We start from the raw sequence: 72,089 nt of genomic DNA on the forward strand, positions 1-72,089 counted from the left end.
ATCTCTCCACTTCTCCCATATGTTTGCAGTAATCTTAATGTAATTAACACCAAAATTAATCTCTTTAACCATAGTATTCATTGTTTGAAGCACCAGATAAGGTTCTTTCCATTTCTTGGCCACAGGTTCATCTTTCAAGTGAAACACTTGGTCTCCTGGTTTAAAGAAATATACAGGCATGTCCAGGAGCACTAGAGTTCTTAATTGCAATGGAGGGAAAAAATAACTCTTGCCAAAGACAAGACAAGATACATTCAGTAAGTATTTGATCTCAAGCTATATTCATCTGGTTGCTTTTTACCATCAAATTTGTAGTATATGTTTTTCCATACAAGATTTCAAAAGGACTAACTCCTTCCATATCTTCAGGATTATCTGAATTCTCAACAATGCCAAAGGGAGAATTGCTACCCATTTTTGTAGCCAAATGTGTTCCTTGACATAATTTTTCAATCTGGTTTTTTTTTTTTTTTTTTTTTTTTTTTTAATGTTTGATTCATTCTCTCTTGGCTGCAGTCTCCATGGAGACTCTAAGCCCCTTTTCATTTGAATCTCCATATTCCATAGGTTATTTCTGCTACAAAATGAGGTCCTCTATCTGATGAGAGTCTTCCTGGAATACCAAATCTTAAAATTATTTATTTGAGTAAAAATTTTATTACTTCTCTTGCTTTCTTTGTTTGAAACAAGAATGCCTCATGTCACCCTGAAAAGATATCAGCCAATACTAATGATTATTTAGACCTGTTACATTTCAGTAATTCAGAAAAATTAATTTGCCAATATTGCAGGTACAGAACCTCTTCTTACCTCTCCTGGGACAGGGTCTCCTCGGAACTTTAGAATTATTTTAAAGACAAATTCTGCAACTCAGGACAGTACTTTTGGCAATCAGTAACAATATACCTGCTTCCTGCTTCAACTAGAGCTTCTGTGTTACTTCTAGGGTAACAATTACATATCCATCATTCCATTTCCCCTTAGCCACAAGGCTGCTCCCATCAGTGTACAGCTCCCAGACAGGGTTTTCCAGAGGGCATCTTTTAGGTCTGGCTGGCTGGAATGTACTTGTTCACTTAGTTGCAAACAATCCCAATAGCTCTTCTCCCTCATTTAAAGGCAAGAACAATGCTGGGTTTTGAATACTTGACATTTTCAATGTCATAAATAAAGTAATTGCTGAGTTCCTACCTTGCCATAGTTCCAGTTATTTAGCCATTACGTTACCAAACAGGGTAGCATTGTACTTAAACCTCTGAGGAAGCGCCGTTGAGTATAGCTGAATCTTTCATCCCACCAGGCTTTCCCGTTAAAAAACAATTTCTGGTTCTACTATTCCAAGAGAATGAAAAAGAAAGCATAGTTAAAATTTCAAACTGTAAACATTAGAATCAACTACAGTCGTCAACAAAGTGTAAGGGTATGGTACTACAAGACTATCATTAATAGTTACATCGGTAACTATTTGATTAATAGCTCTCAAATCTCACTTTAGAAAATTCTCTATGGCAATGAATTCTAGGCCAGTATTGGCCGCCAGCTTCATAAGATACTGATTTTTTTCTCACCCATTTTGCTGCTGGTTTCAATTCTTATTTTTGCCTGCTCAGCAGACTTAGCTCTCCCAGGCTTTTCTGTCACTCATACAAAATGAACTACTGCATCCATTATTTCAGATAGAATTTCAGTGACTCACTTTGCAGAGGAATTACCAGGTCACAGCCTGAACCATTGGTTGATCAGTAAGTGAGAAGGCATAGTTAACCCAGGGAGATCATAAGTTCATAAGTTCATAAGGTTGGAAAGGACCTATAAGATCATCTAGTCCAACCATCCTCCTATCACTATCCCTACCCAACTACTAAATTAAATCCTTTAGCACCTCATCTAAACGCTTCTTGAACAGCGCTAGGGATGGTGCCTCGACCACCTCCCTAGGCAGGCCATTCCAGTGCCTGACCACTCTTTCAGAAAAGAAATGCTTCCTCAGGTCTAATCTAAATCTTCCCCGGCGCAACTTGTAGCCATTCCCTCTCGTCCTGTCGTTATTTATCAGGGAGAAGAGGCCCACCCCCTCCTCACCACAACCCCCCTTCAGGAAGTGGTAGAGTGCAATAAGGTCTCCTCTGAGCCTCCTCTTCTCCAGACTAAACAATCCCAGCTCCCTCAGCCACTCCTCATAAGACTTGTGCTCCAGACCCCTCCCCAGTTTTGTTGCCCTTCTCTGAACACTCTCCAGGGCCTCAATGTCCTTCTTGTAGTGAGGGGCCCAAAACTGAACACAGTACTCGAGGTGCAGCCGTACCAGAGCTGAGTACAGGGGGATGATCACCTCCCTGCTCCTGCTGGCTACACCATTTCTAATACAGGCCAGGATGCCGTTGGCCTTCCTGGCCACCCGGGCACACTGCCGGCTCATGTTAAGCCGAGCATCAACCAACACCCCCAGGTCCTTTTCCTCTCTACATTCTTCAAGCCATTCTGCCCCAAGCCTATAGCATTGCATGGGGTTATTGTGGCCAAAGTGCAGGACCCGGCACTTGGTCTTATTGAACCTCATCCCATTGAGCTCAGCCCAGCTGTTCAGCCTATCCAAATCCCTCTGAAGGGCCTCCCTACCCTCAGGCAGTTTGACACATCCTCCCAACTTGGTGTCATCTGCAAACTTACTGAGGGTACACTCAATTCCCTCGTCTAGGTCATCAATAAAGATATTAAACAAGATGGGCCCCAAAACTGACCCTTGGGGGACACCACTCGTAACAGGACGCCAGCTGGACTTAACTCCATTAACCACTACCCTCTGGGCACGGCCCTCCAGCCAGTTCTCCACCCAGAGAAGAGTGAACCTGTCCACACCACGGGCTGCCAGTTTTCTTAGGAGAATACTGTGGGAGACCGTGTCAAAGGCCTTGCTGAAGTCGAGGTAGACTACATCAACAGCCTTTCCCTCATCTACCTGTCTGGTCACCCAGTCATAGAAGGAGATGAAGTTGGACAAGCATGACCTGCCCCTGGTGAACCCGTGCTGGCTGGGTCTGATCCCTTTATTGCCATGCACGTGTCGTGTGATTTCCCTCAAGAAATCAGATGAAATCACAAGAGATCAGATGCAAGCAATGCACCTGAGAGACCAGAAGGGGTGAATTCTGGATCCTCTTCCTGATGTTGAACCTAAATATCCCTACTTCTAGTTTAAAGCCATTCCCCTTTGTTCTGTCACTATCAGACTGTGTAAAAAGCCAGTCTCCTGCCTGCCTGTAATCTTCCTTCAAGTACTGGAATGCTGTCGTGAGGTGCCACTGGAGCCTTTTCCAGGCTAAACAAGCCTAAGTCCCTCAACCAACCATTGTTCTGAGCATTTCAAAGTCTGCTCTCCAGAAGCCCAAAGTAGCAGTTTAGCTGATCCCCCTCCTAACTTCACCAAGAATCGAGAACTCTATAGTTTTGTGGTTGCTGTGCCCAAAACAGCTTCTGACCAGCATGTCTCCTCCCACCAGTCCACTGTTTGTAAGCAGCAGGTGTAGTGAGACAGCACCCATGCATCTTACCAGCTACATCAGGGAGTTCCCTTCCACATACTCCAGGAGCCTTCTATACAACTTCTTTTCTGCTGTATTTCCAGTAAATGTCAGGTAAGTTGAAGTCCCCCACAAGATCAAGGTCTGGTGGTTGTGTGACTTCCATCTGCTTGTGGAATACTTCTGCCTCTTCATCCTGGTTGGGTGGTCTATCATAGATTTCCATCTGGGTGTCAGCCTGGTTGGTCTTCCCCTGATCCTTATCCACAAGGACTCGACCTTATCATTCCCAGCATTAAACTCTGCAACATCAACACACCCTAACATAGAGAGCCACCCCAACACCCCTCCTTGTCTATCCCTTTTGAAGAGCCTATTCCCCTCCACTGCAGCAGTGCTTACTTGACTGCAGCAGGGGGATGACAGCAGTTTTCCTGTTTCTGAACCTCTGAAAGCAAAGTACATGTGAAACTTACTACTTCAGGAATGAGCTAGACATCTTGGCACACTTGGCATTTCAGGTGTAGAAACTGCTTACATTGACATATTACTTCAGTAACTTTCTCTGGAAGTTTAGGCACAACACAAATGTAACTAGGATCATGTAATGAAGGCATATCCAAAGTTGAAAAGTATGAGATTTGAATTTGCTTTACCTGTCCATTTTGGATTCGTTTAGTGTTCTGTGGGAATAACTTCCAAATCTGTCACCCTGCAAAAGTGTTTAGTTCTTGGACCTGCTAAGCTGTGTTTTTTTTTTTTTTTTTCATGCCTGTGCTGCTGCTGTACTGACACCATTTCCCTCCTCAGAGACCTTCAGTTTCATTTATAAGAGAGAAATGGAAGACAACAATGAGATTAAAGTACATCAAATCAGGAAGTCTCAAAAGAGAGACACAAAACAGCCATGGGTTTTGTTGCAGACAAAGTACCAAAGTAGTTTCAGATTCTAGAGCTCTCATGGCAAACTGTTGGCCCATCTGAGTACATGTCGAGGGTCAACAATGTCCCATGCTGATTCTCATAGAAAGTTAGATTTTACACAACTTGAAAACAAGTTAGATATCACTTCTGAAAGTTCACAGTGAAGAGTCTCTAGAGCTGTGAAAAGTTACTTATCTCTGTTGGATATTCAGTTTTTAATATAATCTCAAAGACTCAGAAGAAGACTGAAGTCCTAAGCATCATATCCTACATGTAAATAATAAATTGTTTTTTAGTGTACTTCTCACCATTCTAGACTGTAGACAAACTATTTTTCAAATTAGTATTCTAAAAAATTATTTTAAAATTTCACAGAACAGCAGAGTTAGCCAATGTTTCTCAATTTTTTAACAGATTTTGATCCCTGCTTCTTTATGATGACCTTGAAGTATGGGGACCAGATTTCAGCCAAACAGGAATCTCTATTTCTAATCAGTTAAGTTTAATTGCCAACATACACATAAATTTTGTTGGTGACTCAGGGCATGATCAGGGCAAAATGACTTTACTGAGGATTCTACATCACCCTCTCATAACTTACAAAATCTTGGACCAGTACTTGAACCCACCTATTTATAGACAAAGTTAATAGAGTAACTAAAATGTATGGGGTATTTTGGGACTGGATTAGATCTCTTCTGAAGGTCTTTTCACCCACTTATTGGCACAGCTTTTTTAAGAACACATTCCAAAAGTTTAACAGTTCATTATTTCTCAGAGAACACATGATATAGACATTCATCAGAGAAAAAGAGTGCCATATTCATGCTTACATTCTCTATCTCTGACTGACTCATTGGTAGAGAGAGTGTCAAGTGCTTCCTGCCCTCTGCAGTTGGGATTTCTATCTTTATAGATACATTTTTATATATAGTCTACAACATTTATTACCTTAAGTACAGTGAGTCTATATGCGCTATGTAAAATTCCACGTATTAAAATAGACACAATCTGAACTGTAGACAGATGGTCATTATTTTATAATTTATGTCCTTATCTTTCTTTAAAAGAGATTATATATTATAACAACAGCTGCTGGATAATAATTTAAACAACCCATTCAGCATATACATGAATTAGGGATAAGCCACTATCATCTTTCCTGAGATCCATCAACAAAAACAGAATTTCCAAATATTTTTAGAGGAATATGAAATTCATGTGATAGGCTGAGCTCTACTACACATCCTTCAAAATGAAAGTGCTTCTACAACTCTATAGCACTCCAAGCAGAACCAAGTTAAGCTGCATTATGTTTCAGCTGTTATTTAAGTGTAGATACTCAAAAGAAATTTATTTTCTACAATTCACTATGTTCCTGTATAAATCAAAGATCACTCTTCTGCCCCCAAATCTTAAGAAAAATCAAAGCTCCCCTGTTAAAGGACTATGGGAAAAATAGATTTCTTAGTCAGTTTTATATAGTATTTCAGTGCTATTGTAGCAATTATTAAATAATACCTCACACATTTTTCATGCGTTTTGGGGAGTATCCAAATAGCAGTTATTCCATATTTGATCTCTCAGGTCATTGCATATGTATGAGGCAAATTTTTGTAAGGTTTATTTTATATGAATAGAAAATCCAGGGGCATGAGGTAGTTTAAACGTTTACTCTTTGTGATAACTTAGTATTAAATGTAAAAAGTTATTGTGAAATTAATGATTCCTTCTTGTTGTTATTGTTAGAAGAAATTAGTTGACTGACCATAGAAAATAATATACTGATATTTTGAAATGCAATTAGAGCTACTGGGATTCCGTTGGAATAATTAATTAACAATTCAAATGTTTAAATTAAGAAATTTTGTCACTCAACCAATTATAATATGCATCTGCTGAAAAATGTATGCTTTTTTGAGAAAATTTGTTGAGTCAGCTGTAGGTTCCAAAGATCAGCCTAGGGGAAGATGATGAGTAGCCTTGTCTCAATATGAAGATGAAGGAGTGGATGAAGAATACAAACACTGAAGAATAAAGATAATATATATAAATATTATTATAATATGGCATTAACAAGATGGCAAGTGTTTATGTTTGTTTTAAAAGGTGTCATGAAGGTGAAATTTGAAGATTGGCAGGCATTCTGCTTACTTTCACTTCTTTTTCTAATATCAAAGACACATTTTTAAATTTTCATTTAGTTTAAATGGCATACAAATCCAGCTATTGGTAACTGCCTGAATTCTCTGTAGAGTCTTGTAAGCTTCATTTCAACTAGCATAATTAACCATAGGTTTCTCTTGTCAAATAAGGTTAGTGAATAAATATTTATCTGTTGCTAGAAAATAAATAAATAAAACCAAGAAAACACATCACCAAATTTGTATTTTAGACAGTGAACAAATATTTCCAATCCTCAGAAAGTGAAAAGTGCAAGTAGAAAGCGGGCGTTCTTTCCAGTCCACATCAAAACCCAAACTCTACATACCATATCTTCCATCTTGTAACTCATCATCTTCACAGAATTTAATAAAACCATCAGCTGTTTGCACATTAGCTGGTCCAAGATGCCTGCTATAATGTTTGACGTGGTAAGTCTACACACCAGACCCATTAGTTCAAATCCAAGGCTGTGATAAGAGTCATTTTTCTTGTTGGATATGATCTGTGAAATTAAATGATGCCTTCATTATCTGCACAGTTGCATTCATTATCTCAATGAATGAGTATGCATTCATTATCACAATGCCTTCATTATCTGCACAATATTCAAAGCTGTAATAAAACCAGTACCTAGAAGTCAATGCATATATTTATCAGTGCAAAAAAAACAAACAAAAAATCATATGGGAGCACTGCAAGGAAATTCTGGTTACCATACTGATTTCTAAAAGTGGTACCAAATTCAGTTTCTATCAGAATTGGATAGGTCTACCATGATGAAAAAGTGTGCACTAGTGCACATCCTTCTCAAACAAAATGTTCCATAGTTGAGGCATCATTAGAGTAGTGTATTTGATAATTAAAAAAAAAAATTTGCCTTTTTCTACACAGTAGAGAAACCTTCAAAGATAGATTCTCAACTACTGACTACTGAAACTAGTTAGAACACCTTCCCTAACCGTAGTTAACATTTCGGGTGTATGATGGTCAGCTGGAAGTCAATCTAGAGGAATATTGTAAGATAAATACATGACCTGGCTGGCAACTGACAACTGGCATGGTCTCAAATGGATGCTAAGACTGTATCTCTTAATAGAAGAAGAATAACATATAGTGCTGATTTCACAAAATCTGGCATGGCCTTTTCTCAACGTTATGAAGCATATAAGCTAGAGGTGAAAAGAGGTCACCAGTCTAGACTTATTTAAAGTTGGGACAGGTAGATTAGGCTGCATTAGTAATGCATAAACTTAAGCCATGAATTTATACAAAAAAAGTCTAGGCTGTTATCACAGTATTTAAAAAGTGTTTTATGGTACAGTATTATTTCCAGAGGACAGCATTCCTCTTTTATGACAACTTTTGTTTTCCGGTACAATGATAAATGGTGCAATTACATTTTAAAAATTCAGATGCCAGTGTATTTTCTGGAAAGCTGATACTGCAAAAGTGTTAAAGCCTTCAAAAAGTAAATGTATTAGGTATGTATAAGAAAATGTCATTATACTATTTTGCCAAGATTCTGTGAGACAGATTTTGAAGAAAAATGCAAAAAGCTGTACCACTAGATGTCACCATCCTTCCACCAACGATTCTTGAATATGACAGAAGTGTGACTGCTTGAACCACCAATTTAGGTCACACTTTGGTAGCTTTGGTAGCTTGCAGTCCAGTCAAAATGTATGTGGTCTAATTGCTGTTTGGTTGCACTGTGCTCAGTTTAAAAATGCTAACCCACAGGTGAAAATGCTGTTTGATTGCTGATGCTAGCCTGAGAACAAACACTGTCAGTCAAGTTTGTCCAGTGGTGCTATAGCACAGTCCAGCCAGCAGTGGATTGGTGAAGAGTATGAAGTGAAGGTCCAATTCCCATGTCTGTTACTGACATACTGTATCACTTTGGCAATTCATTTCATCTTAGCTGTTCTTTTTTCCCTTTGTTATTGGCACTGCAGCTTCCTCAGTTAAGCTTTTGTTGCATTACCTTTATTCTACTTCAGTGCTAGTTGTTCCACAGAGTGAGTAAAAGTTACATAGACCAGCTGGGAGAAATACTGGAGAGGGATATTCACCCCCTATTCTAGCCTTATTTATTACCTCGTTACTGATTAAATTCCCTTAGAGACAGGTCCAGGTTTAGGGTTCTTAGTGGAGCCATGTAAAACTAAACATGTAAAGTCATTGGTTTCTGCTCACAGTCTTTTTATTCATGAGAGTGGCATTATTCTGAATAAAGATTTAAGTTTGTAATATCTTATCTGACACAGATAGGAGCCAGCTTCATCTCATGTTCTCTACAGGCCATCGTTCATGACATGACCTGATCAAGCTGTGGTTTCCTACTTATTTTTTTCATCACTATCTTTCACAGAAGTGTGTTTAAGCAGAACATTAGGAAAAAAAAATCTTATTGATAGGATCATTCTTTTGTCACAGCTAGATCTGAACATTTGAAACTTAGGGGGAGCATCTAATTTTCTTATTAATAAGATAATGGTGATAAAATACAGCCTTCCCATTAAACTTATTCCCATCTTATTCCATTAGGTGCTTTTGTTTTCCAACAAGAAAAAGAAATAAAAAATTGCACAAAACCTGCAGTAAAAAAGATTGTGGATAAGGTAAAATTAACTGTGCATACTCTGAACACAGACTCAACCATCATGCTCAGCATGAATCTAATGAGCTCTCATTTTCCCACTGACAGCTCCTGAAGGTATGATCCAGAACCTGAAAGGCTGGTGAGAATATTATTTTGAGTCTTAAAGGAAAAAAGGATTTTTTGAGCCAGTTGGCCTGTCTCATTACTGCTGCAGCATGAATAGCTGGAAGATCAAAAGTGACTTATGAGAAAAAGTACAAAGGTTAATAAGTGCTTCTTATAGAAAGAACACATATTCATAAACTGTCAGCCATAATATGGGTATCGATTTTATTTAAGTACACATTTGATTGTCAAACAGTTTGACTGAGACACACTCACGTCTACTAGTGTATGTTACAAATGGAAAGCTGTGGCAAACATTTCAAACATTTCTCTTAATCCTGTCAGCACAATAGGTGACAATGCAACACAGTAGTCTACACTGTCCCTTGGAGGCTGCTCAGTTTAGAATGAGGCACAGAATGGAAAACGGCAGACAGACTGCCTAACACAGAAGTAAACCCACGTTAAAATCTCATAGACAGTAGTGTTAGATAATCATCATGTAAAATCTCATCCTGTCATTCACTTTTTTCTGATTAAAAAAAAAAAGCAATGCTAGTATTATGCATTATAAAATGGCCTAAGAATAAATTTCTTAACTTACAATATTAGATTTGAAATATATCTGTAAAAACACAGCATATACTTTCAAAATGCACAAACCCTCTAATCTTTTGCACAAAGTGTGTGTCAAACACTGATCAAACATTGAATTACTTCCTGCATGAATCTGAATAGTTGTGTGCTGTGAAAGGTGTCTGATATTCAGCACAACCATCTGAAAAGAAAGCCATGATATCAAAACAATAATCTTTTATTCTTTATGCAACATTGCTGTGGGCAGTGCACAGTACAGATTTAAAAGGCTTTCAACTCCTATTTCTGAGCCAGTTGATGTGGAGATTCCCTCAGAGAAAGCTGATGTGTTAAAGCTGGGTTGGAAAGAAGATGATTTCTGTACAGATGGTTTTACATGCACTTGGTTTCTGATAATTCATTTCAACACTGTTATATCACATTACTCTAGCAGCCATGGCAGGATTAGTAGCAACACTGCAAATGGCAGCGTCATCAGACAGAACTGTATAGCTCTGTGGTTTCCAAAAAACGAAGGCATTCAAAGTCATTAGCATATAAAAGATTGAATAATGGCCTTTGCAGTAGTTTGCTAAAGAACACCAGATGTTGCTCACAGGAGATTTAAATCTGGGCGGCAAAATGTTGCTACTTGTTCTTTAAATGAGACAATCAAAAATTACAATTGCAATTCCATCATAAGATCCATAGATATAGAAGCTTCAGCTGTCTTAGCATTATTTTATCATGACAATTATAAGAGAATATGTTACTATATGGACCAGTAAAGAACAAAAACTGAGTTGCCCTGTATCTCCAAAATGCATAGAATTATTAAAAAAAAAATCATAGTATATTTATGTGTGGATTAGAATATGTTTAACAAGGAACATCTTTAGACAAGCTACATGGTGAAGTGACGGGTAAATGGAGATTCAGAATGATGTAAAGAAAAGCAAGCAGATGCTGACTAGGGCACGGTTCAAGGAAAAATATAGAATCAGCAAACTGTGATTATATTCTACACAGATTCTTAATGTCTCCAGTTGACATCAGTTCATGAACACATGTATGACGTTTTGAGGATGAAGTATAGAAATTCGTATTTATTAGGTTTTTTTTTGTTTGTTTCTTTGTTTATTTTTTCTAAAGCAATCATGAGCTTTTAAATGAGATTTTAATAACATGCTTTAAAATGATTGATTGGCAGCCCTAGGACTAACTAAGGAAACTTTTACTAACTTTACATTATTAACTTGTATAAGTCACACAGAATCACTGAATCGCAGGGGTTGGAAGGACCTCAAGAGACCATTGAGTCCAACTCCCCGAAAAAGCAGGTTCCCTGCAATAGAACGAAGCACAGGTAGGTGCCCAGAGAAGTCCTGAATACCCCCATAGGAGACTCCACAACTGCTCCATAACCCTTACAATAAGGAAGTTTTTCCACATGTAAGTACAGAACTTCTTATGGTCAAGTTTTATGCCATTGCTCCTTGTCCTATCACTGCACACCACCAAGAAAAGCCTGGCCTCATCCGCTTACCTTTCATCTCCATTTATGAACATTACATAAGATGCAATTGATGAAGTTATCTGAAGGACATTCTGAATGAAAACTTGTCAAATTATAGGCATATACTGAACAAGTGTATAGGTTAGGTAAGTTATTCACACTTTCCTCAGTTTGATGGATATTGAGTCAACTCATTCAACGGCAATCAGAGGGCAATTTCTCTCCCTCCTATGTTGTCTCATCTGAGTAAATTCTACTGCTGTTCCCTACAGTGGGAAATTATGTGTCCAGACACAATAGCATACACATGGTAGTCACCAAAGCTGAATGCATTCCCCATACATATATGGAGAGTACCTTATTTTCACCTGAGACATTAGTGGTAGTCAAAGCCAAATAAAGGTGTTTCAGCAGTGCAGGTGAACTTGAACTTCTCTGCAATGTGAATTAGAAAGCTTTTGCTTTCCAGAGGGAATGACGTAGCCCCCCACAGTCACCCGGTAGGGCTAGCTTGCCTTGAGGCTGCAATGTATCCAATCAAGAGGAGAGGAGATTGTGCAGTTCTTGCATGTGTGATACACTGGGCCATTTTCTGTACAGCGCTGAGGTACAGACAAAACCTACTGAAAGCAGTGTGAAGTCTGCATTTTCATTCTGGAATCAGATTTTGCATCATCTATGTAGTTGAAAAGTTTAGTTTTATAATTAGGTCATTAACCAAAAGCAAGTATTCAAATGAAGAAGGTTTCAGCTACCAAAACTTTAGACAAATTAAAAATCAACCTTGTTTTCTGACAGAATTTGAGACACTGGAGTCACTGGCCACAAACTGCTTGATTCAAAGTTCTCCCTAAATATATGAGATAGAAAAAATTTCTTTTGAAATAAACTTCTCTTATTTTCCACCAAAAAATTGTATTTAATCTTTTCATAGCAGTCCAAAATGGGAGTAAGTTTCAAATATCAGAATTTCCTACTGGACAGTCTTGCTTTCTTTTCCTCTAATTTTAGAGCCTTTCCTAGAACAACATCTGAAATCTGATCTCTCTGATTTACATCCTTTCTGCCTACACTGTACCTCTCTTTCAACACCACAATTTAGATTTAATTTCCTTAAATATTCTCATGTTCTTCTTTTCAAATGTTAAATCTTTTGGAAGATTTAACTGAGCTTGAGTTGCTTTTTCTACTTCCACTTGTCTTTCAGAAAGGGAAGGAATTCTAAAGGAAGGAATTTGGAAGGAATTTGGAAGGAAGGAAGGAATTCGGAAGGGAAGGAAGGGAAGGAAGGGAGGAAGGAAGGGAGGGAGGGAAGGAGGGAGAGAAAGAAAGATAGACATCAAGAAAGAAAGAAAGAAAGAAAGAAAAAAGAAAAGAAAAGAAAAGAAAAGAAAAAAAAGAAAAGAAAAGAAAAGAAAAGAAAAGAAAAGAAAAGAAAAGAAAAGAAAAGAAAAGAAAAGAAAAGAAAAGAAAAGAAAAGAAAAGAAAAGAAAAGAAAAGAAAAGAAAAGAAAAGAAAAGAAAAGAAAAGAAAAGAAAAGAAAAGAAAAAAAGAAAAAAGAAAAGAAAAAAAGAAAAAAGAAAAGAAAAGAAAAGAAAAGAAAAGAAAAAAGAAAAAAAGAAGTTGCTTTAAAAATCCTGCTGCTATCACACATGGCCTGTTATGTATCAACAAATTATATTTCTGTTTGATTCCAAAAGAAGTGGAGTCAGCAGTTGGAACCAGAAAATGTTCTTCATTTTTCTGTTTTTATTTGACAGTGTGGTGTTCAGGGTAAAATATTTCTAGCATTTATTACTCTTACATTTTTTCTTCCACGCTGAAATGCCTCCATTTCAAATTAACAGCTTACTTTAGGGATTTAACCTACAAATACTTTGTGTGTGTATGTGTGTTATTTCTTCTTTTCTGTTCCTTAGAATAATTTACATTCTGTCCTCCAAGGTGTAACTTTTTCTGAGATTTCAGATAAACTTTAAAAAATACCAATAGCATGAATAGATTTGAAAAGCTAAGCTGTCCTTTCCAAGCTCATCATTTTCCCATTCAAGTATACAGATGACAGATGTACTAAGGGTGGGCAGTAAGCCAACCTTAACAGTTCACTGTCCCCATGCATCCTCTACCCAACTGAAGGGAATCTGTCCATCTAGCTCTTCTCTTCTAAAACAAGCAGGTCTATTATTTTCTATTAATACAGGGATCTCAACAGTATGAAACAGTTCTCATTGTGAAGTCAGTAGACAATGTTTAAATCCCCAGTAATCTTCAGCACCTGTACTCACTTTGTACTGCAGACAAGTTAGAGGAATGGAAGGACATGTAAACTAAAGTTTGTGACATCAAAGTCTTTGTGTTTTCTTCCCCCTCCAAAGAAAATGAGCTGTCTGCTACTCAGATTTTAATCCAGCTCTAATCCATTCCTTGCCTACCACAGCATCTTCACAGAACTCATCCAGCCCTCCCCTCTCGTCTCTCCTCTCTTTCCATTGCCCCTTATCCACCTTGATGAAGAAAGCCATATGAGTGTTCTGCAGTCAGCTATCTACTCCCAGCTCTTTTCCAGTCACACGTGGACTATATAGTTGGAGCCTTTCTGGCCTTCAGTCTGCTGATGAAACGATGTTCTGGAGAATTTAATGAAGGAAGAATTTAACATTTGTGTCAGTGTGCACATACTTAAAGTTAAATAGAAGCTTAAATAATAGAAGTGGTTTGTAAAATCAGGGCCTAATCCTGGCAGAGGATTAGGTATTGATAGTTTAAGTTCTTCCTCCCAAAGAGCTATATAAAATCCCTTAGCAGGCCCAGGTTCTGAAGCAGTGGGGCCAAAATCATCCCTGGAATTACACTGGTTAGGCTTCCAAAAACAACTCTGGAAAGAAAACAGTATGTGAGCCAGCAGATGATTTTGATTAAAAAGACTATGTTCCTAAAAGTAAATTTACAGAGACTCTTCAAAAGCGCTACAGTGTTAGTAACTACTAAAACAAAATGTGAAAGAAAGACACCTTCTACATTAACATACACTTATGGTTACAAATTACCTGACACCTTTCTCAAAAGAAAATAGGCCCTAAACAAAAAAACAAAATACTGAGCCACAGTACTTGCGTGTTTCGCCTTTACCATCTATGTTCTGGAAACATTTTTTGAGGTTGCATTGCTCGAAGCAGCCAAATCACCCCTAATTTAAAAGTAAGCATGAGATTAAATAGGCTTTCTCTAAAAGCCTGTTAAAAGAAACTCCTCCACTTTTTTTTTTCCTCTCAACCCCTTTTGTCAACCCTGCTTCAGATTCTCACAACCTCCCAGATGCCTGTGCATGTCTGAGTTTCCATTATCACAAGAGCTGCTATTTGCAAGGCATGAGTTTTTATGAATAAAAGAGTCAGAGCTCATGTGCCAGTCTACCATTTCCCTCACTGTAACAAAATTAGTTTAAAAAACATGACATTTCAAAAAACTTTAAACCTGGATCACTTTCATATGTTCTTGTACGTTCTGAGTTGTTTTGCGGGGAATGAGAACAGAGTTCAATTTATTTAAAACTACTTAAAACTTACATACAGTTCACTGAAGACTTGAAGAAGGCTTGAAGGACTGAAGGACAATAACAAAGACACACACATAAATAAGAATAATGGAAGAATTGACAATTTTAATAATTCTTTTTCATTAATCTCTTCCCCTGCCCCAGGATATTTCCCTGTTTTGATTATCTTGTTTTTTCTTTGTATTTCCCTCAGATATATGTGCAACAGTATGTCATAAGTTTCTTTGCTGCTTCCAGCCCACCTACCCTTCATTCCTAAACATAAACTTTCATAGTTTGCCTTTTCTCATTTCTGCTGTTTATTCTGGTTCTTCTCAAACTTTATGGGAAAAACCTTATTAGAATTTCATTTTAATTCTCCTTTTCCATTCTAATACTATTGGATTTATTTGTATTCCCTAAGGATACTGTCAGACTTCCTAGTTTTCAGATTCCTATGTAGCAACAGGCTAGACATACAAACCTTGCTGCTTGGTCAGGAAAATTGTATTCAATAGAATTATGGACATGACCAGGGGTTGACTAGAGAACAGCAAACACTGAGGCACCAACAAAGTCAAATTACTATCTAAATGGATGCGTTAAGCACCACAGTTTTGGATTTACGTGACCTAGTTCGGCCCCATTCACACACTGGATACTTCTATGCTGACAGACATGAATAGACATTCTCTTACTGGCCCCAAAACTGGAGACATCCATACAGGCAGGCTGACATATGCTAGACTGTGTCCAAAGGCAGTTTGGCAGTGTTAGTCCAATGCTGCACCTGAACTGATGAGCCTGGCCAAAGGATTACTACCTTGGATGCCTCACCAGACTAACACAGCTGGGCTCCATCTGGACCCAAGTGCATATTTTCATAGAAATTTAGGCTTGCCGCAGCTGTGTGGCCACAGAGTTCAAAACTCAGTTGGATAAAACCTAGCTTCCCAAGACCAAGCTCTAAAAATACTTTTTTTCCAGAGCAGAAATAAACATAAAGCATTGAGATAGAGAAAGGTGAACAAGAACCTTTTCAGCCTAGAATGGGAAGGTCATGGACAAATAGAGACAAACAGGGTATGAGAATCTGAAAAGAAAGGCTACAATGGGAATTGTCTGTGAAATCCTGATGCCACTCATTGTCATTCAGAAAAATACAAACAAAATGCCTGAAATTACATGCAAACCCTTGTTGAAGAGAAAATCATCTTTGATTTCTGTGCACACACAAAAATGCTGCAGCTTATGTTTAATTTATTGTATTTTTTCAGTTTCCAAGGGAACAGAACATATAGTGATTGAAAGCACATGTTGCTAAATTGATGCCCTGGAAAAATCCCAAGTGGCTTAATGTCACGCAGTGTAATTTAATTTGCATTAATAGTACAGTGTGCCAAAAACATTGCTGGTAGTGTGAGGTTTGGTGAGTGCACTACTGCAAAAAGCAAAGGGAAAACATATTAACATTTTAGTAAACTGGGTCCACTCATTTGCAAAATACATCCAGAGTTTGAATCACAAAATTATTTAGATGCTTAAATCCTACTGTCATTGTCACTTTGAGAGACAAGGCGTGTCTTACTATATGGGGGTGTGTATTTTGAATCATGTTTCAGATGTATAGCAAAGGGATTTTAAAAGTTTGTTATAATGAACCTACCCTGGACATGCTGTAGATTCCAGTGGTATTCAAAATGATTCCAATGGTCTAAAATATAAAACTGGTAATATCTATTAAAGCAGTGTTTCCATTCTACTGCATAATAATAACCCAAAGTTTCGAGATTGACAAAAAATAAAAAAGGCATATATTAAGATCTGCAGAAGGGCTATTAAGATCAAAAGCAATAGGCTATGTTGCTAACAGATGAAGTTCTAGCCCCAGAAACAGTCAACAAAATCCACGGGCTCAGACACTATAGGGTCCAGAATTGTCCCCTGCAGGAATAAACACAACTAGTGGTATATGGTTACTGCCCCTAAAGATTACAAGGACAAGAATAAGTACATGATTCAAGCATCCAGGAGCATGATTTATGGAGTCAAGAAACAACTTACTATGCAATAAGCAAGATCCACCATGTAAAATATGATAAGCCCTTTGCACAAGTTTTCTCTAAGAAAAAAAATGCTATAACAATTAAAACATAAACAGAAAAAAATGTCACCTTTAAATGGAAATAGATAATTTTAAATATTTTCATATTACTCAAAACTACCAAGTTTCATTTGTCATTTTTAAACTGCTGACAAATATAACCAACTGGCAGTTGTTTCCAAATAACTTAAATTGATTGGGTGAATATCAGTAAACATGGTGCTTCGTCTTCAAACCATGAGGAAAAAGAAAGTGCAGAATTACATTTTGGTTAAACAGACAAAAATATTGGAACAAATAATCAAACTATTCACAGTCAGCTATGGGAAAACAAAGGGAAAATTAACAACCTATACAGATTTATCATGAGTAAAAAATGTAAAAAATTCGGGTGACAGAAAAAAATAAGTGCATGTCATACATCTGGACTTGACCTTAGTCCATTTAGAATCTGGTACTGTTTCCAACAGTGACTTTCATGATAATATATACTTATTAAATCTATATCTAAGAAGGAGAGGATCAGTAAGGTGTGTTAGAGAACAGGTGTGAATTCAAATAGACATGAACAAATTAAATCCATAGTATGAAAAAATATTCTATCCAATCTAGAGAAGCCTGAAACTCTGCATATAGGCTAAAACAATCCATTTCATGAATAGAAGATAGTATCTAGATAGTTCCTAGATACTATGAAACAGTTTTTCAAAAAGGGATTGGAGGAGAGAGGGATTAGCAGAGGATCAGTCAATAGCATCAGAAACATATTGTTAAATAAACAGAGGTATAGCTTGTGAAACATCTCACATAATCCTTTGGGATTTGTCAGGATTACTACAGTGTGTGCAGTTCCTAACCACAAGGCATTAACATCTTTTTGAGCAATGAAGAAATAGATTGCCTGAGGAAGTTGTGGAGTTTCTGCCAGTCCTTGAAAACAGGGCAGGCAAGCATCTGTCATGAATGCCCAAGATGTACCTATTTATCATTCTGAGCAGTGTGAATGAAAGGCAACAATCCCATGATAATAGATCTCATTCATGTAGTTTTGCTAGCATTGCATCACTATAAAAAAAAATAAAAAATAAAAAATAATAATAAATGAGACAGTATAGAAATGGAAAATCAAATATCCTAAAATTAAACAAAACTGCATAAGAGTATCTGTCATATGATACAAACTGCACCATCAGGTGTCTATAGAATGTCTGCCTGGAAACTTGAAGACCACCTTTGCTCTTCTCCTCTCCACACATCTCTCAGCAGAAGATTCCTGCTCGTGCAGTTTCTCTGTGAGCTGATCAGTTCATAGAATCATAGAATCATAGAATCACAGAATCATAGAATCATAGAATGGCCTGGGTTGAAAGGGACCTCAAAGATGATCAAGTTTCAACCCCTCTGCCGTAGGTAGGGTCACCAGGCTGCCCAGCGCCACATCTAGCCTTGCCTTGACTGCCTCCAGGGATGGAGCATACACAACATCTCTGGGCAACCTGTTCCAAGGCATCACCATCTTGTGTGAAAAACTTCCTCCTAACATCTAACCTAAATCTCCTGTCTTAGTTTAAAACCATCCCCCCCTTGTCCTATCACTATCCACCCATGTAAAAAGTCATTCCCCTTCCTGTTTATACACTCCCTTAAGTATTGGAAGACCACAACAAGGTCTCACTGGAGCCTTCTCTTCTCTATGCTAAACAAGCCCAGTTCCCTCAACCTTTCCTCAGAGGAGAGGTGCTCCAGCCCTCTGATCTTCTTAGTGTCCCTCTTCTGGACCTGTTCCAAGAGCTCTGCATCTTTCTTGTGCTGGGGAACTCAGGCCTGGATGCAGTACTCCAGACGGGGCCTCACAAGAGCTGAGTACAGAGGGACAATCACCTCCCTCTCCCTTCTGGCCACCCCTTTTTTAATGCAGCCCAGGATACAGTTGGCCCTCCGGGCTGTAAGCATGCACTGCTGACTCATGTCCAGCTTCTCGTCCACCAGGACCCCAAGGCTTTATTCTGCAGAGATGCTCTCAATATCTTTCCGCATTCTGTATATACCAGGCCTTGGCCCTACCCAAGTGCAACACCTTTCACTTGGCCTTGTTGAACCTCATTAGGTTCACATGGGCCCACTTCTCCAGCCAGTCTAGGTCCCTCTGGATGGATTCCCTTCCCTCCTCTGTATTTACTACCCAACTTAGCTTGGTGTCATCCTCAAACTTGCTGAGGGTGTGCAAAATTCCATTGTCTATGTACTGATGTTGAAGATGTTGAAGAGTACCAGTTCCAAGACTGACCCTTGGGAGACACCACTCATGAGCAGCCTCCACCCAGACACAGAACCTTTGACCACAACCCTTTGGCTGCAACCGGCCAAACAGTTCTTAATCCATCTAACAGTCCATCTTTCAAATGCATACCTCTTCAATTTAGAGAGAAGGATGTGGTGAGGGACCATATCAGAGGCTTTGCAGAACTCCAGATAGATGATATCTGTCATCATTCCCCTTTCCACTGATGCTGTCACTCCACCACAGAAGGCCTGACTAACCTAGTGGCCTTCTGTGATGGTGTATGTACTGTGTCAATGGACAGAAAATAGGCACTGGTGTCATCTTTCTCGCATTTAGTAATGCCTTTAACATAGTCCCAGACTACATCCTTCTCTCCAGATTGGAAAGTTATGGATTTGATGGGTGGACTGTTTGATGGATGTGGAAAGAGGCTGCAAGATGGTACCCTGAGAGTGCTGGTCAATGGTTCAATATCTGGATGGAGATCAGTGACTAGTGGTGTTCCTAATGGGTCACTACTGGGACCAGTGCTTTTTAATATCTTCATCAGCGACACTGACAGTAGGATTGAGAGCAAGTTCATGGATGACACCAAGCTGTGCAGTGCATCAGCATACCTGAGGGATCAGATGCCATTCAGAGGGAACTAGATAGGCTGAGCAGGGCCCAGGTATACATCCTTAGGTTCAGTAAATCCAAGTGTAAGATCTAGCACCTGGGTCATGGCAACCTCCATTACCAGCACAAGCTGGGGGACATAAGGTTTAAGCACAGCCCTGCTGGAGAGAACCTGGGGATACTTGCAGGTGGCAAGCTGGGCACTGATGAACAGTGTGCCCTTGAAGCCCAGAAAGCCAATGGTATCCTGGGCTGCATCCGAAGAAGTGTAGGCAGCAGGTCAAGGGAGGTGATTCTGCCTCTCTACTCTGTGCTGGTGAGACCTCACCTGGAGTACTGTGTTCTCAGTACAGGAGAGACACAGACCTATCAGAGCATGTCCAGAGGAGGGCCACAGAAATTATCCAAAGGCTGGAACACCTCTCCTATGAGAGCAGGCTGAGAGAGCTGGGGATTTTCAGCCTGGAGGAGGCTCTTGGGGAGACCAAATAGAGGCCTTTCAGTGTCTAAAGGAAGGCTATAAGAAAGGGCAGACTCTTTATCAGGTTCTTTTGTTATAGGACACAGGGAAATTATTTCAAACTAAAAGAATGGAGATTTAAATTGAATATAAGGAAGATTTTTACAATAAAGGTGATGAGGCACTGAAATGTGTTACTCTGAGAAGTAGTGGATGTCCCATCCCCAGATACATTCAAGGTCAGGCTTGACAGGGCTCTGAGCAACCTTATATAGTTGTAGGTGTCCCCACTCATTGCAGTGGAGTTGGACTAGATGATCTTTAAGCTCCCATGCAACTTAAACATTTCAATAATTCTGTGATTCTATGCCATTGTCCTTCTTGGCCACAAGAGCACACTGCTAGATCATGGTCAACCTACAGTCCACCAGGACACCCACGACCTTTTCTGCAGAGCTCCTTTCCAGTAGGTTAGTCCTGACTTGTACTGCTCCATGCAGTTATTTTTCTGCAGGTGTAGGACTCTACACGTGCCCTCCTAAGACACCTCTCAGCCCAACTCTCCAGCCTATCCAGGTCTCACTGAATGGCAGCACAGCCTTCTGGTGTGTCACCCATTCCTCTCGACTTCTGTATAATTAGCAAATTTGATGAGGGTGCACTAAGGGATATCCAGGCCACAGCACATGGCAGAAATAACACAGGAAAACTGTTGCTCATATTCACTGTTTGCTCCTTGGTCCATGCCAGAACAAAACTTGCAACCATTCTGTGCCACGACCAGGTGTGCTTAAACACAATGCTATGAATAGTGTTGCTCTACCTCATGATGAGCCTGCTGATCAGCAACTGCTGCAGAGGTATCCTTGAATCTCAGACACCCTGAGGCAGGGGTCTGTGGTAGGAAAGATAAGAACAGGATATTTCCTACTGGAGTTCCTGTTTAAGGTGATGCATGCTGTGGTTACTCCATGCATGGTAAGTGGCAACACTCTGTGCCCACCTTTGACCACCTGCAGCCTCAAAGTGCAAGAAACAATCTTGTCCTTAGGTTGAACAACTGTGTCCATAGTCATAATGTATTTTGTGGTGGATCAAATAATAAAAGATAAAGGCTTTTTGCTTCTTCTTTTCAGCTCAGCATTATTTTAAAAATTTATTCATTACTATGCGATGACTGACCAGATGCATGCTGCCTCCTGCGCACTTGCAAGGCACAGTGATACAAAGACGCAAACACAGAGGTTTTGATCACTTGAAAATTGAATGGAAATATATTATCTACCCTACTTTCAAAGCAGACTACAAGTAATTATGACGTGGCACATACACTGGCTATTTTTCTGGCACATGTTTCACTCCACAAAAGCTGTATTAAAAAGTAAAATGAGAATTCAGACTCCAGACATTTTAATGCATCAGTTTTGAGCTTTTGCTGGCTCTGTTTTATTATATTCTGTTAAGAATATTGCAACCACTGCACAAAGTGAAGGCCAAATCTACCCCTTGAAAACAAAGTTGCAGGTCGAGATTAATTTAGTTCACTGAGAGGTGGACTAAAGTTGGAAGTTAGAGCTTTAACTCACTTAACTCCTTCAAGGTGAAGGTAAGTGTCTAAAATAGATTCAACATCCTCCTGTGTTATAAGCCTAGTATTTTAAGACTAGAATTATAAATATAAAATTTGTTATTCTGCATGTAGCTTCCAAGACCAAGTTAGGTGGGACCCTGGGCAACGGCCTGGTCCCTGATCTGGAGGTTGGTGGCCCTGCCTGTGGCATGATCCTCAGGGTCCCTTCCAACCCAAGCAATTCTATAATTCTGTGATTCATTCAGATCACACATTTGCTGGAGTCATTTATAAAGCCTGCCTCCCTCAGGGAAAAGTTCTGGTGGCTCTGCAGTGGTATTAGTGCATCTGTAGCATACGGTTTTATCTCTCTTCAGTACATAGTTCAGTCTTCCTATACATATTTCTTAGCATGATTAATAGTTTCTATGGATAGATAGCCTTAGAGCTGTAAAGCCTTCTCTTTTTGTTAGCTCCCAAGGTACCTTTTTGTGGTGTTGTTATGCATAAAAGATTCCCTTTCTGGTGCCAAGGCTGTGTAGTAGGTAAGTTTGCTAAAATACTTAGTTCAAGAGTTTGACTCTTCAGAGCCCTGGTTTAGAAAATCTGCAATTTAACCTTCAGAAATGCTTGGAGGTATGGCTGGTCACATAAAGCCTGTTGTGCCTCAATTCAGAAAAGGAATATTGTCCATGCCAGCAGAGCCAAGTTTGCCACTCCCAAAGACCTGTGGTATGGGGCACACCTAACTTGAACCTTGCCTTCGCAGAAAAGTACCCATTTCCTGTGCCTAGCAAGGGATCTAGGAAGATCTTCCTAATGTAGCTGACTAAATTATGTGCCTCAAGTGGGGTTGTGTGAATGCATCCAGCTTTCTAGATGGACTGTAGATGGAGGAAGTGACCCACTGATTTCTTCCCATCCTTTGCTGTCTCTATCCTTTTGGCACTGTAAACAAAGCTACAGCTGGTTGTGTTTCTTTTTTTTTTCCTTTTTTTTTTTTTCTTCTGTAAGTCACTGGCAGAATTTGAAGGATCAGACACTTAAATGAGCTGCTTTTTGATTCATCTCATGCTGATTTAGGCCTGTGCTATTCCTTTCATCTTCCTTTCGTCTTCTCTTCTGTTGCTGTTGTTTCTGAATCCAATTTTTTTCTACTCTGCCAGAACATACTCATGTGATGAGCACAAGGCAGTGCTCTTATTAGGACTATTAACCTCCATTTTAGGAACACAATGACAACATTCCTTCCACACCCTCAGAGTCCTCTCAATGCAGTGGCATGTTTTTTCCAAGTTCCATAGGTTCCATTTGTATTATATGCTTTGTTACAGGCTATTTTTGTTTGTTTGTTTGGGAGCAGCTTCCGAGTGCCATCTCACTCCTCATGGCGGCAGTGCTCTGATGCTGAAAGCAGGGTCCGGAGCAGTGGGGCCGCACCCCTCAGATCCCAGGGAGCGCAGTGACCCTGGCAAAGGGCATGACTCAAATTTAAGTTTGGTGCGGCAGTTTGCGCAGGGCACACTGCTCTTCTCATCTGGGGTCAGGACGGGAAAGCTCCCTATCAATACCGACATGGTGGCCACCGGCCACGGCAGACGGGCAGGGGCAGAAACGCAGGTGGGGGGGTCCAAAAGCTCCACCTGGGAATCAGAGAGGGAGGTGGAGAGAAGGAGGTCTGAACCGACACATGCAGACTTGCAGTCCTCTTCTAGCTCCCTGCTTGGGGTAGAGGCTAAACCAGTTTCCCACCTGGAGGATAAAGGGCATGATAGCATCCAGAGTGAAGGGGCATGGATACTTATCTGCTCAGAGCAGAAGGAGATGCCTTCCACCTACCGCTTCAGTACTCCTGAGCAACTGATAGAAGGCTCTGGGGTTGAAAACAGAAGGTCTATTAACCAGTCAGAGCCCAGGAAGCAGCAAGAATCATATTAAAGCTAGCACCAACAAAAAAAGGCAAAGTCTTAGTGATTGGGAATCCCTGCTGGGAGACTGTGGGCCCCTGTTTTCTGCTCAGATAACCTCTCCTAAGAGGTTTGCTGTCTTCAGGGGTGTGTGTCAGAGATGTTAAGAAGACTCTATTGTGTCTGATAAAAACAAGTGGATTACTACCTGCTGCTTGTCATTCAGGTAAGCACGCAGGAGGATGCAACAAGGAAATAACACAACATTAAAAGGGATTTTTCATCTCTTGGAAAGACTCTGAAGGGATCAGGAACCCAAATAGTTTTCTCTGTCATCCCAACTAGAATCTGGGACCCAGAAAGTAGGAGAATGGATCAGATAAATTGCTGACTGAGGGGATGATGTCGGGATCAAGGTTTTCTGTGCTATTATCTTGGGCAGGCCTCAGAGAGACCAGGTATGTGACCTTCAGATGGAATATGACTGCAGAAGTGTTCTGCAGAACAAGCTGGCTGGATGGGGGGATGGAGAAGGAGTTCCTTTTAACAGAGAAGGCACAGAAAAGGCTGTTATTTTAGGAAGAACCTCTCAATTGTCCGTAGGATCTTGTGAGAACTCTTCAGAGAAGATGCCACTTCCAATAGCTTGGCTGAAATCTTCTTGTATTCCTCTTGGGATACCTCACATTCTGCTTCTTTAAAGTGCCTGTATACCAATGCATGAAGCATGGGAAATGAACAGGAAGAACTGCAGATCTATGTGCAGTAGTAGGGCTGTGATCTCACTGCAGTCATGGAGATGTAGTGGGACAGTTGATATGACTGAAATGCTGCCACAGATGGCTATGCCCTCTTTAGAAAAGACTTGCTTTTTGGCTGAGGTGGTGGTGTTGTTTTTTATTTGAGAGAGCAAGTAGAATGTATACCAATGGAGAGCTTATGGGTAAGAATTAAGTGGCAGGCTAATATAGTAGCACTGTTGTGGATATGTACTACAGATGACCTGATAAGAAGGAGGAAGTTGAGGCCTTTTACAAACAGCTGGAAATAGCCTTGTCATCCTTTTCACTAGTTCTTATCGAGGACTTGAATCATCATGATAAACAACACAGCTAGACATGCATGGTTCAGGAGGTTCCTGCAATACACTGAAGATAATCTGGCACCTGGGTGCCAGGTGGAGGAACCAATAAGGAGAGGTGTCCTACTTGACCTTGTTTTTACTAACAGTGAAGGGCTGGTCATGGGTGTGAAGACTAGGGGCAGCTTGGGATGCAGTGATCATGAAATGTTGGAGTTCAGGATCGTTTGTGGAAGAAGCAAAGTAATCAGTAGTTGCTACCCTGGGTTTCAGGACAGACAAATATGACCTCTTCAAAGACCTACTTGGAGGTACCCTGTGTACTAGAATGTTAGAAAGTAAAGAGGCTCATGAGAGCTGGTTAACACTTAAACACTACTTCTGAGTTTCAGATCAATGTGTCCCTAAGTATAAGAAATCAGGGAGAGGTGGCAGGAGGCCTGCATGGAGAAAATAAAAGAGGAAGGTCCACAAAATGTGGAAAGAGGGCCTGTCCTCTTGGGAAGAATAAGGAACATTGTCAGGTGCTGTAGGAATGTAACAAGGAAGGCTAATGCCCTCTTGGAATTAAATCTTGCAAAGGAGGTAAAGGATAATATGAAAGGTTGGTGTTTTTTTTGTTTGGTTTTTTTTATATGTGAATACCTTCTTTGCATCAGTCTTTGCATTAAAGACTGCCCCTTGGGGATCCCAGACCCTGGAGGTAAGAGAGAGAGTCTGGGAAATGGAAGGCTTCCCTGGGGTTGAGGAGATGATCAGAGAGCATTCAGCAAAAATTAGCATACATAAATCCATGAACCCCGATGGGATATACCTGCATGTGCTAAGGGAGCTGGCATAGGTGATGGATGAACTGCTCTTTTATCATCTTTGAAAGGTACTGGCAAAAGGGAGAGGTGCCTGAAGACTGGAGAATAGCCAGTGTCCACTTGGATTAAAGGAGAGTCCGCCATCAGTAAGTTTGCTAATGATACAAAGCTGGGAGGTTTGGCTGACACACCACAAGGCTGTGCTACCATTCAACAAGATCTGCACAGGCTGGAGAGTTGGGCAGTGAGGAACCTGATGAGATTTACAAAGAGCAAGTTTAGAGTCTTGCATCTTGCACATCCATCAGCACAGACTTGAGATTTACCTGCTGGAGAATAGCTCTGCAGAGAGGGGCTTGGGTGATGTCATGGACAACAAGTTGGGCATGAGCTAGTAGTATGTCCTGGTGGCCAAGGAAGCCAATGCTATCCCAGGGTGCATTAAAAAGAGCATGGTTACAGGTTCAAGGAAGGATATCCTTCCCCTCTACTCTGCCCTGGTAAGGCCATGTTTAGAATACTGTTTCTAGATCTAGGGTCTCCAGTTCAAAAACATACAGAAATCTCCTAGAAGGAGTCCAGCAGCGGGCCACAAAGATGATAAAGGGCCTGGAGCATCTCCCGTATGAGGAAAGTTTCAATAAACTGGGTCTGTTCAGCCTGGGTAAAAGACTGAGAGGGGATCTGATTAATGTTTATAAACATCTACAGGGAGGTGGGAGGTAATTGGATGAGGCCAGGCTCTTCTTGGTGGTATGTAGTGACAGGACAAAGAGTAATTGCCTAAAATTTGAACATAGGAAGTTTGATACTAAAATGCAGAATAACTTCTTTATGGTTAGGGTGACAGAGCACTCAAACAGGTTGCCCAGATAGGTTGTGGAATCTCCTTCTATAGAGATATTCAAGACCCATCTGGATAATTACATGTTCAACCTGCTGTAGGGAACCTGCTTTAGCAGGGAGGTTGGTCTCAAGTGATTCACTGTAGAAATACAGTGACTGTGCCTGTGTGCCTGTGTGTAACATTCCTTTTCCCTACCATTTTTTCATGTTGCCTTCCTACATTACAGAATTGCTGGAAGAGAACACTTTTTATATCACAAAGCACTTTGCATCTGGTGGATGACTTAGAAAAAATAAATAATTTTTAAAACTGTTTCCGAGATGACACAAAAAAACAAAAATACTTGTAAATATTTTGCATAAGTGTGTTCTGGTAGAAAAGAACAGAAGCTGATCGCCATTAATATATAGTAACTAGTTTTAAGACATTTATTGTTATTGTACCAGAGAAAATATATAACAATAAGCTGATCTGTATTCTAGAAAAAAATTTCTGTTGGTATCACAGTAGCAGGAATTTATATTGGTTGTGATTTCTGGTATAGGTTTGGTTGACATTAATTATTTATGTTGAAACTTTTCCTCACATTTTTCTTAAGCTTTTTGACAGTTCTTTCCCACAATTTCATGCATTGCCGTATATTGTGTGCCACAGATATGTGCACTTACATTATCAATATCCCTTGAAAAATTCCAGTAGGCTTAGTAGGGCTTTGAACCAAACCATCTCTGTTTCTTAAACTGTTTAAAGTCAGGAAGTTTATAAACATGGTTGGTTAAATAGATTTTAATTCAGAAAGGTTACCTGATTTTATTTTATTTTTTTATTTTATATAAACTCAAAAAACATAACAAGGTCAACACAGTATACAGGAGCAGATGGGTCAGCCACTCTTATAGACTCACGCAGTTTTAATATACAATTTTTGCCCAATGTGTTGTCTGTATCTTATATTTTTTTTCAGCTTTCCCTGTTGTAATTGCTTTTATTGCGGACTCCAACAGTCTGTTCTATCTATTTTCTGTAATCTCCAGAGAAATTCCACTTGCATTCCTTGCAGGCTTGGCCTACTCTTTATTTTAAACCATTCCTTGAGTTCAATCTCACTTGGCACAAACTCAAGTAAGGTTTACCATCAGCCCATATTTCCTTCCAAATTTTGTATATTTCAGTAAAATCAACTCATAGTTACCTTTCCCCAAAGAAAACAGACCTTTTTTTTCCTGCAGTTTCTCTCTGTAAACAAGTTCATGAGGCCAAGGAACCAGATCTGAAAAAAAATAACTGTATGGAAATATTTATTATTGTAATGGACGACCAGGTCAGTAAGGGAAAAACTAACTGACCATGTTTATTTTCCACAGAAGTAAAGTTCATCTCTGAAAAATAACGTTGTAAGTAGATTCTCTTTACGTTTCCTTCTTTTATTAAAAAAAAAAAAAGTGTATTAATAAATACTTACAAAAAGGTGCAAACATTTTTGTATAAAGAATTATAACCAAGGTTAACTTTTAGTTTTAGTTTACATTTTGCTTCCTGGCTAGTCCTCAGTTAGAGAGCATCTCTCTTACCATGATACTAACAGTGCAAAACTTAGGGAGTTTCTGGGCTTCAGCTTTAAAACATTCTCCTGGTGCAATTCTACTTTTTTTCACAAAGTACCTTTGGTGAAATATAATGAAAAAAAATGAATATAGTGAAACATTTTATGTTCTGACATTTGGTTTTAGTTCACAGTGGGATGAGAAAAAAATAACATTTTCAAATAAGCATCACTTTGAAACGAATGTGCAACAGAAATACTTCATCAATAATAATTTCTTGTGTTTTTCAGTAACTGCTTATAAATCTAGAATAGTAAATGAAACAAGCCCTGACTGATATAAGGATAAAAACAACTAAAAAAGTATACCATAAACAAAACATATTTGTTTCTCATTATGGGACATACTTCAGTCTTCCCCCTGCTAAAAATTGGATAAAATATTATAATCATTTACCTTGAGCTGACAGCACATTGTTCAGGAAAGACTGGCAAGATCTCTGCCAGATGCTTCTCATTTATCCAGACTCTCAGATAAAAAGATTTTGAATGTTCTTAAAAAAAAAAAAAAACCCTGAATGTTCTTCTTCTAAAATCCAGACTTTTGGAGGATACCTTTCAAAATAAACCTTGGTAAAACCTAAAAATGCTAACCTATCTTATAGTTCATAGACTTCTTCTTTCCTCATCTTCATTATCATCCTGACAATAATTATTCAAACAAACAACAACAACAACAAGCAAATTGTAGATTAACTGAGTAAATTACTTAGACAGATAAGTACCACACCTATTGTTATGCGTTTAGATTTCTCGAGTAATGGATCTTATGAAAAGATTGATTTTCCTACACTATTTATAACTTCTTCTGATTTCTATTCTTTATGTTTTCCTTCTTCATGGAGATATTTGTCTCACCTAATTTCAGACAGACAAAAAAAAAGGAAGTTTAAACATTAAGAGTTTCTGTGGTCTGCAGAATGGGAGATGAATATCCAGAGATCATTTCAGCACTGCTACTGTATGTTGAATAAACATAAATATCAACCAAGAAGACAGCTTTCTTTCACAATGCTACCTTATTGAAAATTAATTCTCTCCATGCCCCCTGTTTTGGGTGCCCTGAAATTATCCGAATTTCCAAAATAAATCCCACTGAGTCACGCCTGTAGGATAGTCAACATTATATCTGAATAGACTCAAAATTTTGAGGGACTGTGCTGACTAGAGCTACTTTGGTCTGTAAAAATGGCCTTTGGAAAAGGAAAACAAACAACAACAAAACAACTGGGAAAACACAGACTTTTTAATGACAGTTAAGAATATGTAACTGAATATTAATGAAAATTGATATAGTGTCTTTTGCTTAAAATTGTAAAAACAGTGTGTGGTATTATTAAATATTATGTAATCTATGAAATATTATGACATCTAACTTTTTTTCCAACTTTAAGCTAAATAAATTTGAAAAAATATATATTAATGGGAAATGTTAAAAAGTTATGCAGATTTTTTAATTCTTATAGTTATTGTAAGCATTATACACAAGTTCATAATCACTAATAATTGACATAGGCACGATACCTGACTTTTCTTCTACTGATGTGGTAGAACTTAATGTAACACCAAAGAAATTCCACAACAGACCATCAGCTAACTTGAATTGTCAGGAATTACTTTTGTGTCTCATCATTATTCTGCATAGTATAGAGCATTTTGGCAAACAAAAAGTAAACAGTTTAGTGTTTCCACCCTGAGAAACAGAGTAGAAATTATGTGAGCTTCATGCACCCATGGAATAGGAATAACAACTAAACTGCCATGAAAAAAATGCTGTGATGAAATTTTTTCTTCTAACACAGGTGCACTACGGAGCCACAGTTTCAAAACTAAATAAACAAATAAATAAAAATCAGAAGTTCAGAATAACCAGAAAGGATGACATCCATCTTCACTTCAAAAACTCTATGACATCCCCAGGAACCCTAACTGAAGGTTGTGGTCAGACAGAAGATGTACTTTGGGTACACATACTTGTTTTATTGAAGACCCTCAACTGGTGAGTAAAGGTGTGCATTGTATGTGGAAGCCTACAGGTCCAAGTACAAGTTCTTCTAAACACATAGTAGTCTCTAGAATGGAACATGATTTTAGAAGATTTGGAGTACATCATGTGGATGGATCATATTCATCCCACCTAACATGTAATCCAAATGGTCCCCTTGCCTCCTCCTAATTTGCCAGAGAGAGTTCGCCCTCCATGTCCCTTGGCCAAAACTCCCCCTGGAAATTTGTCTTCTCGTCCTAGTGAAGGATGAATAAGGAAGCTACTGACTCATGCCCCTTACTGTGGGCCAGGAGGTGAATCCTGGCTTAATGCCAGCATGAACTGCATTTGTTCTCAAATTTGCCAACTGTTATTGTTATATTTTTCCAGTTCAGCTTCATTTTTCAACTCCTTTTATCGCATGTCTTAGTTTCCCATGTGCTGCTTCTCACCAGTAACTCACAAGACTCCAAGACGCCACTTCTATTCCCATCTCTTTCTGAGATCACTTACTGCAGGACAGAATTTATCAGCCATGTTTCCTCTCAAAATCAAGCAATAAAAAGAATTGATACAAAGGGAATACACCTTCAAATAATCTTTATTTCAGTCTAATAATTACTAGAAAATAAACGCCTTTAAAATGTATTCCTAGCAACTGTTAGACCAGCATGTTTTCCTCATGTACTGCACAGTTTCTGAACATGTTAATAAACTTTCTTCAAGGAATGTTTATAAGAGACTGTCATTTATTTATGGAACTCACCAACAGTTTGAAAAATGTTTGAATATTTTATATAGCTTCTCTTTTTGTACCGTCTGGAATGAGAAGGAACATACACCTCTAAAGCTGAAGCAGCAAAAGCAATTATAGGCTCAAAGCACTTCAGACACATTGTTACTGAAGTTCAAATGAATAAAATGCCACTAATGTAATTGCAGAAATCATCCTTATGCTACTTTTCTGTTTAAAAAAATGATATGAAATGTATTCTTATTCTAATCAGGAACTAGAAGTATGAACACAGCTTCATTTTCTGCCTGAAGATGTGAACAAAATCTGGCTAAGTAGAATATTACCAAAGATGCTTTTTACCTCATAGAATCATAGAATTGTTTGAGTTGGAAGGAACCATTAAACGTCATTGAGTCCAGCTTCCCTGCAATGAACAGTAGCACCTACAGCTGGATCATGTTGCTCAGAGCCCTGTCCAGCCTGACCATGAATATATCCAGGGATAGGGCATCCACCTCGTCTTTGGGCATCACGTTCCAGTGCCACATCATCTTTACTGTAAAAAACTTCTCCCTTATATCCAATCTAAATCTACATTATTTTAGTTTGAAATCATTTCCCTGCGTCCTTTAAAAACAGACTTCGCTAAAATGTCTGTCTTCTTAATCACCCTCCTTTAGATAATGAAAAGCCATTCTGGTTATCCTTCCTCTTCCATATGTCTTAGCAAAGTTTCCAGGATGATTTGCCTTATGGTCTTTTGCAGAACATAAGTGAGACTGACAAGTTGGTAGTTCCCTTTCTACCCTTTTAAAAAATGGATGCTGTACTGCCTTTTTTTCCAGTCAGCAGGGACTTCACCTGACTACTATGACTTTCTAAATATCATCATCTGGTGATCATGCCAGTCTATGTCATCCCTCAGAACTCCAGAATGCATCTTATAGGGACCCATACACATATGGATGTTTATTCTCCTTGTATGCTTACCTCCTTTCTAGACTGATCTATAAAACCCAGAAAAGCTTATCTGTAATAAAGTAGCAGTTGTAGATGAAAGTTCACCTATTATTGTAAGTACAGCACTCCAAGTATACACTTGAATCATTCAATGAATAACTGAAAGCTGTGTAAGACTGTGCACTCTAGCCAAGAGTTTGCATAACTGATTCCTAGTAATATTCCCTAGTAGCCAACTCAGTTGCTCTTCTTTAACTTTTATAGATTGTCATTTGGGTAGATACACGAAGTAATGATGTTGGTATCTGTGACATCTGTACTCCTTCATCCAGCTGACACTAATTTAAGAATAACATTAACGATGTTACAGAAACTCCAATAAAGATAAATCTCTGTCTGCTGAAGTTAAGTCATTTCATAAATTTTCTTGCTTTATTTATTTGGGGTTTGTCCTGGATGTGGAGATTCTCACATTTATTCCAGATCAATTAAAGATTGAATAATCTTTTTAAGTAATACAAGTTTCAAAACTCAAACGCATGAGTATGTTATTGTAGGCAGCCTTGTCTAACAATTCATGAGGATCAAATTAAGTAACTAGACTTCTTTCTTCCTTGTTTCCTACTTGAATTTCTAAACATTTATTTTGGGGAACTGAACTGTGTCTGAGATTTAATTTGTTTTGTAGCAAATATCCCTTTTTGTTGACTTTTATTCATATATATTAAACTATATGATCAGCTTCCTGTAAGAAAAAAAAAAAAAACAAAAAAACTAAAAAAATAAAAAAGTCTACGTAAGTAGTCATTTATGATATTGAAGTTTCTTTGTGAAAGACTAAGATCATTTCCTAGAATTATAGAATCATTGAATTGTAGAATGGCCTGGGTTGAAAAGAATCTCAAAAGATCATCTAGTTTCAACCCCTCATGCCATGGGCAGGTCACCAACCACTACAACAGGCTGCCCAGAGCTACATCCAGCCTTGCCTTGAATGCCTCCAGAGATGGAGCATCCAGATCCTCTCTGGGAAGCCTGTTCTCAGGGCATCACCATCCTGTGTGAAAAACTTCCTCCTAACATCTAACCTAAATCTTCTGTCTTTGTTTAAAACCATTCCCTCTTGTCCTATCACTATCCACCCATGTAAAAAGTCATTCCCCTTCCTGTTTGTACACTCCCTTCAAGTACTGGAAGACCACAATGAGGTCTCACTGGAATACTTCTGCAAAAACTTCAATGACCTTATTCCTGCATTTGTGCCTATCCGTATATGCTGAATAAAAAGTAACTTTCTAGCCATTTGTGAAAAATGAATTTGATCATTTCAGTATTCACAAAATTTGAGTGCTTTCTGTTGAACTGAAAGTTAAATCTAGATATCATAGGGATAATAAGTACATTACATTTTGAGCAACAGGTGTCCAATATACGGCATCTGAACGTAACCTGATATTTTGGTATGTTTCATATCTTTTATCCTTGAAATTTCTTCTCAATTACTATTTTTGCCTAATTTGCTACCTGTGGGTGCTGGGAAGGAGTACACAACACAACATTAACCAAAGGTGAAATATCTCTAGAGGTCTTGCTCAAGAGAATCAGTGTAAAAAGAAATAATGCCCTTGTATTTCTGCAACAGCGAAATAGGCCAGGATGTAGGAGAGAAGAAGTAAGTAGCTTTTTGAAACTTGTTATTTAATAACAGCAAAGGTTTGGAGATAATTGTAGCTTAATTTGCCTGTGGGAGGCTGAGACCCCTCTATGATAGAGCCAGTAGTAGTGGAAAGGCAAGATGGAGCAAGCAGCATCTAGTTGTAGATTGCTAGTGTAATGCATTTGCATTCTTTTACCCAAGGTGACCAGCAGTCCAAAGAACACCTCAAGATTCCCTTTTGTTCTGCAGAACACTGGATTTGTCATGAAAAAAATACGGTTTTAAAAATTCTACATTTGGCCCAATGTATGAGCGACTATCATTTGAGGCCCACACAAGTTTAGTTGGTGTGATGTTTTGCACAAAAGTACTGGGAATCTGAAAAACTATTGTTCCCTTTGACAAGTGTGGAAATAATACAGTCCATGGGAAAGGATTCAGGGATCCACTATAGTCATCACTATAGTGACAACAGAAAACATATCTCATATAAAAAGTGTTTCAAGGATGTTTTGAACACACATTTGGTTGGACATTAACCAACCTCTGCGTTGTGTGTCTTAGGTGCACATAGGTGTGATGGTGTGTACTGCTCTGAAGCTTCCAACTTGCTCAGAGAAAGCCTGCAAGAAGTATACAGACAGGAGTAGATGGGCTCAGTATCAAGGGGCCCTGAGTACTGTCTAACAGTTTCTACACAAACATCTCTGCTTGCCAGTCTTGATACCCAACAGCAAGATTGGGTGCTGGAATAGATACCCCAGGGCAGTCATCATTGCCCTCAGCTACTGGAGTTCAACAACTGTGTGGACAGTGCACTCAGACACAAGATTTGAATTTCGGGTGGCACTGTGCAGAAGCAGGAGTTGGGCTTAATGATCCTTGTGAGTCCCTTCCAAATAGGCACATATTTCTGTGATTGGTATAGTCGGTTACGACATAAATGCTTTTCACACTGAGCCTGAAAAGCTGAAGCAAGAAAACTAATACATTTTTTAATTTTCTAGTAATATAGGAAAACAAACAAACAAACAAACAAACAAAATCAATTACCTTTGAAATAGCAAAATCTGTATGCAAATATTTGGAAAAATATATATATAGGTGTGATTAGATAATATTTTTAGCATAAGTAAATTTGTTTATTAGAACTCCTATATCAGGACAAGTATAACAAGTCATTTAATATTATTCTACTCAGTACACACATGGAAATGATTAAATGCTAATATTTCAGCATGTTCATAGAAGTAAATACATGTTTGAAGACTGCAGCTATTTGGTAATAAATTGCTTATATGAGTAAATCTTTCTCTTTAAGTTAACTAAAAATTCTGAATTATGGGTGTGATAAGGAAGCATTCCTGCTATTCATCTTAGTAAAAGAACTTCGACCAGCCTGTATGCTGATTTACAATCTGAGAAATCCACATGGAAAGTGATTTCATTATACAAGCTATAAACCAACACAGAACTTGTCTTACTGTATTTAATTCAAGATACTCATGAATCACTAAGAAATGCTTTTCATTTACATGAATATGACCTCAGTTACTTTTGTATGGCAGGGCATGTAAAGATGAGATCAGAACTGAACTCTATAAACTGAAAGTATAGAAAGGACGTAAAATAGCAACCACAATACAAGAGCATTTCCCTTCCTACACTGGAAAGAACAGATTTGACCTTGATTAATGTATCTAGCTCACTTAAATCCATCTCATATTTTAAAGAATATCCTGAAGCTTTTTTTTCCTGTGAAAGCAAAATACTGTGTAATTGATATATAAAATATTTTAGAACATTAAAAAGACATTCTTAACTATTAATTTGTGCTTTCAGTCCTTTTCTGATTTCATTGTTCCAGTGTCTAATATTGTTTTATATTTAAACTTCTTGCAAGAAACACCAAATCATAGAATGACTTGGGTTGGAAGGAAACTTAAATAATATCTTAACCCAGCTCCCCTGCCATGGACTCAGTCATGGCCCACCACATCAGGCTGCCTAGGGTCCCACCTAACCTAACCTTGAATGCCTCCAGGGATGAGACATCCACATCTTCTCTGGGCAGCCTATTCCAGTGCCTCACCACCCTCTGAGTAAAAAAATTCCCCCTAGCATCTAATCTAAATCTCTCCTCATTTAGTTTCACAACTGTTCCCTTTTGTCCTGTGACTATCAAACCATGTAAAAAAATCAGTCTCCATCTTGTTTATAAACTTTCAAGTAGTGGAAGGCTGCAAAGAGATCTTCTGAAAGCCTTCTCTTCTCCTGGCTGAACAAGCCCAGCTGCTTCAGCCTTTCATCACATACTCTTCATGGCCCTCCTCTGGATTAACTCCAACACTTCCACATCTTTCTTGTGCTGGGGCCCCAGACCTGCATACAGTAGTGCAGATGGGGCCTCATGAGAGCCCAGGTAAGGGGCACATTCTCCTTGTGTCTGCTTGCCACTTCTCTTTCAATGCAGCACAGGATACAGTTGGTCTTCTGGGTGTGCAAGCACACACTGTTGGCTCATGTACAGTTTTTCATATACTGGAAACCTCACATCTTTTTCTATATGGCTGCTCTCAATGAGATTTTTTTCCAGTCTGTACATGTGCCTTGGATTGCCCCAACCCAAATGCAGCACCCTGCACTTAGCCTTGTTGAACATCATCAGGTTCAAGTGAGCATACTTCCCAAGCTTGTTCTAATTCCTTTAGATAGCATATGTTTCTTCTGTTACATCAATTGCATCACTCAGTTTGACAGCTTCTGCAAACTGAGGATGCTCTCAATTCCACTGTCTTTCATTAGTAAAGATGCTAAAATAGCACCAGTTCCAAGATGTACCCAGCAGGACACCAGTCATCACCAGCCTCCATCTGAACATGGAGTAATTGGCCACAACCCTCTTGCTAGAACCATCCAATAAATACCTTATCCAGTGAATAGTCAACCCTTCAAATCCACGACTCTTCAGTTTAGAGATAAGGATGTGGTGTGGGACCATAACAAAGGCCTTGCAGAAGTCCAGGTAGATAACCTAAAATGTTCTTTTCTGTCCATCAAGCTTAGAAACAGGAGGAAGACCAATCTTATTATGGTCAAATAGTGATAGGACAAAGGGGGGAATTTTAAACTAAAAAAAAGGAAGGTTTAAATTAGATGTTAGGAAAAAATATTTTACTCAGAGAATGGGGAGGCACCAGAACAGATTGACCAGAGAAGCTGTGGATGCCCCATCCCTGGAAGTGTTCAAGGTCAGGTTAGATGGGGTTCTGCACGGTGTTATATAGTGGATGGCAGCTGTGTCCACAGCAGCACCTTGTTACTAGATGATCTTTGAGGTCCCTTCCAACACAAACCATTCTGTGGTTTGAAGCTGGCTTAACTTCTTCCCCTTACAGGGCTCTTATTTTGTCGATGTCAGAGTACAGTACCATGCATGCATTTCTCACTCAGATTCCTGGATACTACTCTGCAGCATAATTTACTCTTGAAAGCTGATCAGTTGTTTGCAAAGTTCTTCAAGCTGTACAACTTGCATTCTCTCTGCCTGCTGACCTAATGGAGATTCCAGATTCTGCAGTTTCTTCTGAAGTTTCAGATTTTGGAGTGTTTTAAAGCAGCACTACTACTTGCTGTGCCTTTCTTTGCAATGAAAACATTAAATTAGTTATAATGAAGAAATAAACTGTGGAACACTGAGCAATGCAAAATGAGTGTGCTTTTTCAAAGATAATTTTTATTATTGCAGTTTCTGTCTTTTTTCCTCTATCTCCCTCTCTGTGTTTCTCTCTTTCTTCTATTTTTTTTTTAAATATTGGGATTTAGATAACTTGATTTTATTTTTTGCTTTTATCCATAATTTCAAATAGAAACAAAAGAAAAACTTTTAGTTATTCCTCAATCTATTTACTCTGTACTTCAAAGTGGGGAAGTGGGGAAGTAAACTTTTTCAAGTAGATTTTATCTTAATGGAAAAATCATTAGAATTCTGACTAAATATATTCTGTTGACTTAAGATTGGAAATAAGTTTGAAAATTAAAAGTGAATCATCAATATGTTGAACTTTGATCTAGAGATACAAAAATGTACCTGGCAGGGTTTTCAAAATGTGATAGTCTGTCACTCTTAAACCGACGCAAACTAGACTGATTTTTGTTTGTTGTCGTTTTTTTTTAATAAATATTTCTTTGCCAGTCTTTGCCAGTCTTTCAGTAATTTATACTAGCAAGTCAGTGTGTTCTTGCTTACTTACACAAACTGAAAGAAATGCAAGCCAGAGAAAAATAGAGTTTACATTTTGGAGGAAAAATAACAAAACTGTTCAAGTCAGTATTACAAATATAAATTAAGGGCTCTAAAATAAAAGAGAAGCTGCTTATATTTATGATAAGTTACCTATAAAAGCAGAATACTAAAAACACTTCTTCCTTCCTTGAGTGACCATGTTATTGTATTCAAGCATCCTTTTCTTTAATCTTCTGGTTACTCTCACACCAATATTTCCAATATCCTCTGCTACACAAGAAGATATTATCACATCTTGTAGAGGAAACACAGAACCTCTGCATGCATATTTTGGCAGATTAAAATATTTCTCAGTTCATTTTTTTGGTTTTGATTAAGGCCCTTAAAATTTGCCTCAAGCTTTCTGGATACCATTTTTGTTTCAATAATCAATTACAGATTCAAAAGATAGGAAAACCTGGTTTTACAATTTTAGCACTTTGGCTCTGCTGCAAACATCTATCTACAGGTGTACCCACCACAGTGAAGTCACGAAGCCAAAGTAGTGTTATAATTTTTCCACTCTTATTCTATTCCATTTTTATTCTTTAAATAGTCTTTCCCCTCTCTCTCCTCCTCCCTCCCCCCCCCCAGGAGAGATGGCCTTCACTAAGGAAAATGGTGACAGACACACAGCTGAGCCTATCCTAGCAGGAGCAGAATAGTAGCTCACTCACACTAAAGTCCATTCTATGAATGGAGTTGTTCTGAACTGTTTCAGAAACTGGAGAGCACCTAAGAAAATGCCATCTGGGATGTGAGGTAGTACCACCTCCACCACCACCCTCTCTTGTACACTATTTCACTGCAAATTATTCTTTTTGAAGCAGGAGCAAAAGTTTCTACATATGTCCCTCTGCCACAAGCTCACACAGTTGTAGAAACACACCCAAGTTGTAATGTATGTAATGTAATGTATGTAATGTAATGTAAATATGAACTAGAAAGCATTTCCAACTAGCTACCAATTGGAGGTGAGTTCAAGTATAAAAGTATGGCTGACGGAAGTAGAGCTGAACTCCATTGCTCACAATAGAGCCTGTTAGTCTGAGTTTGCTTCACAGACCCAAGGAAAGGCAGAAAGATGAGCTACAGAAGGCATGGATTTCAACTACAGTTAGTAGCCAAAAATTAGAATTAATTTCTGAATAGTTCCAGGCCCCAAGTTCAAGCAAGCAACTAACTTTGGAAATCCAGTCCTTGGTATGTCATGCACTTCTGAGAGTCTGTTTCAGACTCCTAAAGTGTTTACACATATTTTTAACCTTAGTAAACCTTCAGTCAAGCACCACTTCAGATATTTATAGTCTCTAAACTTTTATTTTGCACCAACCAGGAAAAGAGTTTGTATTTGTGAATGCAGTGACTAAACAAAACTAAGAATTCAAAACATATTGCTTGTATGATTTGACTGAAGAAGATTTTTGAGAGGTTATTTTAGGAATTTTATCTTACTGGTCAATCTGTTAGTGGAAATATCCTACTACTAGAGATAATACAGATCAAACAATATTTGAGAAGAAAGTGCACACACACGCACTGAAATCAACATTTTATATGTGTTAATCTCTAATCACTGGATACTCCAGGGAATCTTAAGAGCAGTGTCTTCTTATCACAAGGTAACTAGAAGAACAAGAAGTACATTGTCCAGGGATAAAAGTAGTTTAACACTTTAGGATTCAGGTCTCCCATTACTTTTGTCCTCTGCAAAACCAATTAAAAAGTTTAAGTGGAATGAGGAGAAAAAGTTCACAGGGAAAGAGAGAAAGGAATTGAATATCCTTACACTTTCCTCTACTGAATACACTCAAACATAAAGATGTAGTTATTCCATTATTCACATTTCAGTCAGAAATGTGGGAAGGAGAGTCTGGCTCCAGACTGAGAAGAAAAGTGTGCTCTCAAACCACTTTGCTCCAATGCAATGCAATACTGCAGACACTGCAGATTCTGAAGTGTTCTCCATTATATGCTTGGACAATATGATAACCTTTTATGATGAAATATCTGGTTTGGCAGATGTGGGGAGAACAGAAGATATTGTCTACCTAGAATTCAGTAAGATTTTTGATACTGTCTACCTTCACAGAGAAGCTCATAAAGTGCAGGATAGATGAACAATCAGATATCCTGAAAACTGGCTGAATGAGGATGGCAGTCTGTGAAACAATTCTTGTAGGAGGCCAACAGCAGGTGGTGCACATCGGGAGTCAATTATGGGTCCAATTCTGCTCAACATCTTAATTACCCATGCTAATGATCTGAATGATGGGTAGCATGCACCGTCAGAAGTTCACTGATGGTATAAAACAGAGCTGCTGACAGGCCAGAAGGTCATGCAGCCACTCAGGTTGATCTTGACAAGTCACAAAAATGATATGTCAAGGCTATCATGAAGTTCAGCAAGAGAGTGCAAAGACCTTCATTACCTGGGAAGGAACGAACCCAGGCACTAGTACATTCTGTGGTGTCCAGTGACAGGGCAAGAGGTAAAAGAAACAAAATGAAACAGAGGATGTTCTTCCTGAGTATCAGGATTTTTTTTTCTATTTTTTTTAAGGAAAAGTGGTGGAATTTCCCTCCTTGAAGAAGACCAAAAGCTGTCCAATAATGGTCCTGAGCCACTTATTCCAGGTGAGACTATTTGAATAGAGTGACTAGACCAAATGGTCTCCAGAGGTCCCTTTCAACCTCCACCATTCTGGGACTGCTGGGGCTGGTTACAGGTACCAGTCCTCCTCCTCAGACAGGCTTTTGAGCAGCTGAGCCACAGCACTCTGCTGGCACTGAGGGAGGAGGCCACGAGGCTTCCCCTGCCATGTCTGGGCCCATGTATTTGGAGACACGGGACTGGTGACAAGCAGAAACCAGGCCCTGCAAGGACACATGATGTACCCTCTGCCCCCTGGGGCACTTGTCTTCCCCCTGTGCTGACCCTCCCGGTACCCTGTGATGTCACAGTGGAGTGGCAGTGACTGCCCACTTCACCACTCTGTGGCTGTAAAAGACAGAAACTGTTTTCCTTTGTCTCAAAGTTTGTGTTGTAAGGCCTTTTCTGGTGACAAGACTCTGACTGATAACGGCTATGGTGCCATTGTCTCTGCTTATGGTTGTAAAGATAAGCAGAAATAGGTGCAAATAGTCTTTTCCGTGGGGGTGGGGGTACGGCTTGGAGAAGCTGACCACCACAAAGACAATGCTCCTGCATGGCAACGAAGGTGGCATCCACTGCTGGCTTATCTGTTGGGCCAGACATGTCACACAAATAAACTCCTGAGAAATGAGGGGTAAAAGGCCTTCACTGAACTAAGGATTTTGGGGGGAGAAGAACTTTCAGAAAAGAACTTTGGAGAAGAACTCACAAAGAAAAAATCTTTGAGGAGAACTCCCGAAGAGACTTAGGACGGACCCTGAGGCCTGCTTGCTGCCATCTCCCATCCCCTGCGGTGACCAGACAAGTTCCTGAGATCAACGGACCTACAACGAACCTCACTGGATCCACGGTGGTGATTATATCTCTCTTGCTTTCTGCCAAGTCTCCTTGCTTTTCATCTCTTTTCTATCGCCCACCTTCCCTTCCCCATATCCCTAAGCAACTAGTAATTGTAATAAACTGGTTGGAGTTAACATTTGACCTGTTGTGTCTTAATCTCGCTATCAGGTATACATATACATATAAAGAACCTCGTCTCCCTCCTTTATATTGGAGCGTGACAGTGGCCCCCAGGCCAATCCCAGCTCAGTTGGGCCACTGCTCCTACAGGTGCACAGGCACAGTGTACAGGCCAGAGCAGGACCCTGGTCAGGTGCTGAAGCTTGGCTTTGTGCAGAGCAGCAGTTCTCTGAGCAAATGCAGCCTCTGCTGGTGTGGCTCAGCACACTCTGACATGGGCAGGAGGTGGTGCTGGAGCTCTTGGCATCTCTGAAAACTTGCCCAGACTTTGTCTGTCTTCCTTGAGCACCTCCTTCAGGTAGTTTGCTGGCTAAACTGAGACTTGCTGCTTCTCTGAGAGAGAGTGTAAGGGTCTGCTTAGTCCTGGCCTGGGGGGAGCCAAGGGCACAGGCATAGAGGGAGCTGCCTGGCCCAAGGCTGCTGCTATGTGTCAGCCCTCAAGGAGACCCTTTGCGAGGCTCTCCCCTCCCCTCTCCCACTGCTTTCTTCTGTTTGCTTTCCATTTTTGAGCATCAGGCAAGCTTAGGCCCTTGGCACCACATTTTCCTATTCTTTTTCTTCCTTTGAAGGAGTCTGGTTCTGAGGAATGTCTGGAGGAGAGGGCCACTGCTGCGATGGCCAACAGAAGCCGTGTGAAGCAGGAAGGCTTGTCAGAGGCAGCAGAACACCATCACTGTACCATCTGTATGGACAACATCACTGATGTGGCGTGTGTGGTCTGGTGCTGCCACTGCTTCTGTTCTGGCTGCATCCTGCGGTGGGCAACCAGGAGGGCTGTGTGCCCACTCTGCAGGCAGCCAATTGAGAGCGTCCTGCACATGGTGAGAGCTGATGACGACTACCAGGAGTATGTAGTCTGCTCATCCTCCCGTCATCAGAGAAGGGCGGCCAGGGAGAGGTGCAGGAGCAGATCCCCGCTGCGGCGCAGACTGTCCAGGACCATCGTGCTCCAAGAGACGAGGAGTTCCACGGGCAGTGACCAAGCGTCAGCGGGCGATGCAGCTCCAAGGCCCTCAAGCACCAGCTCCCTGCAGGATCCTGCAACGAGCACTTCTAGGGAGAGCAGCCCGCCAAGCACAGGGGAGCGCATGGTCAGCCACAGTGACGGAGAATACGTCCGCATCGGCACGCTGCAGCTGCCACCTCTACGCATCCAGCTCCCCAGTCAGAGAGCCCAGTAAACATCGAGATGCTTTCTGGGGGCATGGCTTTTGCCAAACCAAAGAACCATTCCTGGCCGGGAATACTTTCCAACATTGTCTCAAGGACACAGGACATTAGGACGGGACAACTGCCTGGAGCACGTGGTGATTTTGCTTCATGGCAGTGCCGCGACTGGGAATACTTTACTCCTTCAGCCCCGGCAGCCTGAGCCTTCCCGTGATGCTCCTCTATAGCAGCAGCCCCACTTCCTCCAGCCCAGAAGCATGTGGCTGTGGCTGGAAGGTAGAAGGAGGCCAATCATGTCCTTACTGACCAGAAAAGGTGGGGATGATAATAATAAATAAGGAATAAGAATATAGAAATAATGAATAATGAATATAGAAAACAAGTAGCACACTGCCTAATTGTTCCCCACCCACCGAGCAATGCCCAGCCACTTCCCAGGCAGCAGTCGCTGCCACCAGCAGGGTCTGTTCCCTCCCACCTTCTTGTGAACCCTCAGCCCTGCTTGGGTGGGGCAGTTCCCTGAGTGTAAGCCCCTGTTAGTAAGAACTAACACACTGGGACATGACCAACAGTATTCTCATCCTAAGTCCAAAACACAGCACCATGCCAGCTGCAGGGTGAAAGCTAACTCAATCCCAACCAAAAGCAGGACTATATCCACTCCTCATTCTATACCATCTCGTGCATGCTCAGGTCCCACAGTTCCCAAGAAATCCAAATCACAGTATGATTTCCCATCTTTTGATACATTCACAGAGATGGCATTCCCATAGTCTACGGGCCATCCCTCAAAAATGTTCATGAAGTTCATTTAGCCCATGGCTTTGGGCTCCATCTGTCATGACAGTCCTTCAGGACAGGAGAATGGTAGCCAGCTTGGATTATTGCACGCTGAGGCCAGTTCCTGTCCCATTGCAAGTCATTCTTCATTTATAAGGGTGATAACAATGGTTATCTGGCTGTAACAATGCTGACAAAGCCTACCACAACTATAGAAAGTGATGATGTGTGGTACTACATAGGAACCAACAACACACACTTGAGGTCACTGCTGTGAAAGACAGAAACTGTTTTCTTTTTTTTGTCTAAAAGCTTGCTTCATGAGGCCTTTCTGGTGACTCTGAGAACTGCAGATTATCTAGGTGGTTGTCATTGTGCCACAGTGCCTCTGCTTATTGTTGTAAAGATAAGCAGAAGCAAGCAGAAGCCTGTCTTTTTCTGGATTCAACTTGAAGAAGCTGATCACTGCAAAAGATGATAATCCTTGTGCATGGCAACGAAGGTACCACACCCTGCTGGCTTATGTGTTGGGCCAGGTATGTCACACTTACAGAAAGAAAAGAAAAAAAAAACTGAGAAAAGGAGGATAAAAGGCCTTCACTAAACTAATGACTTTGAAGGAGAGCTGACAAAGAAAGCATCTCTGACGGAGAAAAACTTCCAAAGAAAAAAATCTTTGACAGGTTCATAGGTTCATAAGGTTGGAAAGAACCTACAAGATCATCTAGTCCAACCATCCTCCTATCACCATCCCTACCCAACTACTAAATCAAATCCCTTAGCACTTTATCTAAACGCTTCTTGAACAGCGCTAGGGATGGTGCCTCAACCACCTCCCTAGGCAGGCCATTCCAGTGCCTGACCACTCTTTCAGAAAAAAAAATGTTTCCTCAGGTCTAATCTAATCTAAATCTTCCCTGGTAAGAAGAGAGAACTTAATAAGACAGAGAACTCCCGAAGAGAAAAAATACTTGACAGAGAATTCTGTGAGGGGAAAACCTCTTTGGAAGAACCCCTTGGCCTGCTTGCTGTGAAGCTTCCCAGCTTTATCCCATCCCCCACAGTGACCAGAGAGTTCCTGAGATCTGCAGATGTACTACAAACCTCGCTGGATCCACAGTGGTGATTGTATTTCTCTTGCTTTCTACCAAGACTTTTTGCTTTTTATCCCTTTTCTATCACTCACCTTCCCTTCACCATATCCCTAAGCAACTAGTATTTGTAATAAACTGGTTGGGCTAACATTTGACCCGTTGTGTCTTAATCTCGCCATTGGGTATACACATAATCAAAGAACCATATCTCTCTCCTTCGTATTGGAGCATGAGAACTGCCTACTCTCACCCAAATTCCCTTGTAGTGCACCTTGGACTTCCCCTTTCACATCACCCACCAAGCACACCCAGGTCCTTGAGAAAAAGCAGTCCCACAAATGGGTTTGCAGGAACAACCCAAACCATCTTCCTCAATGTGTTTGTTATGTGCGCTCCTTCTACACTATGGGAGAATTTTGCTTGGGCAGGCTCAGCTGGACAGGGAGATCCTCTCGTACTGAGTAACTGTGTAGTTTTTGCTGAAAGTGTATCCCTGTGCTTGAATGTCCCAGCACCCATTGCTCTCAGTGTAGTCTTTAACAGCAGCACTGTCAGCATCCGATTTTCTCAGAGGCTGATGCACATGAGGGAATGTGATCTACACACTCAATGCCATATTTTTTGGCCCAGGCTGCTTTATCTCTGAGCTTGTTTTGGAAATGGATCCTGCTGTATGACTCAGTTCTTTCTGAGGGCCACCATAAGATTTGCTCAGCCCCAGTCCCTGTTTTCCAAGCACCAGGGCGGGTGTGTCTCTGAGCATCATCCTGAGTGTGGGTCCTAAAGAACTGCTGTCAGCAGTTCCAGAATGCCCAGTTTGGCCCTGTTCCATTACTAGTGGGGCAGGGGGACTTAGGGAATTATGCCCTGGGAGAAGGGCAAGGAGGAAAAGGTATGGAGACAGGCCTAAAAACAAAACCGCAGGGAAGTGTGCTGTCTCCCTGGGGCCTGGATCAGGGACATTGCTAGAAGACTCCCAAATTTGATATGCCCCACCGACTACTATCCATTACTCGTAGTTCAGACAGACTGCAATTAAATATCTCAGAGAAGTCTGCAAACTATGAAAAGAGATTTCAGGTGTTTAGGGTGATTAGTTCAAGGGGTGGGAGCACAAGTGGTGTTTGCTTCCATACCTTCTGGGGCGGTGAAGGACACAGAACGGGCTAGGAAAACACAGGTGATGAATCATTTTGGTGTAGAGACAGAAACTTCGGGTTTTTTGACCATGGGGCAGTCTACTCAGCTCCTGGCCTGTTATCTGTTAATGGAATGCACCTGTCTCAAAGGGGGAAATGAATCCCAGCACAGGAGCTAGCTGGACTCATTGAGAGAGCTTTAAACTAGCTGTGATGGGGGAAGGGGATAAAACAGGGCTCTCCAGTAAAGAGCCTAAGGAGGCTGTGCTGGAGAAAGGGGTGAGGCAGATATCTCAGCTGAAGTGCATCTACACCAATGCACGCAGCATGGGCAATAAACAAGAATAGCTTGAAGCCATGGTGAGGCAGGCTAACTATGACCTTGTGGCTATTACAGAAACATGGTGGGACCTCTCCCATGACTGGAATATTGGGATTGATGGCTACAAGCTCTTCAGAAGGGATAGACAGGGAAGAAAAGGTGGTGGCATAGCTCTCTATATCAAAGATTGTTTTGATGTTGAAGAGCTTGAGGTTGGAAATGATAAGTAGAGTGTCTATGGATAAGGATCAGGGGGATAGTCTTTAGGAGTGACATCGTGGTGGGGGTCTGTTATAGACCGCCTAGTCAGGATGAAGAAATAGACGAGGTGTTCTATAAACAACTCGTAGATGTTGCATGATGGCCAGCACTCGTTCTTATGGGGGACTTCAACTTCCCTGACATATGCTGGAAATATAATACTGTGCAGAGGAAGCAGTCCATGAGATTTCTAGAATGTGTGGATGATTGCTTCCTGACACAGCTGGTGCAAGAGCCTACCAGGGGAGATGCCTTGCTAGACCTGCTCTTCACTAACAGGGAAGGACTAGTAGGAGATGTGAAGGTTGGAGATTGTCTTGGCCAGAGTGACCATGAAATGGTGGAGTTTGCTATTCTGGGTGATGTGAAGAGGGTGACTAGCAAAACTGCTACCTTGGACTTCCGGAGGGCAGACTTTGATTCAGGATGCTTGTTGCAAGGGTCCCTTGGGACTCGCTCCTGAGGGGTAAAGGGGTCCAAGAAGCCTGGATGCTCCTCAAGATGGAAATCTTAAAGGCACAGGAGCAGGCTGTCCCGGAGTCCTGTAAGTCGAGCCTGAGGAGAAAAAGACCAGTGTGGATGAACCGGGAACTTTTGTTGAGACTCCGAGAGAAAAGAAGAGTCTATGTCCTCTGGAAGATGGGACAGGCTACCTGGGGAGACTACAGAGAACTGGCCAAGATCTGCAGGCAGAAAATTAGAAATGCTAAAGTCCAGCTTGAACTTAGACTGGCTACTGCTGTAAAGGAGAACAGGAAACCCTTTTACAAATATATTAACAGCAAGAGAAAAACTAAGGAAAATTTCTCTCCTTTACTTGATGAGGCAGGGAATGTAACCACAGATGATAGGGAAAAGGCTGAGGTTCTCAATGCCTTCTTCACATCTGTCTTTAATAGACAGAGCAGTTGTCCACAGGGTACTTGCCCTGACCTGGAAGTCCGGGACAGAGCGCATAATGCACCCCCTGTGATCCAAGCAGAGACGGTCAGAGATCTTCTCCTCCATCTGAACTGCCACAAGTCCATGAGACCAGATGGGATCCACCCAAGGGTGCTGAGGGAGCTGGCAGAGGTGATTGCCAAGCCACTTTCTGCCATCTATCAGAATTCCTGGTTATCCGAAAAGGTCCCACAAGATTGGAGGCTTGCCGATGGGACTCCCATCTACAAGAAAGGCCATAAGGAAGACCCGGGGAACTACAGGCCTGTCAGCCTGACCTCGGTATCAGGGAAAGTTATGGAGCAGATGATCTTGAGGGAGATCACACGACACGTGCATGGCAACCAGGGGATCAGACCCAGCCAGCACGGGTTCACCAAGAGCAGGTCGTGCTTGTCCAACTTCATCTCCTTCTATGACTGGGTGACCAGACAGGTAGATGAGGGAAAGGCTGTTGATGTAGTCTACCTGGACTTCAGCAAGGCCTTTGACACTGTCTCCCATAGTATTCTCCTGAGGAAACTGACAGCCCATGGTGTGGACAGGTTCACTCTTCTCTGGGTGGAGAACTGGCTGGAGGGCCGTGCCCAGAGGGTAGTAGTTAATGGAGTTAAGTCCAGCTGGCATCCTGTTACGAGTGGTGTCCCCCAAGGGTCAGTATTGGGGCCCATCTTGTTTAATATCTTTATTGATGACCTAGACGAGGGAATTGAGTGTACCCTCAGTAAGTTTGCAGATGACACCAAGTTGGGAGGATGTGTTGATCTGCTTGAGGGTAGGGAGGCCCTTCAGAGGGATTTGGATAGGCTGAATTGCTGGCCTGAGCTCAATGAGATGAGGTTCAATAAGATCAAGTGCCGGGTCCTGCACTTTGGCCACAATAACCCCATGCAATGCTATAGGCTTGGGGCAGAATGGCTTGAAGAATGTAGAGAGGAAAAGGACCTGGGGGTGTTGGTTGATGCTCGGCTTAACATGAGCCGGCAGTGTGCCCAGGTGGCCAAGAAGGCCAACAGCATCCTGGCCTGTATTAGAAATAGTGTAGCCAGCAGGAGCAGGGAGGTGATCATCCCCCTGTACTCAGCTCTGGTACGGCCGCACCTCGAGTACTGTGTTCAGTTTTGGGCTCCTCACTACAAGAAGGACATTGAGGCCCTGGAGCGTGTTCAGAGAAGGGCAACAAAACTGGTGAGGAGTCTGGAGCACAGGTCTTATGAGGAGCGGCTGAGAGAGCTGGGATTGTTTAGTCTGGAGAAGAGGAGGCTCAGAGGAGACCTTATTGTACTCTACTACTTCCTGAAGGGGGGTTGTGGTGAGGAGGGGGTGGGCCTCTTCTCCCTGATAAATAATGACAGGACAAGAGGGAATGCCCACAAGTTCCACCGAGGAAGATTTAGATTAGATTTGAGGAAAAAATTTTCTCTGAAAGAGTGGTCAGGCACTGGAATGGCCTGCCTAGGGAGGTGGTTGAGGCACCATCCCTAGCACTGTTCAAGAAGCATTTAGATGAGGTGCTAAGGGATTTGATTTAGTAGTTGGGTAGGGATGGTGATAGGAGGATGGTTGGACTAGATGATCTTGTAGGTCCTTTCCAACCTAATGAACCTATGAACCTATGAAAACAGTGGCAGTGAGAAAACTCCAAACCCTGACCATTCTGAGATTTCTGCAGCAATCCAAGAGCTGGATGCTATCCAAGCAAAAACATATTATTATTATTATTTTTTTTTTTTTTTTTTTTTTTTGCACAAGCTCGAGGTGTGGAGAGGGTGCATTCCTGAAGTAGAGCCTTTGAGAACAGGTTTTGCATTAAGATTGACTGATATGTTATGAATCCAAGTTGAAAAGTCACTTAGATGCTGAAAATCGTAATTTTAAAGTCACTTTGCTAGAGCTACAACTACAAAGAGAAGTAAGTAACAGATATTATTTTGCATCTACTTAGGCAGTGAGCAGCATTGGATGTTCATTGGAGAGCTTGCTAGTTTAAGAGTCTGTCTTCTTTTAACAGTTGGCAGTCAATCCAGGCCATTCTATCATACTATAATCTCCTAAAATGATCATTGATGAACCTGCTGATTTATATTGAGAATCTGAAAGACAATTATTTTGGTGTTTTTGCATTTTAATTTGCTTTGGGGACTTACAAGATGAGAAAGTTTTTCAAATTCAGATATGAAATTGATACACAGGTGGAAAGTATCCTTTCATAACTGTATTTATGTCAAATAATGCATCTACTTTTAGAGTGGTATATTCATGAGAATTTGTATCTTCAGCCCAGATGCCTTCTGCTCTTGAATTCCAGGCTGATCACAGACTTCATTTGGTCACAATACTAAATCTATTTAGGAGAATTGGCTTTTTTTTTTTTTTTTCATTTATAATAGGAAAGTATGTGTCTAAAAAAATATATAAACAACCTTTTCAGGAGTATAAAAATTTCTAATTAAGTTCTAATACATTAGCAGAAATACTCAGGCCCAATAAAAACATCAATATTTTTTAGTTGAAATTCTAAAGTTAAATGTGGAAGGAGATTATTACCATGTCAGTCTTAAAATGTCATTTGATTAGGGCATCATCATTGTTACTTCTGCTTGGATCAAAACGTAATTCCTGTGATAGTTTAATTTAATTTCACTGATAATAAACATTATAGAAAGCTTCAGTAGGTCTCTTCCCATCAATAATCATGGGACTCAGTAGTTTACAACATTCTGGAGATAAAGTTCAGCTGAGTACAGATTGCTTTCTAAGTGAAGAGATGCAATTACAACACCTAGTTGACCTTGTCTGTTTAGGAACCCTGTGATCAGCTTTTAAGTATACATTTTCAGAGGGGTGGAAAAATTAAAGGACTCAGACAAAGTAATTGTGTGGATCATGATGAATGCACTAGTGGAATGACTTTGAAAGTGTAAACTCTTGAACTGAGCCTAGAAATTCTTTTAACTGTGGTTTATATAAACATTTCACATCCTGCTCCATAGCAAACCTGTGCCCCTACTAGGCTAAGATAAGATTACCTTATAGTGTTTGGAACTATGCAGAAATTGTTTAACATATAACCTTATAGCATGTTTTTACTCCTTAGCAGAACATCTACATTTTATCTGAAGAAAAAGTAATATCCTATTGTAACAACATTAAAGGCTTCTTAGAACCTTTAATAAAGCAAATATAATACTGGCAAAGATTATTCTAAAGTGCAGCATTTTGTTGGCTTAGGCACATTATTGCAGCAGCTTTTATTACGTTCTTGACCACCACTTACTTGTTCTGTTTTATTAATCACTGTCCTTCAGCTTGCTACCCTTCCACTGAAGCAAGAAAATCATCTGGTAAAGAGGAAGAAGGGACTGTGGGCAGGAGTGGGAGGAACAGAATTGTGTGGTGTTCTGATTAAGACCCGAGACTGAGAAGCAGGTGATTAGGGCCAAGAATTTCAAAACTAAATTCCAGATTCAGACATATTAAGTCCTTCCAAGTCCTTCTCCATAGTATTTCCTGTTGACTGGCTCTAGGCCACAGGTGGTGCCCTGCCAATAGAAAACACCAGGCACAGAAAATTGGATGAAACTGAGGATGAGTTTGAGCCAATGTCTATATACAGTCATAGAAACCGTGTCTTATTGACATTTTAAAAACACTTCAAAGACCCCACACAATAATAGGAAGCTAATTTTAAGTAAGTTGGTTTCCTATTTTTTTTCCCCAGATCTTTCGGTTTTCTGCAATGAAAACTTCACCACATACAATTACTCTCAAAATTCAGAACTTTTGAAAAACAGTACAATAAACAACAAATCTAGCATACTCTTTGGTTTGCTCTGGAGTAAGCTCAAAGGGAAAGTTGTTCTTAATACAGAAATGATTGTTGTCAGTTCACATGTTTCACAGATTTTCGTGTTATATCAAGAGATCTAAATAATCCTCCTCCTGCCAAGTAACAGGTTTATCTGTAGAGACTTGAATTTCATAAATTAAGAAAAGTTGCTCTTCCTGGAAAATGCAAATGTATGTGGGAAATAAAGGGAAAAAACCAAACAAACATACTTCTATAGTATTTTACTCCTAATTTAAACAACAGTTAATATAAGCCAGAGGTGTTTTAAACAGTAAAGCTCTTTTTTTTTTTTCTTCCCAATATTTAGCTGTCAGACATATCCATATTCAAATTATATGATTTATTTGTGGAAAATTGCCTTTGTGATACCTACAAAATCTTGTTATTCTATGTTCAATCTACACAAAGCATCTGCTCTGATGCTTCATTGTTTGATCTTTCCATGGGCACATCTGCACTAAGAACCATCACAGTACATTAAAGATCTGACCCAAATTCTACTGATCACATGAGAGGCAGCCACTTGCCTACCAAAAGCCTTGTGTTAGACTTCAGATCCTACCAAAAAGCTTACTGGATCCTCCAGCCCACCTGGAAATACGAGAACAGCTCACATTTGGGAGGAGTTTATTTCTTTGTATTTTGAAACAAAACATCAAGAAAAAAAAATTGTCACATTGTTAACGTAACCCCTAAAGGAACACAGAGATTTAAACAAAGCTAGTAAGTGCATAAATGGCACTGTGAATGATGATATATTATTAGCAGAACATCTCAAGGACACAAATGTGGGTTTCAAGAAGCAAAGGGAAAATGCAGAAATAGAACCACATTCATTTAGTTCTGTCTGTCCACAATCCTGAGAAGAGGATGATTGCAGCAGGCTTAACTCAGCTTGTACATCTTGTTTTAGTTCTAATTTAAGCACAACTATTTCTGACGCCATCTGCATACAGCATTAGAAGTAGACAATGTACTAAATTGGAAGTTTGGAATTCATGAAGTAGCATGCCTTTGGTTGCATCCTATCCCGGTCTTCTGTGCCTTGCAGCCACAAAGGGGTTGATGCACTTCTTGTGTTCATTTACATTTTCATTCCGAAGACACCATGACTATGCAGTGGGCCACCCAAATGGTACTGTTGGCCACCCAGGCTCTTGCAGGTTACTGATATCCCAGAACTCCTCCATAGATTTAGAGCACAGAAAGAATTATAACCGTGCTGCATATGTCCACCACAATGATGGTTTTGGGAGTCCACTGCAATGGGATGATGCCACTGTAATTTCTATATATAATTAACCTCTCTGTCATGAGTTTTCTTTCTATAACAGTTAAAAAGCATATACTGGGCTAATTATTACCATACTTTAGTACCTGAAATCATCCTGCCTTTGGTCTCATGCCCAAAAGTCTACAGATATTGACTGCAATTTAAATTAAAAGTACTCCAAAAACTTCAGTAGTGCAGATGGGTCAAGCAGTGACTAACTGGGAGAAAGTTTGCAAGGATTCGGAGTACACAAACACCTAAGAGATAGAATTATATTTTGTAATCCAAAGAGGTATTAGCAACAGAAGAGGAAGGATATAAAATTAGATCCAGTCTAATTTCAACCAATTTCACCCGCTTTCTCATTCTTCTCATTAAAAGTATCAGCTGCTTCTACAAAGACTTGAAAATGCATTTGGAGAAGGGTAGTCACAATCATTATTTGAACAGATTTCAGAAAAAGTGGATCTAGTGCTTGCTCTTTCCCTTCCCCCATCCTCATGCAAGGACATTCTTTCATGAAAAGGTGTTAGGAAATGCAAAACACCAGAGATAAGCTGGTAAATGACATTAACAGTGTTTTGGTGGGATTCTTACTCAAAATGAAGTGAGGACTATGGAAAGTCTAGTAGAGAAATATGGGGCCCATTTAATTTGTGGTCTGGTTTCTGTCTTTCTCAGAAAATCTACAAGGTGTTACATACAATCAGGTGACCTACCTCCTTTGGCATGCTCTCAGAGGAAAGGCATAATCATTGTCCAAGTTTTCTCAAAATAATTAGAGGTTTGGAATACTTCAGTTTCTGCGCAGAAAATCTGAGCTAATCTGCTTGATAAAGCAAGATTCTCAGATTGTTCTTGCCTGTATTAGAATCAAACCTTCTATTTGTCTTTCTCACTTAAAAAGAAAAAAAAAAAAAAAAGAGAGAAAAAAAAGAAGGGAAAAAAAAAGAAAAGAAAATAACTCCAACAAGTAGCAGCCTTCTTGTAGATGTAGAGATGTATTTGATCAGTATGGATGCAAAACAACATGCTTGATTTGGAGATTATAGAGAAAAAGAATCTGTTTAAAAGAAGGCTTTGTGTTATCATCAATTGTTGATATCTTAGTATGGTAATGTAAAGAACAATTTGATTCTTGTGGGTTTTTTTGTTGTTTTGTTTTTGTTCATTTGTTTGTTTGTTTGTTTTGTTTTGTTTTTACAGAGTACTCTAAGAGACTACTGGTATAATTAAAACTACGTTATTGTCCCATTTCTAGTTATCATACTCATACTTCAAGTAAGATAAAAAAATGCTGAAGAACTGGAAAAACAAAAACAAAGCAAAACAAAACAAAAAAGAACATAAAATTGATAGAGAAACTTTGGAATAGTCATTATGACACAATGATCAGCATATCAAAATCTTCTCAGAAGGAAAGCTAAGACCAGCTCCTGCTTATAGCTTCTTGCATATCTCTTGAGGAAGGTTGGGGTGTTTATTTTGTCTGATGAAGTCCTAACTATATTGAATAATAGAATACAAAAGAAATATTTTTATTTAAAATGTACACACAAACCAGAAAGAGTAATTTAATCTGGAACAGAAAGAGATGAAGACACCAGTTCTTGAAGTTTTTATTATACATAAATTTTCCTAAATTGTCCTTTCATCAATGTTTTGTGACAAGTTTTACAGCTCTTGAGTGTAAGCAGTTCATCTGCAAAGATTTACTTGAGCTTGGATTCACTAAATCCTACACTTTAACCCTTTTTCCATACGTCGGCTGGTTCTCCTGAAACCTTAAGCTAGTGTAGTCTCAGTGTTGAACATTTCAGTTCATGAGCTGGAAAGGTTAGAAAATATATATTTTCCCAAGTATTTTTCATAACTGCTGTGAATCAACAGATTCCACTTTCTACAACATTTAGTTGGCAACTCATCTATGATAATGCAAAGAATTCTTCTCCAAGGACATCTGGACATATTCAAGCTTAAATTGCGAGATTTGAAACTGGGAAGGAATACATTGCCACATCAGGTTGGCAAGGACACCAGAGACTTTTTGCCTTTCTCTGCACCCCTAAGCATAAGTTTCTTGCTGGTTTATGTGCATCTCACCTAAATAATCCTTGGCCTTGGATGAGATCTCAAGCATTGGTGGAATTTGAACAGTGTCTGTTTTCTCTCTCTGTCATGTTACAATTAAGTCTTCTGGACACTGAAGGGCTTCAGTGTAGTCATAGTTATTCGGAACAATACAGAAACAACAGCCTGAAATGGAATGGGTAACAATATTTATTCTCAAGCTATGTGAAGTCAAGAAAATACTGGAGTTATCTGAGAATTCATCAATTAGATATCCGGTGCAGAATTGCACAAGGCTGAACAATAGCCACAGAACGGAAAATGAAGATTCCATGGATCTGAGTCTCTTTACTGGAAAGTTAGCGGCAGCAGAATTAATTCTACAGACAGATCCTTGAAGTAGCATTGTTTCAAGTATGAGAAACCAGTGTTATCCCTTTACTCAAGAAATTCTTGTACTTACAACATCTTGTATTTGAACATAGTACATTCCTATCTTATAAGCAAATGAAGAAAAAAGGGTGATCTGCTGACTCTCAGAGAGAGAAATTAAATGTTTCTATTGATCTTCCTAAGGGTGAGTTCACTGTTTAACAGCAAAGGAGGGAATATTTCTATCGAATCATGAGGAGTTGAGTTCATTCCACCAAGAGATCTGGTTTTCCTCCAGTATTATTGGGTCACTGCCATGGATATCGTGATCAATTTATATGTTCAGATTCAGGAAATTCAGTAGTTGCTACATTATCCATTCATTCATACTTCATATGCGTACTGTCATATACTCATACTTCCTTATAAATGAAAAGCACTTCCATACAAACCATATCGGTGTAAGCATGGAAGTGTCTGTGTATGTATATGCTTTGTAGGCCTACAGATGTAACAACACTCTGCAGCCTAGAGCCAGCCCATCCATTCTTCTCAACTAGGGTGCTTCTACATAAAAATGCTGTCTTACATACCAGCAGGCAACAGCAGCTTTTTTTCTCCTTACCTCTTTTATACTTTTTCATAGAAAGAACTTAGTATATAGACTTCAAAGTACCTGAGCATCCTGCACACCTGCTCCATTCTTTTTCTCACAGGACTTAAAAGGAGATCTACTCTTATCAAAGCAGTGCTGCATGTGTTGTATGCAATAGTAATTTCTTCATTATCCATTTTCAGTATTGACCTTTATTGTGTGTTACTGAAATCACCGATTTTAACATGTGCCAAACAGCAACATGGTTCTCAGTACAGTCTGCCAGGCAGACCCAGTCTGTTTGTCTAGTTTTGACTGAACAATGGCGTGATGGAAATCAGTTTGCCATCTCTAGAGTGGGACAGCGTTGTTACAAAGCAGACAAAGAGAACAGCTTATTTTACATCTATATGCAGACAAAATTCATAATACAAAACAAAATTTGTTACTTGACTAACATAGAAAGCTACATGCAAATGACTACCTGAAACAAAAAATATTTAAGTGACTGTTATTCAACATCTTTCCTTTATATGCCTCATGGTCATCTCACACTGCACAGCGAACTGCATAATTTCTGCTGTTAAGCAAAATCTCACAGAAGGGAAGGGAGGGGAAGGACAAAGAGAGAAAAGGGCAAAGGTGAAAAGAGTGCATGACATCATCACTAAACCTCATAAACTGCATAATCTGTGAAAGTCAGAAATAGCTGACTCTCACATTTAACTAAAACTCCTGTAAAATATATATTAAATTAAAGCTTGGAAGCTTGTATTTACAGAGGAATCCCAGTTCCAACAGCTGAAGAGCTTAACGTGCTTAAGATGAACATACCTAAGATGTGAACTATAAGTTCAAAGCTTCGCATTTCTTCGGCGATAGTTCTTTTTGCCAGCAACCTATGGTTCTCTCTGTACGTGAAAGTAGAGGCAGAAGGAATGTTTTCTAAATGAAGCTAAGGCCAGTTTTGTTCAAAAATCTTATCAATGACATTGATGAGGGACTGAGAGCATCCTCATTAGGTTTGCAGATGACACAAAGTTGGGTAGGAGCATTGATCTGCTTCAGAGTAGTAAGGCTTTGAAGAAGGATCTGAATGGGCTGCATCCAGTTATGTTCAGCAAGGCTAAAAGCCAGGTGCTGCACTTGTGTCATAGCAACCCCATGTAGCAATGCAAGCTTGGGGAAGATTGATCCATGAAGATGAACAAAGGGCTGGGGCACCATTCCAATTAAGATAAGTTGAAGGAGTTGGCCTTGTTTAGTTTGGAGAAGGGAGGGCTCTGGGTAGTTGTGGCTTTCCAGTACTTGAAGGAAGCCTACAAGCAGGAAAGGGACTGACTTTTAATATGATCTGATAGTAATCCTTGTCCTCAAGGAGGAATGGATTTAAACTAAAAGAGGGGAGATGTTAGAAGAATTTTTTTACTTGGAGGTGAGGCACTGGAATGGGTTGCCCAGAGAGGCTGTGAATGCCCCATCTTTGAAGGTATTCAAAGCCAGGGTGCATGGAACAACCCTGCCCATGGCATGGCAGCTGGTACTAGCTGATCTTTAAGGTCCCCTCCAGCCTAAACCATCCTATGATTCTATGATAATGACTTCGAAAATTGCCCATCAGAGAAGTATTTATTTTGTTGGTCAGCAGCTGGCTGAACATGAGCAAGCAGTGCATACAAATAACCAAGAAGACCAATGGCATCTCAGTGTGCACCAGAAATAGTGTGTCCAGCAGGACCAGGAAAGTGATTGTCTCTGTACCAAGTATACATTCAGTATTGTGGTCAGTTCGTGGCATCTCATTAGAAGGAGAATATTGACTTGCTCTGGAGTGTCCAGAGAACAGCAACAAAACCAGTGAAGGGACTATAAGACAAGATTTATGAGGAGCAGCTGAGGGAACTGATGTTGTATAGCCTGCAGAAAAGAAGGATGAGGGTAGATCCCATTGCTCTCTATAACTACCTGAAAAGTGGTGGCAGCAAGGTGAGGGTCAGCCTCCCCTCAGGTAACAAGTAATAGGATATAAGGTAATGGTCCTAAGTTGCCCCAGGAGAAGGTTAGATTGAGTATCAAGAGGAATTTCTACATTAAAAGGGTGGTTCAGTGTCAGAATAGACTGCCCAGAAAGGTAGTGAACTCCTGATCCCTAAAGGTATTTAGGAGAAATGTGGACATGATGCTTAGTAACACAGTTTAGTGGTGAATTTGTGGTGTTAAGTCCATAGTCGTACTTGATGATCTTAAAGGTCTTTTCTAATCTAAATGATTCTACGATTCTATAAGCAGTTCTTTGTTTGAAAGTGCTGCTTTCTCTTCCTATATAGGCTTTTGTTTGTTTGTTTGTTTCCAAAGATGGACCTGTTTTTGTGAAACTTTTACGATAAATGACAATATCACATAAATGACTACCTGTATTTCTCTCTCTTAACTAGCCATTTCTTTACAAGGTATGTCAGTAAAGGATTCTGAAAAACAGATTTTGAAAGAATCATTGAGATTACATCCTGCCACCATCTATGGGCACGAATCTTTATGCCAGCCCTGAGGTTATTGTTCATAGACCTTCTGTGAGCTCACATTTTCTCTGGAAAACAGTAACACAGCTTCAGTATCCTTTTCATTATAGAATTTTTTCTGAAGACTATATTAACTGTCAGTTCATTTTCTGTCATTGTCACTAGTAGACACAGTTAAACCCCAAAGTTTTTATAGCAGCTTTTTATATATTTGATGATCACTACCACTTCTCCCCACAGAATCACAGAATTGTAGAGGTTGGAAGGGACCTCCAGAGATCATCAAGTCCAAACCCCCTGCAAAGCAAGTCCCCTACAGCAGGCTACAAAGGTAGTTGTCCAGATGGGTCTTGAATATCTCCAGAGAAGGAGACTCCACAACCCCCCTGAGCAGCCTATGCTAGTGCTCCATTACCCTCACTGTAATGTAGTTCCTTTGCATAATGGTGTGGAATTTCCTATACTCCTGTTCATGATTGTTTCCCCTTGTTCTGTCCCCACAGACCTCTGAAAAGAAGTTGACTGTGTCCCTTTGACTCCCACACTTAAGATACTTATAAACATTAATGATATCACCTCTGAGTCTTTTCTCAAGGAAGAACTGACCCAGGTCACTCAGACAAAGGGGAGATGCTCCAGGCCCTTTGTCATCTTCATAGCGCTACACTAGACTCTTTCCAGGAGATCCCTGTCTTTTTTTCCACCAGAGAGCCCAGAACAGGATACCATATTCCAGTACAGTACTCAGCCATCCGTTCTCTAAAAAAAGTCTGCTTTTTGTCTCAAGTCTGGGGGATCTTGGTTCATGAATGCAGATATCTCTGATTTCCAGGTTTCATGATTGTCTTTTTTTCCCAGTGCTCAGAGCATCGGTCCTGGCAGCATCCGATCAGTGCACTAAAGTTTGTTCAATGTATTTTGCCTGACAGATGGGTCCCTGGTAATAACACACTGGAAAAGGACAGTGAGGAAAGGGAAACAATAACATGGCTCTAGGGAAGAGTATAAATGTGTACCCCATTATATTCATCTGATATAACTATTTTAATTAGAATGTCATGTGAAACGCAGTTATTTGACTTGGAGAAATTTACCAATTGAATACTAAAACACTGTCTGTTATCAGACAGAACTCTGATCTTGTATAAAAACAAAAACAAACCCACACTGAAAGTTTTTCAATAGGACTCATTTTCCATGAAGCATGTTGACTGGAAATGATTATATTTTCAGCCTCTAACTTTCTTGTGTGGCCATGTGAAGCTACATGAGTTTGGTAACTCATGCAATAGCTTAGCATGCTCAGTCATAAATTGCTGGCATACAGGATCTCGGGCTTCATATTGTAATGCCAAATATTTAACCATACCCTTTAAATAACTCTTAAGGCCAAGGAAAATTTTAAATCATCATTGCTTGCATGATGTCAGCTTGTATAACACATAGAAGCTGGGTGTCTGTATCTGAAAAATGCAGCCTGGCAGAGAACGACAATAATCGTGGATCAACTAGAAAAAGCATCATTATTAGCAGAAAATCATGGCAACTTGATTCTTGTTTCTTCCGAAGGCAGATAAACCATACAGCAATATAGACCATTCCAGGCATATTTTGGAGTCATAAGCCACAAAAACAATGCAAAGAAAATAACAGAATTAAACAGGAAAAATGTGATTTCTTAAAACAGAGACTGGATTATTTTGTTTCTTCCTGATTCGTCTATTTACTCTCTTGATAATTTCAGTACTCCTTCATTTTTTCTGTATTTCTTTATTATTATTCCTTTTTTTTTTTTTTTACCTATTCTTTCAAGTGACTAAGGTGTGTGGTCAGAAGTCACAGCTCGTTACACTTCTCTCATAACCTCTGAGAAGTGGGAATAGAGATCTGGCTGATCTTTCAAGTCAAGTAAAAGCCTGAAAGGCTTGAATCATTAACATTGTTTTCCTCACATAAAACCATTCATGATTACTTTTTCTTTCCTTGTAAATAAGAATTCATTTGGGGCAAGCTTCAAATGCAATACTGCTAGGAGACAACTCCCCACACATAGTAAAGTCAAGCTACCCACTACTAGTCTCAGTCACCCTGTGATACAAACACCATCAAACCAGGTTAGCTCAAATACTCTGTCCCACAAAAGAATATCATTAAGCACATCAGTCTCTAACAACCTTGATCCATGGTGCATGAAGGATAAACATACCACCCAACTTGAGTCAATTAAAATTACTCAGACTGCCTCACTACAAAAATTTGGTAGGATTAGAAGGGACATAAGAGATAAATGATATTGTTATACAGCTACCCAAACTGACCTTAAAATAGTGTGACACTTTTTCCATGGAAAGGGTCTCCAGACTTCTGTTTTGCCTTCATTAACTATATTTATCATCCACAGAAGAAGCTGTTTCATTTATCTTAGAACATCATTACTCCACACTGAGCTGCCAACAGCAACAATTCATCAGGTTTCATTTTAATAAGAAGATAAATGGCTTTTGGATAAAATAGCCAATTAATAAATACTGAGACGCATTACTAGAGGCTCTTCAGTTATTACAGAGTTATAAACATATATTCATTTGCAAAATACTTTGAGATTGAGGCAAAACCACCAAGTGTTTGATAATTCCATTCCCTGAAGATCTCTGGCTCCGTTTTTATAAGGACAGAACAGATCTAAAAAAATCTAAGATGGCTGAAATGACATTTGCCCTATGCATCAGTCTCAGTTTCATGAAAACAAGAAAAAAATATGGAAAATTCATATGTGTTCTGTCTCTTTTGCCTCCAAGCTTTACAGTTATTATTCTCAGTATCAATAGCTTCTCTCCAGCTGATTGAATATCTAACCCATTTGTTACATAATACATTTAAAGGTGAATTAAATTTTGCAATAAAGTAATCATAAATAAAATGTGTATATAAAGTTGTTTGAAGAAGACACTAGAATAACTGGCCCAGTTTTCTACGACTATTTATAGCATAATCCAAATAAAATCAAAACTATATAAATATTACATGTCTTTGGAGTCTTGCAATCACAACCTCAACACAGAGAACAATTACGCGTTCTTCAAATTATGTTATTTACTATGAATCATCATAGGGACCTTTAAGAGACCTCTGACAATCATAGAATCGTAGAATAACAAAATGACGGCCTGGAAAGGACCTTGAAGATCACCTAGTTCCAATACACTGCCATAGGCACAATTCCCACTCACTAGACCAGGTTGCCCAGGGCCTTATCTAGCCTGTCCTTGAACACTTCCAGGAATGAGGCATCCACTGTTTCTTTGGGCCATCTGTTGCTGTTCCTCACCACCCTAAAAGAGATCAGCTAGTACATGGGTGTCCAACCTTTTGGCTTGCCTGTGTTACACTGAGTGAATAGAAATTGTCTTCGGCTGCATATACAAGTGTCACTCTGAATGTAATGCCTCCTATTTATTTACATGGAGTCTACAACTGATACAAAGAGCACAATGACACTATTTTAGAGAGCAAAATCTCAGCTATGAAATGCTACTTTCCAACACAGTCACCACAATTAGCTATGCACTTTTGCCAATGATGAACAAGAGCTGCATGCCGCACTCATAAAAATCTGTACCAGCAGAGGTGACCCACTGTTGCTATCACCACATTGTGTTCCACCATCAACTACCTCACGGTGCTCACAAACACTGGTTGATCTCTACAAACATTCAGGAAGCATTGATGAATGTCAGTGGTGCCATCTTTTCCTCATGGAAGAATTCAGTTTTCTTCATATTCACTTCCATGTCATTCATTCTTCATTCTGTCAAGGTGCCCCATGCTGCCATCTGTAGCATGGCAACAGCACATACTGGCATACAGGGTGGAAGGTTCAGTCTCCACTGCCATACCACCAACATCTGCCGCTGGCATCAAGGGCCAATACATTAAAATAAAATGTATAATATAGTTAATGAATGAAAGTAACAAAACTTGTTTTAATTTTTAATATTTTTTAAACAAATGAAAATGAAAAAAAAGAGCAATAAAAAGAACTAGTGCAATATGTGACCTTGTTTTTGTGAAACTGATGCCTTACTATCTGATTTAGTGTCAGTGGTTGCAATTCTTACTGAGTTCTTTAAGTGTTCATCAGAGATTTCTGATGAAATTTTACTCACCCTGTGCTTCATCCTTGAAAACAGTTGTTCACAAATGTGCATACTGTCAAAAAGCGATGACATGAATAAGGCATGACCGTGAAGGGAGAGAGGTATTTCTCTGGTATGATGGAGCTTATAAAAGTAAAGAGACATTGTTTGAGTTGAATGTCTGATTGCAACTCTATACACTCCATTTGGAAGTTCCATCATGTATTTACATCAGCTGAAAATGGAGTCACAAGTATACTGGGGGAAAAAAAATCATTATTTTTGCAATCTTGAAATCTGTTCTCAAATTCCTTTACCAAAACGGGAAGCACAGCTGCATGCTTTCTGCTGCTCACAGGGCTGTGTTTAGCCAAAGAACCAAAACTCATACAACTCTTTGCTGTATGTTTTGCTGCACTGCCTTGTGCCCTCTCCACACTCCATCTGCAGCTCAGGCACCAATGTTTGACCACTGCAGAGTGGTAGTGCACACACAGTCCAAGCTGGGCCTCTCAGAGGGCAGACCCGCAGTGGCAGTGGGGGGACATGGCACAAGGAGGGGGCTGGACCACAGTGCCAGTTGGGGTGTGCTGAGTGCAGGCTGCAGGCCTTGGGTTGCATGTGCTTGATCTGGTACAAACCCCCACCAAAGCAGGTTCCCTAGAGTAGGTTGCAGAGGAAAGTGTCCATGTGGGTTTTTCATATTTCCAGTGAAGGTGATGCCTCAGCCTCTCTGCAGATTGTTCCAGTGCTTTGCTTTCCCTAAAGTAGGCTCTTTCTCAAGTTCAGATGGAACTACTGTACTTGTGCCCATTGCCCCTTGTTCTGTTGCTGTGTACAACCAAAAAAAGCCTGTCCCCATCCACTTGACACCTGGTTAGATAAATATAGGCATGTAAGTAATGATCAGAGCCCTTCTTAATTTTTTCTTCAAGACTGAACTATCCCAGGTCTCCCAGCCTTTCCCTGTAAAAGAGATGCTCCAGGCTGCCAGTCATCATTGTAGGCCTCTGCTGGACTCTCTCTGGAATTTCCCTGACTTCCTTGAACAGAGAGGCCCAGGACTAATCAGAGTACTCCAGATGTGGCTTCAGCAGGGCTGTGGAGAGGTGAGGTTAACTTCTCTAGACCTGCTCTCCATACCTCAGGATACCTTTGGCCTTCTTGGCCACAAATGCATGGCTTATGTCCAACCTGTTGTTCACCAGGGCACCAGGGTCCTTCTTGTAGTGCTTCCCTCCAACAGGTCATCCCATACCCTGTATTGATGCATGTGCTTATTCCTCTCCAAATGTAAGACTGCACTTGCCCTGTTGAACCTCATCAGGTTCCTCTCCACCACACTCTTCAGCATGTCCAAGTCTCGCTGAATGGCAGCAACACCTTCTGGTCTGTTAGCCACACCTCTCAGCCTTGTACCATCAGTGGACTTACTGAGGATCCCTTCATCCAGGCTGATGAAGGTGGTAAACAAGAATAGACCCAGTATTGATCCTTGTGGAACACCACTTGCTAGAGGCCTTCAGTGAGACTCTACAGTGCTGATCACAACTCTCTGCACATCAAACCCTCTGAGAACTGCTGGTCAGACAGTCCTCAATTCTCAATCTACCCTAATCTGCCAATCCTTTTGAAAGGTTAGGTGAAGATGGTGAGTTTCTATCATACAAGACATCCAAATGACTTATTTTATAGCCCTGTTCCACAGTGCTCTGTACTTTTCTAGAACTAAAGATGTTTTATCATAAGACATCTAGCTCACTTTTCAGAAGGTAGGAATGGAACCCTACATACTGAGTATACAAAGAGGTAACCTCAGAAACATTACACAGAGTAGGAATCCCTTTAAAGTCAGACAAAAAGAAAGCACAGTGTAGGAACTGTAGGAGGCAGTTCCCACACTCCTCTCAAAACAAATCCCATTCCTAGCAAGTTATCTCTATGAGCAGAATTCATGATATTTAAAAGAAGGTGACCACTCCCTGTAGTTAATCATCTGAATTACTGTTTGGTATACTAATCAAGAAGATAGGAGATCTTGATATGACACTAGCTTTAGTATATTCAATCCCACATCCTGGAAAAATGCCTTACATGTAATTCTGTGAAGCTAGTGCGAGGAGAGCAGCCCTATTTTCAGCTACTTTAGTAGGCAGGTCAAATAATTACAAAATTGCAGTGTTTGCTTCATGAACTAGAAAGAGAGCATAAGGGAGCTGTCAGCAAAGATGCAGTCAGCTCTAGGTTCTAGTTCTTCCTTATATCTGGCATTTGGTTTTTCTTTAAAACCATTTTTCTGTTTGTATTGTAAAACTATGTATTGTAAAACCAATACATAGTCTGACATGACATGTATAAACTACCTAACAATTATTCCTCAACTCTCAGGGGGCTCAATGCACCAAGTTAATGTAGCAGCTCACATGGAATATTTCAATACAAAATGTCAGGGATGGGAAGGGTTGAAAATACTATCTGACACTGAAAATTTAGAGCAAGTATTATAACACAAGTAGTATATCTTGTCACTTTATTCTTGACTCCTGGGATTAACAGCTATAATAGAGCCATAACAGATGTATTAGGACTCAGTAGCCTAGAAATTCTGCTCTATTTAACAATGATTTAATTTAATTTTATAAAATACAATAGGTCAGCAGATAATTCAAATCAATATCTTAAAGGTGAATTTTTTCACAGTCTCCTACCATACCCAGTGGGCCACCCAGATCTCCCTCATTGTCACCTCTGAATACATTCTACAGAAGAGACAGAACCATTGTACATATGAAAAGAGTGCCTGATGTCTTCTTCCAAAGAGCAGCCTTTAAAGTAACCCTTCTACCTAATCTCTCTCAAGCAATATAGATGGTTGATTTGTGAGGTAACAATCTTTCATATATACCACATCCAAGACAGATGTCTTAGCTATTGTAAACTTCATCATGACTTAATAGGACAGTTAAAAATTCTATTCCTTTAACCAAATTCAGAGGTCATTAGCACCAAACCTAAGGGAGAATGTAAAATAAATTAAAAGTCATATCACAAGCTCTGATATGTATAAAAACAAGCTTCTTCACAAGGCAGAGTAAAATATCTTCAGATAACCTGCTAAGATTTATCTTGCAAACAAGAAATCTTGTTTAGAAATATGTGCACATAAGAAACACTGAAGTATTGGGGAAAATTACTTTTACTTTCCATTTGTCAGGAGAAAGCTTTTTCTTGAATTGATAGTTTCCATATGTAATACAATGGAATCATTGCATAATTATGAGCTACTAATAGTATATAAGAGGACAACTATGTTTACTTTTTAATGTTATTTAAATTCGTTGAGTAATATAGTCTTATTTTATGAAAGAAACCTACAGTGACAATACTATAGGCAAAATATCTTAGTTTCAGTATTAAGAATGAGATGGAATAATATTTGTTGTCTGTATCAGTAAATCTGTTACCAATTACTTGTAATTTTCACTGTGTTTAAACCAGAATCTCAGTAACTCCTCTATTAAAAGCTAGTAATATTATTCCCTTGACTCTAAGTGGAACCCTGATACCAGAAAGTAAGCATCTAAAGTGTTCTACAGTAAATTTTACAATTAATTATCTTGGAGGTCTGAGACAACTTTTATTTAATCCAGTGTCTAAACTTACTTCCTCATGCTCTATCCAGGTTTTTTCTCCATATTCTAATGGAGGAAAGCTTTCAGAGTTGTTTTCGAAGTGCTCTTCAGTTATGTTGGAGATAGCAATCTGCATTTGGCTCATATTCTCACCACTGTTTCTCATTCTCACAGACATCCTTTACAGCTTCTTTTTTTTTTTTTTTTCGTGGAAAAAAGAGTAGCACATCTGGCATTAAACTTCTTGCATAAGGAAACTTTCACAAATAACAAAACATTTACAAAGTTGTTTTTTTTTTTTCACATATCTAGTAGGATTTAAATAGAAAGTGTCTGAACATAATATTTGACTTCAGTCAGCAATCAAGACAGTAAAGACACTAAACAGAGTAGAGAAACCTGAACTTTCTTTGCAACCTAGGCAAATCTTTTCACCATTCTTCTGTGTTTTTTCCCTTCTTGCCTCCTAAAAATTTCTTCCTTCTTACCACTTTCTTTCCAAACCCAGTGCTGAAGATGTTACTTACTACGTGCAGATCACTACAAAAGTAATGCCTCCTATTTATGTTTATGGAAAGTAAAAGACAGAGAGCACAATGTGTCTATTTGTTTGAAAACATTCTCAGCTACTGAACACTAGTTTTCAGCTTTTACCACCATTAGCTATGCAATGTTTTCAGCAATGAACAAGAGCGTGCTTTGCTTGTAAAAGTTTGCACCAGTGGAGACGACCCCCTCTTGCTGTCACCACTGCCGCAATATACCACACACTGCAAGCAGCGATGAATGTCAGGGGGTGCCATTTTTCTGCATGGCGGAATTCAGTCACACACCTTTGCTTCATATGCACTTCTGTGTCAGATGCCATTTTGTCAGACTGCCCTTCTGCTGCTATCTGCCACAGCATATAATGGGATATGTGAAAACGTGAAAATTCAACCTCTACTGCCATACTGCCAATATCCACCTCTAAAACTGTGGGTCAACATTACTTTTGGAGCAGCCTTTGTACTTTGAATATACTTTCTGACCTACAGAACAGGATTTGCTATATGTTTTAACTGTTCAGAACCAGAGAGAACAATTCAGGTAAGCATAATTTTCACAGACAAAAGTGATTACTAGACCTTAACCCAACTTTTAGTGTGGAAGAATACCTTTCCTGTTTGTTTCTTTAGTAAGACTGCCTTTGAAATAAGTGTATCCTGAGCTAAAAATGTCACAAACACAATTTCATGACATTATTGCGCATGGATGTCAATATCCACTAATCAAACTTAAAGAAATCTAAAAGTACTCATATACTCCTGCTAGGAGACACACACAAAAAAAAAAATTATTTATTTATTTATTCATTTATTTATTTATCATTATGGATAGTTATGTAAAATTCTACATCGGTGAATACATTTTTTACTGTCATCAATAATTTCATGTTTGACAAGAAGAAAGCGAAGGCTATGCTTTATAAAATTTTCCACTTTTCTATTGCTTTCATTCCACTGGAAACTCAAGTCACCAACATAGTTTGTTATGTAAGCAGTGGTCTTCCTTATCTGTAATTAATCATGTATGTTAATATATACATATGTACGCTACTATTAGAACAAATTGGAGATTTGGTATCACAAGATAGCCAGCAAAATAGATGTGTCTCTCTCTATTTGATAGATTTAACTGTCAGAAAATGGATGAATGAAATAAAATATTGCACTCTAATCAGATTTTAAATAGATTAGATGTGTGGGTTTTTAAGTTTAAGCTATCCATCATAATGATCTTGTATGGTAAGGACCTGAGCTGCCCTGAATTTGGTATTCCATAAATAAAATTTGTTCAATCATTATACAGTGCTGGCGATCACTTTGGCATTGATGGTATATTTACATGCAGTGTTGGGGAATAAGATGTTTTCGAAGAAAAAAAAAATCCAACATTTATTTAGTAGGAAATACAGAGACACACATACATCCATTTTTTCCTGGATTTGAAAATGGTATGTGATGGATACTATTTGTGATGTGAGCTGATCTGAGAGGCAAGAAAGAGCAGACCAAGAAGCCATCTGTCAGTAGCCTTCATTAGACATTTCTGTTATTAATGAAGGCTCTGCCTGGAAAGATAGCTGCATTACTAAAATGCAATCTTTCCACTGAGCATCACCTCTTTGTGTATCAGTGGAGCTGTAGTCTAAAAGTACTGATATTTAGCTGTAAAATTTGTCACTGGAAAATTATAGACAGATCATTCCAACCTGTGTGACTTCTAATCTGATAAGCACTTCAATGCACACAAAAACAACAGCAACTACAGCTCAGTCTGAAAATAACCAATGTAAACAGTGACTAACTTGAAGTAGCAAGCTTTAGGAAAGGACATAATCATGTAAAACACAGTTGCTTGAGTGAATGGGGGGAAGGAGTTTGAAGTAATTGAAGTGATTGAAGATCCTGAAGCCACCCTCTTCAACTCTGTGCTGCTTTGGTATCTGTTTTGTAATTTTCCCACTTGATTTTTGTCTTAATGGTGCTCATTTAAGATAAGCCATATGCCAATAGTTGTCTAATTCTTCCAGTCTACTGACAAGGGAAATAAACACTTTCCTTCTCCATAAAAGTCAAACCAGATTCACTCAGATATTTTGTTTCTATCACATAGTCTGGTCTGTCTTCTGAAATGGTTGTAACACATCAATCCATCTGAAAAAGAGCAGTTTGAGAAAAGCAAAGCATGACGCTGTGCTCTTTAATCTGTCAAGGCATATTTTCCTTTGCTTTTGAAATGTTCCAGTATCCTCTCTCTAAACTGTCAAGGGCAATTTTTTTTGTATCCCTCTCTAGCATTCATTCTAATTAATCTTTAAAATATAATTGTCTCTGACACTGACAGTTGTGAAGAACATATCTTGTCTGTCTTATTTTGTTGCTTATGCCACGAGTATATAGTGTCTGAAGTTACTTTACACTTTCCAGACAGGGAGAGCACATTTCAATGGTTGAAACAGGTGAAAGAAAATTTAGACTAAAGCTAGACTCATGTGCCTTCATTTTGTTTCACTGCCACAGGATTTCACTGCAATTTTGGTAGCATGCACAGGATCAGACAGAAGGAAAAGTCTGTTATGACAACATCCAAAGCTCCTAATATAAGTTTTATGCAAAGTGGTTTTATTACTTCTGGGAGATGAGTTTTGTCACAGGAATAAAAACAAACAAAAAAAAAAATGCAAAACTGGCTTCAGCAAAGAAGCATTTCTATCTCTTATTTGACTTGTGCTGAAAGACCTGCAAAAAATATTCCGTTAACTGCATGTATTTGGGGTTTCCACATTGATATTTAACACTAAGTGCACTTTTTTTTTTTTTCAAATCTTACGTGGAAAGTCAGGTTGTCAGGCAAAACTGCTAGAATGTGTTCCTTACTCTGGGCCTGAACCAATCTGACTCCTTTTTGTTGGGTCATTTTGTTGATTTACGAAAGTAATTTCAGTTTCTGAATTCTATCTTTCTTAAAAGCTGAGCACTGAGTTGTCAGTGACACTCTGGTTTCTGTATATAAATTACTCAAACTACACATTTTATGCAGTGCGCCTGTCAAATAAAGGATGCAATTACTCAAACTTTCATTTTAATGTATGCTCAGGTTAAATAAACACACCATAGTGAATAATTAATTTAAAAGCTTATGAAAGTAATTAATATGATCTAATACCAATAATTAGTGGTCAGTCTTGTTTCCCTGATAGAAAACACACAAAACTAACAGTCATGACCTTGAATGATTTATAATCTACGGCACTGACTCTCAGAGAGGCACAATGTAGAACAGAGGCCAAAATAATGAGCTGTGCTGTAGCTGGGGAAAGCAGTCAGTAGCAGAAATTAGGAGGTAATTATCCAGTGGCAGAGATGAAGGAAAGGCAGAATCAGTGGGACTTGGCTAAAAACAGTCAGAAACATTAATACTGAATGTCTTACAGGTTTTTTTGCTAACTCCATGTGTACCTTGAGACCAGATCCCATATTACCCTCTATAGTGCTATCTGGTAGCCTCTTTTTACATTAGAAATAATGGGCTGCTCACCTACAGGCCTTACTTGTATGAAATAAGGAAGAGTGACTGAATTTCTTGCAGCTGTTATTTGGGACATTTTCCCCGTAATGGACCTACACTGTTGAAATATTTCTGTAACTCAGGTTTAAGTCCAACTTCATGTAAGAGAAATGACACTTGTTGCCAATTTCTGTGCAGCAGATCATTTTCATTGGTCATTCTCTACTCTCTAGAGCTGCCTCAAAAGAAGTACACTGGTAATACTATTAGTGTTTAAACAAAGAAAAATTTCAGTTAACAATGTACATTAACATCCTGTAAATAAGTTTATTATCAATTAGTATCCTTCAAAAATATTCCTCATTTGCAAAATAAGGGAATAATTTTAGTAATAATGTGTCATTGACCATCATTCCAGGGAGTAGACAGTCACAAGTAATGATACATCATGATTTCCGTTGTCATTCCAAGTCATTGTAATGGAAAGAACAAGAGAAAGACTGTACTCCCTGTGGGAGGTCTGCTATTATTGGCCTCTACTTTCCTTCTCTTTTTCATTTCCAGCTATGGATTCTTCTGAATTAGAGGAGCAAATAGATTCAACATCTTCACTGGTTACACAGGTTTAATGCTTTCTCATTCTGATCTTGGATATCTTTCTTATTTTGGAAACACTGACTTAAATAAACTGGCTAGCAAGTAATTCCACTCCCTACAGAAAAAAATCACAAAATGTGATTTTTTATGTTTAAAATATCACATGGAAACTATGGCAAAATCCTAAATCAAGAAGTTATTTTTTCATGTGAGGCATAAACACCTTAGATTTTATTTCACATGAAATACATGAAAAACTCTTCCCTGCCCAGGAGCAAAGACTGAAAAAGAGTTTCTCAAGTACAGAAATTCATGGATGGAAAATCAAGTAGCTGAGAACATTCCTTCTGCTCATCTACTTTGCTCTAGATTCTCAAATTTTTGGATAAAAAAGCAAGGTAGGTGTGAATATGTACGTTTAAAGAAAAATAGAAGATGGCACTCCAAGAATTTCAACACATTCATTCAGTACATTAATGCTGTACAATTTGCACAGATGGTATAAACGAATAATACATTTGGACGCATACTGCTACTCATCCTTGGCTTGTATATATAGAAGTGAGATAGTGCCAATAAACAATTTTGAAAATAAGGAACACAATGTTGCCTAGAAATGATTCTTTTCTTTGAAAAGATGAGTAATATTCCAAGATGAAAACAATTAGTATTGGAGTTGTATCATATTTTTTCCAATAGTTTCAAAAGAGCTGGAAAACCAAGAGATATACTACAATAAGCTTATAAAAAATGAAAACATGAAAGGAAAATTAGTGAAGAGTTTGAAAGATGAGTGTCTAAATTTGGTTTCTGAGTCTACAGTAACGCAGCTTTATATTAGATCTGATTTTCCATAAGGCTGAGGTTCCAGTATCTTCTATTAAAGTATTTTTTAAAAAGTGTGATGACCTACTTTGGTCTTTTCACCTAGATTTTAGTTCATAATGCTAAGATACCATGCTCATTATTCTTTGGGAAAAGAAGCAAAAATGCTCTGCAAACAATAAAAGATCACCAAGAAAGAAATTATTCAAAAATACAAAATATCTGATAAATCTGGGATGTAAGCCTCTATATCATTACATTTATCTATCAAGGTAAGCAGTGTTGTTATGTCTCACAATTGATTATTCTAGGATACCAGGTGGTAGGATCAGACCTAAATCTAAGAAGATATCCTAAAATCACGGAATATCATGAGTTGGAAGGAATCTCAAGGATCAAGTTCCAACCCTCCAACCTCAGGTACAGTTGCCAGCTGCTAGACTCTGTCCCATCTTTTGGTGTTCAATACCTCCAGGGACAGAGCATCCACAACTCTCCAGGCATCCTGTTCCAGTATCTCACCACTCTCTCAGTTAAGAACTTCCCCCTGACTTCTGTTCTAAATATCCCTTACTTTAGTTTAAAACCACTTCCCCTTGTTCTTGATATTTAATCACACATAGATAAAATTGACCATCTAAACTTTCTCTACTCTATTAGCAGCTTTTACACATACACTTCTGAGCAGCCAGTTAGCAGTAAACATCTGGAAATCACTTATGTGTTAACAAGTGTTCTTCATCTTGAATGCTAAAAGTACACTTTTGAAAGCCAGCAGAAGTAGTCCCTACTTGACTGTTTCCTGCGTTTATATGCACAGTGATAGAATGAGCTCAGCTTAAATTTAATTGAAGGTAGCTCATTGCACTGTCATGCTCTTGATACGTTCTGTGGAGGGACTCTTCTACAAAAACGTGTTATTTCTATAAA

The 72,089-nt window shown here is 39.5% G+C and overlaps 1 long non-coding RNA gene across 1 annotated transcript; it reads right to left on the minus strand.

The window, feature by feature from the left end:
- Nucleotides 1–9,526: 9,526 nt before the first annotated feature.
- Nucleotides 9,527–28,708, minus strand: LOC136050675 (uncharacterized). The gene is made up of 3 exons (XR_010622419.1): nt 28,626–28,708; nt 27,839–27,895; nt 9,527–9,850 (listed from the first exon to the last, which is right to left on the minus strand). It is a non-coding gene; the product is annotated as an uncharacterized LOC136050675 (long non-coding RNA).
- Nucleotides 28,709–72,089: the final 43,381 nt, after the last annotated feature.

Source organism: Cyrtonyx montezumae, unplaced genomic scaffold (assembly GCF_038088225.1).
Source record: "Cyrtonyx montezumae isolate F1298 unplaced genomic scaffold, pur_monq_1.0 scaffold_25, whole genome shotgun sequence".
Taxonomy (NCBI): Eukaryota; Metazoa; Chordata; class Aves; order Galliformes; family Odontophoridae; genus Cyrtonyx; species Cyrtonyx montezumae.